This window comes from Lactuca virosa, chromosome 4, assembly GCF_052849685.1.
Source record: "Lactuca virosa cultivar CGN04683 chromosome 4, Lactuca_virosa_CGN04683_v6, whole genome shotgun sequence".
Taxonomy (NCBI): domain Eukaryota; kingdom Viridiplantae; phylum Streptophyta; class Magnoliopsida; order Asterales; family Asteraceae; genus Lactuca; species Lactuca virosa.
Genome location: NC_136429.1, coordinates 322068826 through 322140914, shown reverse-complemented (window position 1 = coordinate 322140914; position 72089 = coordinate 322068826). Strand labels below are relative to the sequence as shown.

Sequence of the window (72089 nt, the reverse complement as noted above, 5' to 3'; positions counted from 1 at the left end):
ATACTATAGCTAGTACAGGGAGGAACATCCTATAACTAGTACAGGGAGGAACATACTATAGCTAGTATAGGGAGAAACATACTAAAACTATAACAGAAGAACAAATCATGATTTACACACTTATACTAATTACTCCCAGTAACCTAGGAAGGGAATGTATCATTAACTCATTGTTCTAAACAAAGGATGATAATAAACGTGGTATAAGGATATATATATATATATATATATATATATATATATATATATATATATGGTGCATCTACAAAATGCCATGATTTATATATATATATATGGGGTACATCTACAAAGTACCAAATTTATTTATAAAGGGTACATCTATAAAGTACTAGACAATAATAAATAAAGCACATAAATATATACAAAAACTCACAACAGTATCGACTGAGGCGTTAAGAGAACAAGATTTCATTACTGCTAGTAATCGTCCAAACAATAGAACAACACTACATAACTTACTAGTAACATGAACATTCATTTAGAAGGGGGCCTATAATGCTAACTTTATGATTCCTCGGTAGATACATCAGGGATATATATTAATCGGATCCAACAGACAGTAGGTTGTGTGCTTTCCGCTTCATTTCCTGTTCCTTGTTTGGTTGTGGGCTTAGAGCAGATGCACCCAATCTACTGTCTATTCGATCTTAGCTATATATATTCCGTATACACCAAGTAATCATAAGGAGTACCAGGTATGGGTCAGGTCATAGGAAACAAATTCAATATACCGTTTTCTAGTACAAAAACATACTTTTCAAATATAACATTTAGTAGGCTAAACTAGAAAATTATTAGTAAAGGGTTTAATCCATTTTATTAAACCAGTATAACTTAAAGGACCTTTGTTGGTTAATTCTATAATACCTTAGTTTATACATCAGGGTTATATATAATTAATATCCGATAGGTAATTGGATGTGTGCTTTCCGCCTTACTTCATGTTCCTTGTTTGGTTGTGGGCTTAGGGCAGATTCACACAACTAACTATATGTTCGATATTAGATTATATATAGCTAGTATAAACTAAGTGATTATAGAAGGAACTATTGTGATTACCATTTTTACTAAAGGAAATAAGGGTTTTTCTTAAAGAATGTTTTCATCAAATATAAAGGAACTATTACAGTTAACTCCATGAGTACCAAATGAATACACCAGGGTTATATACAATGAAGATCTAACAAACAATGGGATTTGTGACTTCCGCCTCATTTCGTATTCCTTGTTTGGTTGTGGGCTTAGGGCAGATTCACACAATCGATTGTTTGTTTGATCTGGATTCTATATAACTTGTATCCATTTAGTACTCATAGAAGGGATTGTAGAGCCATTTTTACTTATCTTTCATCATATCATAAGGTATAGGATCTTCTGGAGGAACATGCGAACTTTTCTAAAAAGAACTTACAACTTACTTTACATCACTAAAATACTTATGAACTCACCAGCTTAAATGCTGATCTACTCTTTCAAAATAACTTGTATTCTCAGGAAACTAGTAGACAGGTACGCGCACTGGGATTCAGAAGATGGAGCATAGTAGCTTCATGTCTTGTTTTGTTATTTACTTTTGGAGTCTAACTCTTGTGAATCACATACTTTGTAAACACTTTAATATTAATGCAATGGTTGTGTGTTACTTTGATTACTATGATACATGTGTTGTGATACTAAACATGACGTCCTCCGCCCCCGAACGTTTCCACCGTTCCGGTTTGGGGGTGTGACATTTAAGGATGTGGTGCATTAGAACTATCCAAATCACGGGAACTGCTGATTTATTGAACATTTTGTCCTTGAACTCCTCTTCATACCCTATGTGGTGAAGAAACATCTGAAACTCTTCAGATGAGGGTTCTTGGACTTTAAAACCCATAGGGTTTTCAGGGATTCCAATGGCTTTCAGAAAAGTGTGTTTGTGAACTAGAACAATGCGGTCACCAGTAATCTTGGTTTGAAGAACACCTGCGTCAATTTTGATTCTTTCGAACGCAGTTTAAAGAAGACGAAGAGGAAGGGGAGGATCAGGGATTTTGGTGAGAGGAAATGAGATGGGATTTCGAGCAATGAACTCAATCATGAACCTGATGGACTCGTCGTAGTCCAAGGGATCTAAGGAGAACAATTGGGTCGTGTCTCTGACAAATAGTTCTGATGAAGTTGAAGAGGTTGAACCCTTGTATGATTTCTTTTTAGGAGCAGTTTTCGTGATTTTGGGGTCGGTTTGAGCAGACGCCATTGTTGGAGGTTATGAAATCTTGAAGAACACTTTAACAGAGAGAGAAAGATGAGGGTTTTGAGAGCGTAAAGGGTAAAAGGGGGTTTAGAGGGTCTTTTATAGGTTCAGGAAAAGGTGGGTCGGGTCGAATTTGGAAATGGATCACATTAAATGTGTTGCCATTTTTGGGAGGAATTGACCTACAAGGATTAAAAAGACCACTGATGGTACGTGTAAAATGGAAACAGTCTCTTCATTGACATGGTTTTTTCTTTTATGGAGACATGTGCAAAAAGTGAGTTTTTCAAGGGCTAAAAGATAATCATCATTAAAATATAATCGTTTGAGTTATTAAGAAAACATTTCACACACAATGACAAAATAAGCTTTTGAACTTCTTTGAAGTAAGAGATCTCGAAGTAGAAAGAGTCTGAGATGAATTTAGAATGTTCTGAGGTGATTTCACAATGGATCTCGGACTAGGAAATATCCGAGATAGATTTACCCCGTGATCTCGTAGCATGTGGATCTCGGACTAGGAAATATCCGAGATAGATTTACCCTGTGATCTCGTAGCATGAACGTTCCGAGAAGGATTTGTCATAAGATTCTTTTGAGATGAAGATGAAAATACTTGTACATCATATAGAATCTGAGATTGCACAGACTTAGCCTGAATATCAGAGGTAAAAGAAAGAAAGATCTAGGAGGACATGTTTCAAAAAGATTTTTGGAGTTCTGAGATGAGAAGGAACTACTCTAGGACAAGGTAAGAGATGAGAGCACATTACCAATTCAGAGTGGAATTCCGAAATGAACTCCATAACACATTTTTGAAATAGATTCCGAGAAGAGATTTAAACAACACACCACTGTAAATATATTGGTCATGAACTTCAAAAGATTGAGGGAGCTGTACAAATTAAAACTGGAAGAGGAGGTTAAATAAAAAGACATGTAAAATGATCATATTTATTCCGAGAGGATACAATTCCGAGATGAAAATTTTAAGTTTGGCTTTAGAATTATTTCACGTCTTGATGATAAAATCAGAGAGTCCAGACCTCTTGAAAGAATTGAGGATCAGGTAACATCATACCCATTTTGTTCAGAAAGCCATTGAGTTTGGTTTCGTCTAATGCCTTAGTAAAGGCATCAGCAATTTCATCGTCAGATAAAAAAAAACAAGTTCAAAGTTTCCTTTTAAAACATGATCTTTAATGAAATGGTACTGTATATCGATGTGCTTCGTCATGGAGTGTTGAATTGGATTGTGTGAAATCGCAATGGAACTTTGTGAATCACAATAGATGGGAATTTGTTGAAACCAATAACCATAATCCATAAGTTGTGATTTCATCCAAAGAACTTGAGAGGTGCAACTAGCGGCAACAATGTATTCCGCTTCGGCTGTTGATAGTGCAATGCAGTTCTGCTTCTTTGATGACCAGCTAACCAGTCTTCCACCCAAAAATTGACAGCCACCAGAGGTGTTTTTTTCTGTCCAAATGAAGACCACCATAATTCGAATCGGAGTATGCTTGTAGGAGGAAACTCTCATTTGCAGGGTACCAGATTACGAGATTCTTTGTACCTTTGAGGTATCGTAATATTTTCTTAATAGCTAAGAGATGAGACATCTTTGGATTGACTTGAAATCTGGCACACAAACATGTTGAAAACATGATGTTCGTACGACTTGTTGTTAGGTAGAGTAGTGATCCAATCATTCCTCTATACTTCTTTTCATCGACAGAAAGATCTGATGGGTCCGAGAAGATCTTCTGTCCGAAACCCATAGGTACCTTCGCAGAGGCACAGGTGTCCATTGAGTATTTCTTGAGAAGCTCTGAGATGTACTTTTCTTGGTGAATAAAGATACCTCTTTTGATCTGTTTTACTTGGAGACCTAGGAAGAAACTTAAATCATGATTCATACTCATTTGGAATCGGCTAACCATTAACTTAGCAAAATCAGCAACCATTGATGAATCAATGGATCTAAAAATGATATCGTCAACGTAGATTTGAACCAGCATGACATGCTTTCCATTTGATCTTTGGAATATGGTAGGATCGAGAATTCCTCCTTGAAAACCAGAATGCTTGAGAGACTCGGTGAGAGTCTAGTACCAGGCGCGAGGAGCTTGCTTTAGGCCGTAAACAACTTTTCGGAGTTTGTAGCAATAGTTGGTATAGGAAATATTGAAAAACCCGGTAGGGTGTTGGAGATACACTTAAGTATCAAGTTCACCATTAAGAAAGGCAATTTTGACATCCATTTGTTAAACCTTGAAGCCTTTGTGAGTTGCATAAGCAAGAAAGATTCTGATGGCTTCAAGACGGGCAACATGAGCAAAGGTCTCGTCATAGTCAAGTCCTTCAATCTGTGTGAACCCTTTGGCCACCAATCTTGCTTTGTTTCGAATAATAACTCCCACGTCGTTTAGCTTGTTTCGGAACACCCATCTCATACCAACAATAGGATGATTCTGAGGAGGAGGAACGAGAGTCCACACTTTATTTCTATCGAATTCTTCCAATTCTTCTTGCATGGTTGTAATCCAGTCAGCATGTTCTAATGCTTCCTTGATGGATTTTGGTTCAACCATTGAGATAAATGCCGAGAAATGACATTCGTTTTGGATGTTAGTGGCAGCTCGAGTTTGAATACCAACGTTTAGATTCCCAATTACTCGGTTTGGAGGATGATCCTTAGTTCAGATGTGTAGTCTTGGAAACTCTTCTGCAACAGATGATCCAACATTAACAATGGGGTTGTGTTTCTCCCCCTGAACAACTTAATTTAGAGGATGATGCTCCCCCTAAACTTCTAAACCGGAGATATCAACATCATTTTCGTCCGGAAAGTCAAAGAAGTTAACATTGTCGTTGTTGTTGTTCGGAATAGGATCGATATCAGCAAATCGATTAGCTGCATCTTGAAATTCATCCACATTTGATTCAAGGGAAGGTAGACCATTCTCCCCCTCAACCTGAGAAAATTGAAATGATTCAGAATCAAATGGATGAAAAGTAGGGGTCGGACCAGAAACATTTTGGGAACTAGGAGCCATATCATATGGTTGTATTGTTCGAGATTCCGAATCAATAGTAGTTTCTAATGGTCCGATCATGCTTTGAAATCGACTTCATGAATTACTTGAGGATTAGGACATCGTGGTGATGGAGCATCAGATTCCATGATATGAGTGGTGACTTGGATTGGGCCAAAACTTTGTATGTAGTTGTCATCAAAGGTGACATCAAATCTTTCTTCAAGAACACAAGTTCTTCGATTCAGAACTCCGTAAGCTTTTGATTTTGCTGAGTATCCGATAATGATTGCTTCATCTGCTTTGGGCTGGAATTTCGTGAGCTGATGACGATTGTTTTTGATAAAGCACCTATAGCCAAAGACATGCAGAAAGGAGATACTCGGCATACGACCATTCATGTTTTCGTATAATGTCATATTGAGGCGTCGATTGATGATGCTATAATTCTGAGTAAAGCATGCAGTGGACACGGATTCAGCCTAGAGATACAATGGAAGATTTGCAAAATTGAGCATCGATCGAGCAGTTTCAACTAAGGTTCTGTTCCGTCTTTCGACTACACCGCTTTGTTAAGGTGTGTAGGGAGCTGAGAAGTTGTGGTCAATTCCTTTCTAGGAAAGGAATTTGTCAATGGTGACATTGGTAAACTCCGAAGCATTATCACTTCGGATTCATCTTACATGAAGTTTGACGAGGACTTCAATTCCTTTGATAAAGTTGATGAGTTCCGAGGTTGTTTCTGACTTGAGCCTGAGGAAGAAAACCCATGTGAACCTTGTAAAATCATCCACAATCACAAGAATGTATTTCTTATGATGTAGACTCTCTATAGTGGAAGGTCCACAAATATTAATATGAAGCAGTTCTAACGGTTCCGAGATAGATTTTTCGATGATGGTAGGATGACCCTTCTTCGATTGCTTCCCACACTCACATGCAACACAGAGATGGTCGTTTTCGAACTTGAGGAGAGGCAAACCTCTGACCATTTCACTGGAAACAAGATCGTTCATATTCGAAAGTTCACATGAGCAAGCCTTCGATGCCATAACCAATTGACATCAGGAACCGCCTTTGATAGAAGACATAGTTGAGGCTTTCCAACGATCATGTTGATGTCAAGAGGATACATGTTCTTGTTTCGATTTGACTTAATCATACATTCTTTCCGGTCTTCGGACATGACATAGTTGTGTTGCTTGCAGAATTCAACTCGACGATTTTCATCGGTAAGTTGAGCCACACTAACGAGATTGTGCTTCAGATCAGCTAAATATGCCACGTTTGATACAGAGAAGTTCCCATTGGTGAGGATGACATAACCTCGGATTTGAGAGTTGGAGTTGTTGCCATACGTCACATAGCTGGCATTCGGTGAAAGTTTGAGATCTCACAGAAAGTCTTTCTGCCTCGTCATGTGCATGGAACAAGCACTATCAACATACCGTATTGTATCTTATTCCGAAGCACAGAGTGCCTGCAAAGATTAGTGAAGTTTGGAGTTTTTTGGCTCCGAGTTAGGTTTTGGGACTTGGGCACGGACTTTGGACTTTGGCAGTGACTTTTGAGCAATAGGTGTCTCGTAAGACATGTTCTGAGATCCTTTGGGAAAGAAGCAAATTGCTAAGGTCTTTTCGTTAATCCGGAAATCATATTCAACAGTAAGTGGTTTCGGAACAACTTTTTTCTCGGACCAACTTTTTTTTGTAGGAATCACAGTATTACTTTACGTTGCAAAATCTTTTTCGAAACACTTAACTTTCCACTCAAAATTTTGTTTTGAGTCCTTTGGAAAAGTTTGAGAGACATTGTTTTTAACCAAACGTTCTTTGTTTACTGTTTTTGATGGTGCACTTGGTTTTGAAAGTTGAGGTTTAAAAATATTACCATCAGATTTAGCAATGAAAACAAAGGAAACAGTCTGAGGAGAGTTATTTCTTGTGGGACAAGTATCAAGAGTCTTTTTCGGAATGGTACCGACAGCTTTTCGTTGAACAACTGGACTAGGAGGGTTTGATGGCCTTTTAGGGATTTTAACAAGCGCAAATGTTTTATGGTTCCTAGGTTCCGAACTTGCACTCCGAGATACTTTCTTCTTAGAGTTCTCAATGAATCTGGAACCTTGTCTAGACCTAATTTCCTTTTTGAGAGCATTTTTGGCTTCTATCTTAGGATCAACGACATCTTTTCTATTCAACAAAGGTTTCTTCCTGGAGTCAGATGTTGACTTGGAAGTTTGGCTAATAGATGGCTTGTTGAACTTGGGTTTGATTGGTACTAGAGTGGTTTTGGAAATCACTTGAGAGTCCGAATCGCATAAATCGGATGAATTGTCACTTATGGTTTCTAGATTAACGTCATTATCTAAGGATGCCGAAATAAAGGTTGATTTTTTAGAGTCAGGTCCAGTTGTTTTCAGAATAATTTCCTCAACAAGGAAATTTTTAGGAGGACTGTGGTTCGAAATGCGAACTACAGTGTTGGGAATGTTGGGAGAAATTTTCGAGGTCTAATTCAGGTACAGGGGTATCAGAGACGGAAGAGGCGATGAATAAGGACACTTGACAACTATTGGATGAAACTCAGGAATCAGGGATGAAAAACTATTCAATGTCTCATGAAGGGGTGACAATGGTGAGACAGGGGTATCTAAATGTTTATGCTTCGGAAGGTCTCCTATAAAAGTTAGATTCTGTAACTCCTTCAAGGGACGAGCAATTGGTTTCAGAAACTCGCTTCTGAGACCAAGTGCTTTGGACCAAGGATGACGAAAATTATGAGTCATCCGTTCATTTGCTTCAAGAATGTCTATGGAATTATGCATGACATCTATTTTTGCATTCAGATGTTTGTTATCAGAATTTAAAAGATTTATTTTAGAATAAGTGATTTCACATCTGTCTTTAAGAATGATACATTCATCTTTTGACATTACAAGTTCATGCTCTAAAGACTCTATTTTATGCTTCTTATCCTCAAAATGTAATCTAAGGCGACTTAATTCACTCTCCATCTTATCAATGGCTTTTATGGAAGACTCATAGGCTTGGTAAATGATGTTCATATCTGATTGGATCTGGGTTAGATATGGTTCACAAATAGATAAATCAAAATTATTATCAGTAATTATAGATTTTACCTGTTGAACGATGCTTCTTCCGGGTGGGTCGTTGGTAGCTATGTAGCAGTAGTTCGGTTCAGCATTATCATCATCTTCCTCTGATCCAGATGGCCAGTAGCCTTCATCACTTTTGATGGTTTGTCTAGCCATCAGAAAAATATTTCTTCCAGTACTCACATCATCATCATCTCCAGATGACCAGTATCCTTCCACATCTCTCGATACAGTGATAACGAAAGCCTTTTCACTAGCAACCATTTCTTGAGCTCGACGTGCATAGTATGCAGAGTCTTTGATCTTTGGTTGTAGTTGAATTATATATGAGAAATCGATTAAGAAAAACATCTATGAATGTAATGAACTCAGAAAGTAAATAAGACTTTGAAGTTTCTATTACTCTCAATAATCTTGATTACAAAAGTAGACTATGAAATCTGGAAAACTCTTAGTCTAAACCAAAGCTCAGTCCCTATTTATAGGAAACATGAGAGTACAAAAAATACTAAGTATGGAACCATTACGCTTCGTACAAAAGTGACTTAGTAAATACATTATATACGAGATAGACTAAACACAATTCGACTCTTTACAAGACATCGACCCTTACAATCTCCCCCTTTGTAAACGAGTCGAACTACTCAATTCGTGAGAATCAGAGCAGCTAAGTGCATCATCCTTCGTATCTCAGAATACCATGTTATTGCCTTCTTTAACTCCTTCTTGTCACAATCATTGTTTTTCGAACAATTATTCATACGAACAATAAAGTTCATATATTGTGACGTTGTATATCTTTCGATCTCAGCTTGAAAGAGAAATCTCTTAGCCTTTCCTTTAGTGTCCTTCCCAGCAAACACTAAACCAAACGGTTTTAAACATATCTCTCCATCAGCATACTTTTTCAACTCAGCCTGTGTCTTTGAAAGTTCCATTGCAACAGAGACTTTCTTATCCATACTCGAAGCCAACTCTTCGTCAGTCAGGGCAAGACAATCATAATAATCGTCAATGAAGATTTAAATGTAAGCAAGACCTAGTCTGAACACTTCTTTGTCTGTACCCTTGAGTTGTGATGCCTCCATTTCTTTTAAAAGTAATTCAACTTGAATAAGATCATTCAAGTTCATTAGAGGGAAGTCTGCAATACTAAAATCGATTTCTTGATTATTTGCACGAATCACATGATACCTGAAATTTTGTATCATGTCTTCGAACAAGACATCTTTCTTAATAGCAACAACTTTCTTGATCTTGATCAGAGACCACACTTCATCTTGCTCTTTTCCAAGTACAGCATGAAAACGAATTTTCATGTGTGTATAATCATCTGGGTTTTTGAATTTCTCACTAATCTTGTATTGAGCAGTGATAAACATCATTTCGTTTATCGGAAAGTCCAACTGACAAAAATCAGTGTTAGCAATCGAATAGCTTTTCCTTGGTTTCTTTTCGAAAGCATACATATGATTGAATGCAACTCTCGATTCGATTGATTCATATGAATACAACTTTTGGGATCACCTTTGTCCATTCCAGGTGGATCATTTTCTCTCAACCTCAGAATACTTTGAATATGCCTTTGAAGTTCGATTTCAGCCTCCACCTCTGCTTTCTTTTCTTCTTTAGACTTTTCGACTATCACACCTTTCCCTTTGTCTTTCGAATCTGAATTTGGTTTTAAGGAACTTGAACTACCCCCTTCTGTAGCTGAATCAATCATAATTCCTTTTGGTTTTGTAAAAGGTTTTGTGGTAACAATTGTTGTTGAAATAGTATCAGACTTCATTGGAATTGAAACAGGAATTTGTGTAGAGAACACCTTTCCAACAACTTTCGAATCTCCAGTTGTTATCTTCTCTCCTTCTCCCTTTCTATTCACATTTACTCCTTTGCTCACTTTCATTTCTCCCCCTTGCACCCCTGTGTTAACAGGTGGGGCATTCTGTGGAAACATTTGAGCAAACTTGGAAATGGGAGCAACCGCCTTCTGAATAACCTGATCAAGTAAATTCAACTTCTGAGTAAGGAACTCAGGAGTTAAAAACGAAGTTGGAGTAGGCTTCGAAACAACTTCTTTTAACTCTTCAAGAAGAGACTGCAATTTCGCAAGCTGATTGTTGTCTTCAGTTGCTTTAGATTCAAACTTCGGCATTGCGTCTTGAAAAGTTTTGACAAAATTTATAACTGCCCCAGCAATTATATCAACCTTCTCTTGAAGTGAATTGTACTGAGAATTCATATTCATGAGTTCCTGAGAGACTTTCTTCTTTAACTCTTCGAGTTTCAAATGGACATCTTCACGAACCTTTTTGACATCTTGTACAAAGAAAATATGACGTTCCTTCGCAACAGCCTTCAAATCCTTTAAGGCCCCTTCAAAATTTCCTGTCTGAGTCTTGATACGAAGCTCATTATTTTGATCAGAAAGATCTATCTTCTCATGAAGTCTTCGTTCAGCTGCCTTTATCATTAATTCAACTTCAAGACCCGAAACCGAATGTGTTGCTCCTGAATCAGCTTGAGAGTGAAGAAGTGAGTTTAACTTCCTATTCAAGATTTTGAAATGTTTTCCTGACATTAACATATGATCAGGAATCTCCTCCTCTTCCGAATCAAAATGCAATTCGTCGAACGTTCCTCCAAAACCTCCTCCTTCGGTTTCATCTTCAGAATGATGTTTGGGTGTGTCTGTGGATTATGATGGAAAAAGAGTAGTAATTGGTTGTTGAAGAATAGTTTCAAACAGTGGAGATCAAGTAGAAGTTGAAATGGGTGGTGGTAAGGAAAGAAACGAAGTTGAAGTAATAGGTGGTAATGAAGAAGAGAGAATAATAGGTTGTGAAGACTTGGTTACCAATTTTTCGAGTGGAATGGTTGGAGTAGGAGAAATGATAGAAACATTCAAAATTGAAGAGATTATAGGTGTTGAGGTTACCATAGAAGTCGAAGCAATAGGAGTATCAGGAAAACTTCGTTGTCTGAGGAATCATCTTTTATTACAAGCTTTCGCTTGTACCGTTTTTGTGTGATGTGCTTCGCAACATCATGAGCACGTTTCTTTTTGGATAACGGTGAAACAGGAGCAGGTATTTCACAAACTACCACTCCTTTACTGCTAACCTGAGTCTTACGAACCATCGGAGAGTCATCAGACGAAGTTCGTTTAGATGATTTCATACGAATCCGTTTAAGAATTCCTAATTTTGAAGGAACAACTTCTTTCGAAGGCTGAGCTTCATTCTCTTCTACTTTCTTCTTCTCATCGCCCTCAACTTTCTTGGTCGAAGATTTATTAGACTTCATTTTCTTTGATGGCTTGGAAGAGCCAGCTTCGATTTCAAGTAACATCCCAGTTTCAACATCAGGGTTCACCGTCTGCAAATACTTTACAAGAATCTTGTTCGTAGGATTCACCTTCTTGAGCATTGCATCTAGAATTCTTACAACACTTGTAAAAATTTGCTCATCATCTTGAACATTCTTTGGAAATTGAAACTTTGTAAACTCAGCAATTTCTTCACCCAGAGGAACTTGAATTCCTTCTTTCTCATACACCTTCTCCAAAATTAAACTCCAATATCTAGCACAAGAAATTACCTTAGCCACACTTGTACGTTCTAAGCTTTTCGTGAATTCGATCCACAACTGAGTGGCATAATCCACACTCAAGTCGTAATATAAACCCATGACCATAGCATAAACTTCTTGTCTTCCCTTGTCAAGACCCATGTTTCTTCCTGTTAAACATCGTAGAAAAATCCCAAACAAGAAATTCCAGATACAGGGAAGCCCAGACTTTTTGAAATCACTTATCTTTTCTAGTGGTGGCTGGTGACCCATCTCGTTGAACATATACACAATCTGTGGGTTAGAAGGTTTGAAAAACGGTGGTGAATTAGGAAGCTCCAAGAACTGTGAGAACATCTTCTTGGTGAGACGAATGCGTTTCTCATTTACTAAGTTGAAAGTGATTACATCAGTTCCTTTATTGAATGAAGTAGTAGATGCAGCCATAGACAACCAAGTTAGTGGAACTACGAAAGATTTGAACATAGCGGTGGCAAGAACTGATCTTTTCAATGCAACTATCAGCATCTTGAGCTCTTCTGGATACAACGAGATATATTATTCAACCTGATAGTTTGTGCTTTGAATCGTCATCAGAGGTTGGGATGCAATTTCGTCGTTAGTGGAATTCTGAACAGCAGCCATTTGAATGTTGATTGGAAGCTTTCAAAAAGATATTAGGGCTTTTTGATCTTCTGTGAATTCTTGAACGCGTGATTTCAAAAAGAAAGAAGATTTTTCTTTTATAAGTAAGCCCAAAGTAATGTGAACCGTTTGTCATTAAGAAGTAGATCACATCATCCCTTGAAACGCGCACCAGTAGCCGTTATTGTAGCTATGTTAGATAAAGTTCCTTGAAACTAGGGCTAAGGTACCAAACGGTTACTTTGAGACTGTTCATGAGTACTTGTGGATAAGATCAAACGTTTCGGATTTGAGTTTGGGCTCATTTGTTTTTGGGATTCGAAACGAAGTCATTTTCCAGTCTTGTGAAATCATCAGCCTAAGTTGGTATTACTTAGAACCTCAAGGATTTCGTGAGTGGAGTGATTCAATCAAAAAGGATAAGAAGCAAATTAAAAAAAAAAATTGGATATGTGATGTCAAATATGTTGACACAAAAGAAGTTAAACCCCAGGCAAAGGTTGCTTCGTTAATTATCAAGAGAGATAACTAACAGCTTGTGTATTTTCCCGTGAATTACAATCGAATACTTTTAAAGAAGTATCAAAGGGCTTCTTTTTCAAGGCTTCAATGGGTGGCTTATGAATTTCGTTAAATATCATCCTAACCATAAGGTGAGAAATTGTAAACGAAATTACTTGTTTGACCAGTGTAGTCAGTGACAAGTGGCTTTGTAAAATTTGTGAAAGTGACTAGAGAAAAGAATTGATACTCACACTGAAATCACATTCAAAGAAAAATAGTTAAGCTGGATTTCGTTGGGAAACAAATGTCGTGGGTTTCGAACATTTGATCAAAACCACTCATACGAAAGAATGTGATATGGAGTATACGAAACTTGGGTACAGAAACAAGTGTTTCGTAAGAATCTGGAACAAAGTTCCCCGTCAATTCCTTATTAAGTTCGGATATTTGGGTTTCACTTGTATCACGGTCTCATGATTTAAGATCATTAACACAGATTTTTGACATGTTTAAGTCACAATTGGTTTGATCAGTGACCTCTTGAACATGTGTCTTTGTGTGTGAAAAGTGTTAAGAAATTTTGTGATGAAAAAGATTGGTTAAGATTCGAATGTACCTCTGTTATATATGGACCAAACAGATAACTCTTAACTTATTTGGAAAGAGTAAGGTAGCTCATTGGTCTAATGTGAATGTATGCCTAATTTGGAAGAAATTTTCATATGAAAATTTTCATTAAGGCTTTCGTAACACACATAGAGTCAGTTGAGGCTTGGGTCGACATGCAGCAGTATGCTTCTAGGGACATTTTAACTAGTACAAAGATTTAAGAGAATTACCTTCCTATAGAAACACAAGCATGACCCTTTGAAGAATTGTCGTGAAAATTGTTCTTGAAGACCTGAAAAAATAACAAAGTAACCAAAAATCTTTTTGAATTTTCTATTTAAAAAAATATTTTTGTGATTTTGAATTTTTCGAAAAATAAAACAAGCAATAAAAGAAAATCTTTTTGATATTTTTGATTTTTCGAAAATTAATGCAAAGAAATAAAAATATTTTTGGTTTTTCAGCTGAACAAAATTTTAAACAAATGAAAAGAAATGATAGTATCAAACACGCGAAAAGTTATAGTTTCAATATACGAAAACGAAGCGTGTCGAAGCCTCTTAACGCACAGTAACCTCTGAATGATTAGGACAACAAGCCTCTGAATCGACACCTTTTTCATCAACAACATTTCATTAATTTTGAGTACTTGATCCTGGTACCGAATTCGCATCTATCATTCCCAAACCTGCTAAAATTCTCACAAAAGATTTTTCATCAAGTGGTTTAGTGAAAATATCAGCAAGTTGATTAGTAGTTTTGACAAAATGAACTTCAATGTTACCATCTTCCACATGATCTTTTATAAAATGATAACGAAGAGCAATGTGTTTCGTTTTCGAATGTTGTACTGGATTATGACAAATGCGAATAGCACTTTGTGAATCACAGTACAAAGGAATCTTTTTCATATTAATTGCATAATCACGCAATTGACTTTAAATCCATATAATTTGTGATGTGCAAGCAGCAGCAGCTACATATTCTGCTTCAACTGTTGAAATTGATACACATGTTTGCTTTTTCGACTGCCAGCTCACCAACTTGCCATCGAGAAATTGACATCCGCCACTTGTACTTTTTCTGTCGAGAGTACATCCACCATGGTGCTTGTTTTAACCCATAAACTGCCTTATCTAAAATATAAACATGATCAGGATATTCTTCTTTAATAAAACTTGGGGGTTGTTCCACATAAACTGTTTCTTCAAGCTCTCCATTTAAAAATGCACACTTCACGTCCATTTGATAAACATCAAAGTCTTTGTGAGCTGCATAAGCCAGAAATATACGAACAGCCTCGAGTCTTGCGACAGGGGCAAAAGTTTCTTCGTAGTCGATTCCTTCTTGTTGTGAATATCCTTTAACAACAAGTCTGGCTTTTTTTTCGAATAATATTGCCATCTTTGTCGGTTTTATTTTTGAAAATCCATTTTAGCCCGACAATCGAAACATCATCAGCTTTTGGAACAAGTCTCCAAGCCTTGTTTCGTTCGAATTCAGCAAGTTCAGATTGCATAGCAACAACCCAATCTGAGTGTTCCATAGCATTCTTAACTGTTTTTGGCTCTATTTTCGAAATAAAAACATTAAACATGCAAAATTCTTGATTCGTATTCAGTACCTCATTTTTCGCACGAATTTGAGCTCTTGTTAAAACTCCATCTTGTGGATTTCCTATAACTTGCTCTTTTGGATGATTCTTTGTCCATTTCTCAAGTGGTGGATATGCTGGATCAAATTCCAATGGTGTATCTTCGTACATTTCTTCATTTTCAGTACCTGCCACAGAAATATTATCATCAAATTCATGAAATTCATCATTTTGATTAATATTAATTGCATCTGTATCATCATGCTCCCCCTCAACATGATTATCGTTTTGATGCTCCCCCTCAAATTCATGATTCATACTACTCTTCTCCCCCTCGAAAGGACGCTCCCCCTCAACATTTAGAGGAATAGACGTAGGCTCCCCATCCATACGCACATTTAGCATACTTTCGCCATTTTCAGTAGTATCTGAAGTGAGTGTTTAATCATCAGTATGTTTTGATGATTCGGGTGTTTGATTATCATCACCATGAACTTAAGCACCAATTGCTCTATCTGGAACACCAAAAATGAGATCATAATCAAAATTAATTGTATTATTATTCTCAGTTTGATTGTTTGATTCAGCAAGAATTGGTTTTTAGTCAAACTTTCTTTCGACTTGTTTAACATAGTAATCATCAAAGGTGAGATTAAAAGTTTCTTCAACTTTGCGAGTTCGTTTGTTCAACACTCGATATGCAACAGAAGTATGCGAATATCCCAAAAATATGCCCTCATCAGCTTTAGCTTGAAACTTTGAAAGATTATCTTGAAGATTCATGATGAAACATCTGCAACCAAAAACATGAAAAAATTTGACATTAGGTTTCCGATTATTTAGTATTTCATAAGGAGTGATATTAAATCTTTTATGAATAAAAGAACGATTCTGAGTAAAACATCTGTTGATACGGCTTCAGCCCATAGATATTGAGGAAGATTCGCATATGTCAACATTGTTCTTGCTGCCTCACACAATGATCTGTTTCTTCTTTCAACAACACCATTTTTTGTGGTGTATATGGTGATGAGAAATTATGCGAAATTCCTTTTTCAGTTAAGAACGAATCCAGCATCTTATTCTTAAACTCAGTGCCATTATCACTCTTTATTCGACGAACATTCTTTTTCAGACTCATCTCTATCTTTTTGATAAAATCAATCATTGTTTGAGCGACTTCAGATTTTAACCTGAGAAAAAATACCCATGTGAACAGTGAAAAATCATCAACTATAACCAAAATGTATCGTTTCTTGTTAATTGTTTCAATAGTCGAAGGTCCACAAAGGTCAATATGAAGAAGTTCCAATGGTTTAACAATTTTTGAGTCTATCATGATAGGATGTCCTTTGCGATGTTGTTTTCCTTGTTTTCAAGCTACACAAAGAGTATTATTATCAAATTTTAACACAGGAAGACCACAAACTAAATCTTCTGTAACCAGCTTGTTTAGATTTCAAAAGTTAAATGTGATAAACGTCTATGCCATAACCAACTGACATCACTTGAAGCTTTCGAAAGTAGACAAACAGATGGTTTGCCCATTATTGGTTTAATATCGAGTGTGAACATATCACCATATCGTTTCGATTTTAGCAATACTTCATTCATCTTGACTTTTGAGATTATACTCCCTTCTTCGTTAAACACCACTTGATTTCCAGTGCCCACAACTAATTGGGAAACACTAATCAAGTTATGTTGAAGACCTTCCACATATGCAACACGATTTACTGTGAATTGCCCATTCGTTACTTTGCCATATCCTTTCACTTGACATTTTTGATTATTACCAAATTTCACCACCCCAGTATTTTCAAGACTTCGAAAATCTCTTAAGTTCTCCTTCCTTCCAGTCATGTTACGTAAGCAACCACTATCAATATACCACTTCGTATCATATTGATCGTCACAAAGTACCTACATTTAAATAAAGAATTTAGGTACCCAAGGCTTTTTGGGTCCTTGGTTATTAGTTTGAAACAAGGAGTGAATTTTAGAATTAAAAGCCCAAGTTCAAATTTTTGCAGTTATACTATCAATTAAATCAACATCATTATCTAAAGATATTGAAATATAATTTTTCGATAGTTTTGGACTTTCATTAGATTGCTCCTCAGGCTTCTCAATTCTTGTTAATTTGTTGATTGGTTTCCATCTCTGTTTCGGAATTTATGAATCTTGAGAAGATAAACTTCTAGTTGTTGACTCATTCAAATACTTCTCATAAGCTATTTTGATCTGAACTTGAGAAAACATCCCAGACTGATACCTTTTGCCTTGTCCTTCAAGCCAATTGTTGATAGAATGAATTTCTGATATTTCATTTGAACACGAAACTCTTGTTGGTTTTGTGATTGAAGGATTTGGAAAATTTGGCTTTTGTGGAGTAAATGTAACTTTTGATTTGAAAGTTTTGTTTGGAACTTGTTGACTATTCGTTGATTTTCGAACATTATTAAGTTTTTGATCATTCACAACTTTGTGATTTCTCATACTTTCGAATGTTATCAAATTTTCGAATATGTGCAACCTTTTGATTTATTGGAAATTTGTCTATTACACTCATTGGATGATGAAAAGACGTGTCTTTTTGTTTTTCTGTGACAATTGGTTTTTGAGAACTCTTGGTTTTTGAAGAATTTGAGAATTTAGATTTTGAAACACTAACTGTCTCATACAAAACTTTGGATTTAGTTAGAGCAGGTTTTTCGTTGGACACTACTTGCCAAAAAATTACTTTTCGTGCCTTTCTTTTTGAAACTTTGTGTTCTTTTGAAAAATTGTTAACAAGCACTTTGAAATCGTTTGAATTGAGTTTCACAATTGGAGTTGAATAAACAACTTCTTTTGTAACAACATCTTTTTCTTTTTCTGATTTAACAACCCATTTTTGTTTTGAGTTTTGTTTTTGAAAAACATACGAATTCTTAGTGAGATTGTTTTCAACAGTGTTTTGATTTGCAAAGAATCCTTCATCAGTGGAACGCTTATTGTCTTCTTCGACCAATTTGTTGAATTCAGGCTTGACGTTCTCAGTATTCTCAGTTGTGACAAATACTTGATTTGGAAAAACTACATCATCTGTGCATGTAAAATTTGGATACACGACAGTATGAGTTTCCAAATAGTGAGCACCTTTGTCATTCATCACCTTGTCAAAATTTTCAGTTTCTCTATAAACTTGTTCAACAACAACTCTTGGAATTGAAGTTTCAGTTGAAACTTTCTTTTCTATTTTACAAACATTCGAAGCTTTGATTTCATCCTCCTCATCATCACTACTATCTGTCTGACTGTCTCGAACTTCCACTTCATCAAAGTCAAATAATTTCGAAGTAGAGGGTTTTCCAATGTCATCCTCAACCATCGAATCATTAACAATTTCTTTACCTTTGGCCTTAGATGTGATGTTAATGATAGACAACTGAGAACAATCAATACTTTCTTCTTCTTCAATTTCATTGATTTCGCTAAGATTATCCGAATTCTCATCGACATCAGCAAAATTGAGTTGTGAATCAAGTTTCGAATGTTCAGTTCTTTTCAAAATTTTCACTTGTTCATCTTTTGTCAAACTTTCATTAACAATATTAACCAATTCATCAGCATTTAAAAACTCATCTATCTTAACAACGCCATATGCAAACCTATCGTCTGGTACTTTGTTAAAATCAGCTATTGTGTTTTCACAATCATATGACATGACATCAACTTTTTCTCTTTCGAATGCAAGAAAAGGCAATAGTTTTCGATGTTGTTCTTTGCTAATATCAGAAGAATGATGTAATGCTGTTAATTTTGCATATAACCGTTTTGCAGAATTACAATAGATGTTACGTTGAGCCAACAACATTCTTACATCTTTATCTAGATTCTCTCGATCACAATTGACATTTTCTAATTGCAACTCTAGATACTCTACCCTGCAACGTTTCGTGTCTAGCATCTTTTGAGTCTCAAGCAATTGATTATTAAGTTTCTTTGCCTCATTACTAGCAGACACAACAATAGCATCAAAGTAAGCAACAATATCATCAAAAGCAATTATTTCAGAATCATATGCATGTAAAGGAATATTGAAAGATTCGAGTATAGAGCGTACCTTTGTTGTCATTGGAGATTAGTCACTTGACTTCGAAACAAAGCAATGTCCAGATATCTCTTCTTCTTCTCCATCCTCGAATTCTGCATACATGGCACCACGAGTAGGATGTCTCATTTCCTCATCATCAGACCCGGATGACCAAATCTGATAAGTACCGCTTTCTTCATCTTCATTCTCTCCTCTTGCCACAAGAGACAATCCCTTGGCCTTCTCACGAACTTCCTCCAGTTTTTCAGCATAGTATGCTTCGTCCTTCACTCTATTATTCTTGTCCTCTTTCTTACGAAGCATACAAGCAATTGCAAAATGATTCGCACCTTTGCAGTAATGACAATCTACACCAGAATCTCCTTTCAATTTCTTTTCTGCCTTAAACTCTTTCACCTTGTCATCATCCTTCTCAGACTTTTCAAATTTCTTTTTCTCTTCTACACCAGACTTCGTAAGATTTCCTTTCAACTCACTCTGCTTTCCCTTAGAATTAAAAGGCCTTTTGAAAAACTTCTTAACTCGATTATTCGAATAAAAAGCTATAGCTTCATCATCCGAATTCAAGAGAAAACCTTCTTCATTTGAATTCTCTTTTTCAGCAGATTCCACCTCAGATACTTTCGAAACCAGAGCTAGTGGTCCTCCTAAACTCTGTTTCGCTTCTTCCATTATCTCAGACACTTCACTTTCGTGTGTCTTCAACTGATTGTAAACATCATTCAAAGAAGAAGTATCAAAGCTTTGTTGATTTTTGATCATCATACTAACAGTCCTCCACTCCTTCCTAAGTCCCATAAAAAAAATTAAGATTATACTCCATTAGAGACCTTGTGATTCCATAGCGATTGTATTTGTAGATCAACTCATTTAGACGATCATAGTAAACTTCAATTGTTTCAGTTTCCTTCTGTTTGAACTCTTTCAGCTCAACTAAACATTGCTTAACATAATTGATCTTAGTCTTCTCGCTTCCTTGAGAGTATTCTAGATATCCTTAGCAGTTTTACAACCACGAATGTAGTTATAAACAACAGGTGACAAAGCACCTCTTAATTCTCTCATACAATGTTTTTCGTGTTTCTCCAGTCTTGTTTGTTGTTCTCCAACAGCAGAAGTAGTTCCAGACGAACCAATATTTTGAACATTCGGTGGAGGTTGAACTGTTCCATTGATGCAATTCCACAACTCTTCATCTAGACCATTCAAGTAGTCTTCCATACGATCAGCCCACTGATCATAGTATTCTGGAATCAGCATTGGAATTTTGGTTGATGATCCGAGCAGATGAGAATAAGAAGTCATTGTGTTCATGTTGAAGTTCGCCATTGATGAACATACGAGAAAAAAAAATTCAGATATCACAGAAAACTTGATGAATTTGATATTTGATCAAACGAATTGATCAGAAACTTATAATCGATCACTCAATTATACAATTTGAATGCAGGATCTAATCAAATCTATAGATCAGATGTGATTTTCAGAACCAAAAGTGCAGAAACTTCTGAGACAAAAAAATTACTCAAAATCAGATGATTCAGAAAGAAAATTAGATCAATGCAGTTTGATTCCTGTTCTGATACCAATTGTAGTTGAATTGTATATGAGAAATCGATTAAGAACAAGATCTATCAATGTAATGAACTCAGAAAGTAAATAAGACTTTGAAGTTTCTATTACTCTCAATAAGCTTGATTACAAAAGTAGACTATGAAATCTGGAAAACTCTTAGTCTAAACCAAAGCTCTGTCCCTATTTATAGGAAACATGAGAGTACAAAAAATACTAAGTCTGGAACCATTACGCTTCGTACAAAAGTGACTTAGTAAATACATTATATACGAAATAGACTAAACACAATTCGACTCTTTACAAGACATCGACCCTTACATTGGTTTTTGTGGAGCTTCAGCTAAGAAATCTTTGGTAAAGTGGTTTGCATGACCACACTTGTGACAGACAATTTTTGGCTTCTCATACTTCGGAGTCTCGTGAGATTCCGAGGAGTGAGCTTGTGAAGGAATATTTGGCTTGTATGCAGGTGGATTTTCAGAAGGTTTAGGATATGGTTGGGGATTACTTTAAAGAGGAGCTTGGAAACGGTTATGGTACGGTTTATGAGTGGGATTGAAAGGACGTTTGTATTTCATGGAGAGCAAAGCAAACTCTTGTTGAAAAGGTAGTTCAGAGTCCATTGCTTCAGGATCAAGGTCTCCATCAAACTGATAGTTTGAAATAGCATGAACAGGTAAAGTTGAAGAAGAGGGTTGAACAGGTGGGATAGATGGGATAACGGCTTTGAAAGGGTCCGAGACAGAGAAGTTTGGAACTTGGGGTTCATAGGAACTGAGAAGAGCTAGATGACCTCATGAGAGTTCTCTTAAGGTTTGTGCAACATTTGATTCATTACCTTGAAGCTCGTCAAACAGTTGGTAGAGCTTTAGCTTCTTCAAAGATCAATACTCTGAAGACACAATTTCACATTTCCCCAGCCCTTTCCAAGACTGTTATTGAACTTGAAGTTGTATTCAAGTGGAGTTCGGACTATTCCATGAGCTGTCATGTTGTTGACGACGATTCAATATCTGTTGGAAGCCGAGGCAACCGATTCACCAGGAGTTGTAGTGAAGGTATCGAACTCATTTACAACCAAAGTTAAACTCTTATCCTTCATATTTTCTGATCCCTCGAATAGGTCTTGAAGTGTTTCCCAAATATCTTTAACGGATTTGCACAATTTAATGTGCTCAAAGAGAAAAGGTGGAACACCAAACACCATTTCAGAGAATGCAACTTGATCTGCATTCAGTTTCTCGATATCATTAGCAATAGGAGGTACTTGACGATGTCCATCTTGTCCCATGAGAGTTGCAGCAGCATATCTCATAATTTGTCTTACAGGGACATGTGGAACTTCTTTAACGGATCTCCAGATAGCTTCACCTTTTTATTTTCCAAGTAAAAACCTTTCCATTATGACTTTCCAGTGATCATACTCTTCAACAACTAGCAATGGGGCACGAGAAGGGCAACCCACGCTATTTTCTATATGCATTGAATACATTATTTGAGAATTAGGAGCAACCATTGAATCTTCGATATAAGAGCAGAAGTGGTATATAGAAGAACTTTTATCCTGAACACAGAAATGATCGAAATACCAAGGTAATTTCGAATCAACTATAATATGTTCTTATGGATTCAAAGGACAACCACTCAAGCTCTGATACCAATTGTGAGAACAAGGATATGATGCGCAAGGACAAGGTTTGAAAACTCAAACCTTGAGTTAATCAAAAGATTTATGTCTGCTCTTAATTGAAGTTCCAGCCGAGTCTGGTAAGACCAGTCGAGACTGAAGAGAGAATTCAAAAAAGTACTCAAGTAATAAATGAAGAACTATGAGTATAATCAAAGTAAAGACAGTAAGTAAACAAGAAGAATGTTTGAATATTCTTGACTTGAGAGAAAAGTGAAAGAGAGTTAATATGAGAATATGCTGTCTTTGGAAGAACAATCCGTAATATTCTTGTCATTAAATCACTCCTTAAATAGTCAAGGAGGAACAGCATACAAACTGATAAACATACAAAGGACTGGATAATAACACTACTTCTGACATTCTGATTATCCAAATAAACAAAATAAACTTAGTCCTATGAAATGTCACATCATATAAAAAGACAAGAATAATTGTTGTTTCCTGACTTTCCTCTTATGTAATAATATCTTAATTCAATCTCTTCATCAACTTGTACCTCCTTTTGAATGGAATCATTTTTAATCCTTCCAGTATCAACTTTTGAATCTTCAGTTTCTCTATGTCAACAAGTACTTGTTTATTGTCTATTTCTAATTTTTTTTCCTGTAATTTATTAGTTTTCTACTTTTTCCTTAAATGATCTTAACTTTGTGTTAAGATCTATATCTCTCATTGACTCTTTTCATAAGCTTGTTGTTGCTTTCTTATTTTTTTTCCTATTTATGATTTATTTATCCATGTCCAACGCTCATAGATTCCAAGGCATTTTTATGGGTCTATACAAGCTTTCACCTGCAAAAATTCGGTTGCCAGAGCAGTGGGGCACCCACTACGGCTTCCCTGATTTACAAGGATATGGGGATGGGGCTTGTCAGGCGATCATGTTAAGATACTGAATATCTACCTGCAAAAAATAAATAAATAAACTAAAATAAACATTAGTTATTAATTTAAACATGTCTGTAAAAAGTTGGTGATATCTGTCACACATATACCAGTCGATCATGTTAAGTTAAATGTTTTTCAAAGTATAATGTCCTTATTATAAGAAAAATTAAAAAGAGAGTATAATGCTATAACTTGATAGTTTTTTTACATTGCATTAATATGAATGGTGAATGCATAATGTTGTAATAGAATGAAATGAATGTAAGATGTTATAATATACAAATATGAAAGTGCTTTTCACAATGTTGTAATAGGATGATATGAATGTAAGATGTTATAATATACAATTATGAAAGTTCTTTGCCATTTCATGCATATACCAACAATTCTTGTTTCATGGCCATTTCATTAAAACCTTTATGTAGTTGTTGCACTCTGTCTCTCTTTGCTTCCGACTCTCTGTAAGGAGTTGTCCACATGTAAAAGAACCATGTTATACATGGTAGACACAAATTAAAAATAATCTATTCAGAAAGCAACTTATAAAATGGTATCCTATAAACTAATAACATCAACATAAAGCAATTATATTTCAAAAACAAACAGAAAATATACTTTACCTTTTGATGTTATCAGGAAAGTCCTCCAAGGTTGAAAGGCACCAATAGTCTTTGTTTTCGGGTAGTATTCTCTTATCATCTTCCCAAAAAAGATAGAATATTTCACCATGAAACATATTCATTGAACTAAAAGTCATCAAAGCTTGAAAGCCACCGACACTCTTTGTTTCTAGTAGTAGTCTCTTAGCATCTTCGCAAAAAAATATACAATATTTCACCATCTAAACAACTAACCGTGAATGATTAGAACTTATAACATATAATAAAAACATTTACTGGGTATGGATCGTTAGATAAAGAAAAAAACATACCAAAAAAACGATTTTTTAATGATAATTCATAATTAATGAAGGTGGGGGTAGGGGTACCTAAGAATAGGAGTTTGATCTTTTATAGTCAACATCATTGTCGATAAATTGTATAACCTGCAAAAGGAAAAGAGATATCTATAGACAACAGATACATGTACATTAAGACAAACAACTGGTATGCTATACTATGATAACTTATTAAAGAAAAATAATATAAGCAACATATACAAGTTACAAGAATGTTCACCCATTTAAGTCCTCAAGTATGAATGTAAGAATGTATGTGTATTTGGTGTATATGTAGTATATGTTTATGAAAATATGTGTATTTGTGTTTATTATGTGAGTCTGTCCAAAATGTTGACAATGGCTCAGAAGAAAATGTGGAAAATGTTGACGTAGTTCAAAATATCTCTTCATCTAATGCTTCACTTTTTTTATCGATTTTGGCATGTGCATTCAAAACATTCCAAGAGTTGATGATGAAGATGTAGAGAGTGCAATTGAAATTCATCTGACATATAGTAGAGTCAATGATGTTTCTGATTGCGAAATTGATTATGATGAGAATGATTCTGATTATGATACTGAAGAAGACACTGACGGATATGAGGGAGATTCTGATTAGAATAGTTCTTATTAATGTGTATTTGTAATAGAAACTTATTTGGATTCCTAGTTTAAATAGAAATGTTTATTCCTACGTAAGTGTATTTGTTATAGAAATTGTATATGTATATCTTATAATTTTCTCAGGTATTGGTGTCGATTTGAAAGCCAATAAGCAAATTCTCATTTTTTGTGAACACTTGACTATGCACTTCCTTTTTTCTCTATTAGACCCTTAGATAATTTTTTGTTAAAGGCCCGAACATTCGATCATTGTGCAAGTGGCTCCAATCAAAATTTCAACATTATCTTTAACCTTTTTCAGAAAACTTATCCAGTTTTGTTATCTCTTGAGAAAACATATTACGAAGCTCATAATGTTCTTAGTGATGTTTAAAGCTCTACACTCCTCTATATTGGACTCATAAATAGGAACCTCGGGTGGTGTGACTGTTGTCTGCTCAGGGAGCGAAGTGATAATTTGTTCACTAGAATTGATGTTTGTGTCCATATTAGATACGTTCACATTAACATCACGAATACTTTTCTCCTCGAAATTCAATTCAACAGTGGTATCCTTCTTGAGTGAAACATGAAACATCTGATCATCATTCCCAAACAACTCATCTTCGTTTGCTTCGTTGTCTCGATTTGTATCAAACATTCGTAATGGTGTTGGAGCTTTAGTAGAAGTTGCTTCAGCATTCAAAGCTCTAATCTTCTTAAGTCTTTTTAAGAAATCAACATCTTTTCTTTTTTTTCTTTTCCTGAATATTAGCCTCAGAAACTTCCTTTATCACAATCCCTCTTGGTTTGGCTTTCATCTTTATCTTTTTAAGTTTCATAGGGACAACCTCTTGATCATGAATCTCATCAACAACTTTCTCAATTGGCTTTTCAGTACCAACACCTATAGACTTCTCTATTCACTTCTAAGAATCAGGTTTTGTGACCTTCTTGGATACCCCCTTTCCAGACTTCTCAGATATATTTTTCTTTGACACTTCCTTCTCAACTACTTTAGGCTTTGCAATTGACTTCTACTTTGTAGCATGTGATTCTTTGGAAGTTCCTTCTCTATCTTTAGGAATAAAACTTGTAGGAGTGGGATCCATAGTAGCTTAGTATTGTACCAAAAGCTTATTAGTAGGATATACCAAATTAATCATAGCATCCAAAATACGAACAAGAAAATGAAACATTATCGGATCATCAATTGCTGATTTGGGAATGTGTAACTGTAAGAATGTAGCAACCTCACCATCTTCAGGTATTGGAACACCTGCTTGAGTATAAAATTCATGTGGAATTAAACTCCAGAATCGAGCATTGGATACCTCTGTCGACTTCTTAGAATGCTTGATTGAAGAAGAAAATTCAACCCAAAGCAATGAAGCATAATCCAGATTTACCCCATAATACAAACCAACCACTACAGAGTAAAATTTGAGTTTAGCCTTATCAAAACCAAAACATCGTCTAGTTAGGCATTGAAGAGTTATTCCAAAAAAGAATTTTCATAATCCAGGAAAACTTGATTTCTTGAAATTGCTTACAAATGAATGAAATGGATGAAACCCCATTTCATTGAACATATGCAATACTTGTTTGCTCGTAACCTCCTCGAATGGACCTTAAGACGTTAGTTTGAGAATTTGGGAAAACTGCTCTTTATTCACCCTCTTCGTCTTCTGTGTCTCCAAATGGAAGAAGATGATTCCTGTTATTTTGTTATACATAGTGGTTGTAGCAGCAAAAGATAGCCACTTCATCGGAACAACAAAAGAAGTTGTCAACGCATGTGTAAGGATAGAGTCATTCATCACTTGAACAAGCATTTGCAACTCGTCTAGGTAATCGTTGATCAATGGATTTAACCAAATATTGTTGAACTGAACTTTCATGTTTATTTGAGAAATTTCATCATCGTTTGTGTTGAATTGATCAATAATAATAGGATTTCCAGTAGACATGATGACCAAAAGAAGTTCAAAGTTGATTGCAAGTTAGGGTTAGGGCTCTTTCCGTAAATATCAGGAATTAGAAAAGGAAAACTGAATGATCACATTGGCTTTTATAACCAACATCAAATTCAAATTCAAATGATGTCCCAATTGGCCAATGCCACATGTGAAGTGGGTTATTAAACCGTCATTGCCCTATAACGCCATGTGTAAAAGTAATGAGCACTTTTATCTGGAGCCATGAGAAAATACTGGAACATCACATCCAACGGATACTTCATTATTCTCAAAATGAAGTGAACCGTCACCAAGCTTCGTTAGGAACCAAGACACCATCGGCTAAGGTTGGGCCTCATTCACTTGTAGGAATTGTAAATGAAATCATAACCCAGTCTTTGCGAAATCTTCGTGTGAGTTGGTAATTACTATAACCTCAAGGATTTCAGTGCTTTTGTGTACCAAAAGACAAGATAGAATCAAATTGATAAAACTTTGAACATATTTATGTCAAAGAAACTTTGATATAAAAGTAGTAAGATCCCGGACAAATATACTCTTCCTTCATCATCAAGAGAGATGGAAAGTGCTTGGATGGTTTCCCGTGAATTACAATCGTTTACCTATTGAGAAGTAACGAAGGTTATATTTTAATAAGCTTCGTAGGTGGCATCAATTTCATACAAAATCACAACTTAACATAAGTGCAAATGGTTAAGAAAATACTTGTGTGATCAGTGTAATCAACAACAATTAAGCTTTGGAAAAAATTTTAAGTGGCTTTAGATCAAAGAATGTTCAAACGGAAATCTCATTTCATAGAAAATTAAAAAGCTAGATCTAATTGGGAAGAAATGACTTGGGATGAGCACATTTCATTAAGATCACTCATAAGAAGTGAAAATAAGATTTTGAACATTTGAAATTGGTACATTGAAACATGAGGTTTCGTGAAAATCTTGAACAATAAATTGTTCACTGTCAATTCCTTGTGGTTTGGTTTGTTGGGTCTCACCTTCATCACGAAAAAATGATTTAGGATCATAAACACAATTTTTTGAGATAACTACATCGCAATTATTTTTAGGCTAGAAATGTCTTGGGTATGCGTCATTGTGTGTGCAAGTGTTAGAACTTTAGGGTGAAAAAGGTTGGGTACGAAAATACAGTGTACCTTTGCGAATGAATGTGACCTAGAAGTCATCTCTTAACTCAAATTGAGAAGAAAAAGGTAGCTCTTGGACTATTGTTAATACAACCTATTGGGAAGAAATTTTCATAAGAAAATTTTCATTAAGGCTTCATAAACAATGCTTTTAGGGACACCTAACTAGTATATGAGTTGCGAATGATACCAGTTCCCTATTGAGCTTCGCTTTTTGCATGCATTTGAGTAAAACATTGTTACAATGAGATTCACAATCGCAGAAAAATATGGAAAATATTTTTATATTTTTCATTTTGATGAAATAAAAGAAAAAGATAAAGTAAATATTTTTGGAATTTTGATTTTAAGAAATAAAAAACAAAATCAAAGAAATCTTTTTGGAAATTTTGAATTTTAGAAAGAAAAGAAAAAAATAAAGAAAATCTTTTGGTGTTTTTGAAATTTTCTAAAATAAAAATAATAACAAAAAATAAGGATATTACCAACATTGGTCATTCATTATTGATAAATGAATAAGAGTACCAACGCTTCCAATTTTCTATCGGCTCACAAATGCATACGTTTCCCATTTGCTATTATATCACATAAGCATAAGCTTTATCGCTTCCCAAAAGTGAACGCTTTCCACTTTCTATCGGTTCCCATTTGTTATCACTTCCTAAAAGTTGTTCCTTCCCATTCATCATTACTCCTACAAGTCTTAACATCCCATTCATTATTGGCTGACACAAGCCTTAGCTTCCCATTTGTTCTTACCTCAATTAGTCCTTAGCTTCCCATTTGTTCTTACCTCAATTATTCCTTAGCTTCCCATTCGTTAGTTGGCAACATTTGCTATTCAGAGCCAGTTTCGAAAATGAAGCGGGTAGAAGCGCTGAACGTGAACAATAACCTCTGAATGAAATTATGTCAGTAACGAACGTTAGTCCAAAATTTCGCAAATCAAATCTAAGAAAAATTAGTTTAAATGAGGAACATAACAAGCTTCCATCATTCCTAATCCGTTTAAAATTCTCAAAAATGATTTTTCATCAAGTGGTTTTGTAAAAATATCTTCCAGTTGGTCTATTGTTTTAACAAAATTAACTTCAACATTTCCATCCTCAACATGATCTTTGATGAAATGGTACCGAAGTGAAATATATTTTGTTTTGGAATGTTGAACTAGATTAATACAAATGCGAATTGCACTTTGAGAGTCACAATATATTGGAATTTTCTTCATGTTAATCGCATAGTCACGTAATTGACTTTAGATCCAGATCACTTGAGAAGTACAGGACGCAAGAACAATGTATTCAGCCTCAGCTGTGGAAATTGATACACATGTTTGATTTTAGACTGCCAACTCACAAGCTTCCCGTCGATAAATTGATATCCTCCAGTTGTACTCTTGGGATCCAATTGACAACCCCTTAGATCAGCATCCGAAAATGCGTGAACAAAGAATATTGTGTTTGATGGATATCACAATCCTAGAGTCAAAGATCGATGGAGATAACGAAAAATATTCTTAATGGTTGTGAGATGAGGTTCCATGGTATTCACTTGGTACCTGGCACAATTACAAACCAAAAACGTAATATCAGATTTACTTGCAATTAAGTACAATAACGAACCGATCATGCTTCGATATGTCTTTACATCAATAACGGGCTTATTCAATGAAGGACTTAAGCAAGTGGTGACTACCATGTGAACCTTTGCGTTTGAGAAATTCATCATCCCAAAGCGTTCAAACAGGCTTCACATATAGTTTTCTTGATTAATAAAGATTCCCTCCCTTCTTTGAAGAATGTTCAGTCCCAATAAATGATTAATCTTCCCCTTCATGCTCATTTCAAATTGACTCTTCAAAAGATCTTCAAATTCATTTTACAACGAAGGGTCAGTAGAACAAAAAAATTATGTCATCCACATAAATTTGAACAAGGATTAGATGATCCCCTACTTTCTTTCAAAATAGATTGGTATCAACTCATCCTTGCTTAAATGTGACGATTTTCAAAAAATTGGTTAGCATAGCATACCAAGCACGAGATGCTTTTTTAACCCATAAACTGCTTTGTCAAGGATATAACAATGGTCAGAAAACTTATCATTTATGAATCTAGGTGGTTGCTCAACATAAACCATCACTTCAAGTATACCATTGAGAAATCCACACTTTACATCCATTTGATAGAAGTCGAAATTCTTGTGAGTTGCATAAGCAATAAAAATTCTTACAACCTCGAGTCTTGCGAGAGGGGCAAAGATTTCTTCGTAATCAATTCCCTCTTGTTGAGAATAACCTTTTACGACGAATCTAGCTTTATTTCGAAGTACATTACCTTCTGTATCCATTTTATTTATAAAGACCCATTTTAAACCAATAGTTGAAACATTTCCAGGTTTGGGAATTAACCTCCAAACTTTGTTCTCTCAAACTCAGCCAACTCGGATTGCATTGCAACAACCCAATCGATATGTTCTAATGCATTCATAACGGTTTTTGGTTCAATTTTTGAAATAAAAACATTGAATATACAATATTCTTGATGAACATTAAGAACCTCATTCCTAACTCTAAGTTGTGCTCGAATTAAAACACCAGAACTAGAATCACCAAGAATTTGTTCTTTAGGATGATCCCTGGTCAATTTCTTCATAGGAGGAAATATAGGATCAAACTCTAAATGTGCATCCTCAAATGTTTCTTCAACTTCATACAGTTCATCTACAATGGAAATATTATCATAATATCATGATATTCATTACCTAGAGCATCATTATCATCATCATTATTAGTTCCACTTGGCTCCCCCTTAACAAATGGATTCGCTATCTGTTGTTCCCGTTCAACACTAGCTTGCGAATGTAACAGCTCCCCCTCGACTTGAGCTTGAGAAGTCAAGTGCTCCCCCACTACTTGATCAGATGTTGAATTTTCTCCTCCTTCGATATTAAATCTCGATGTTGATGACAAATGATCATCAGTTCGTTCATCAGTTATTGTTGAGTCATCAGAGTGCTTTGATTCTTCTGATACTTGATTATCTTCGACATTGATCTCAACATCAATATCCATGTCGGTTATACCAAAGATTAAATCACAATCAACATTGAAAAAGTAAGCATTTGCTTAGATTCCTAATTTGTCTCGGAAAGAGTGGGTTTCTTTGAAAATTCTTATTCAACTCTCTTGACATAGTAATCGTCAAAGGTGAGATTGAATGTTTCTGCAACTCTTCTGGTTCGTTTGTTCATCACCCTATATGTGACAAAGTTATGTGAATATCCCAAGATGATTCCTTCATCAGCTTTCGTATGAAATTTGGAAAGATTATCTTTGAGATTCAGGATGAAACATATGCAACCAAAAACACTGAAAATTTTTACATTTGGTTTCCTGTTGTTAATGATTTCATAAGGTGTTATGTTAAAGCGATGATAAGTGAATGCATGATTTTGTGTAAAACAAGATGTAGACACTACTTCTGCCCATAAATATTAAGGTAGATTCGTATATGTGAGCATCCTTCTAGCTGTTTCGCATAATCTACGATTCCTCCTTTCTACAACACCATTTTGCTATGGTGTGTAAGGAGATGAAAAATTATAGGAGATTCCCAAAGTCATCAAAAATTAATCTAGATCTTAATTCTTAAACTCAGTTCCATTATCGCTTTTGATCCTATGAACTTTTTTCTTCAAACTCAATTCAATGTTTTTTATGAAGTCGATCATCACCTAAGCTGTCTCTGATTTTTTTTCTAAGAAAGAAAACCCAAGTAAATTGTGAAAAATCATCAACAACAACAAGTATGTACTTCTTCTTATTGAGAGACTCAATAGTCGAAGGACCACACAAGTCAATGAGTAGAAGTTCCAACGGCTCGAAAATCATGGAATCAATTACGATTGGATAATCTTGATGATGTTGTTTTCCCTGTTCGCATGCTGCACATAAAGAATCATTGTCAAATTTCAAAACATGTAAACCATGAACAAGATCATTTAAGACAAGTTTATTTCGATTTTTGAAGTTGAGATGACAAAGCCTTCGATGCCAAAGCCAGCTGAGGTCAGAAGTAGCCTTCGATAACAACCAAACAAAGGGAATGCCAACTATAGGTTTTATGTCAAGAGTGAACATATATCCTTTCCTCTTTGACTTTAACAAAACTTCATTTTTCTCTTTGTTTGATATCATACTTTCTTCTTCATCAAAAAGAACTTGATTTCTAGTTCCAACGACAAGTTGGGAAATGCTTATAAGGTTGTGCTTCAAACCTTCGATGTAAGTGACCCTTTTTACAGTAAAATTTCCATTTGTCACCTTCCCATATCCCTTGACTTTACATTTATTGTTGTTCCCAAACTTCGCCACTCCAGCATTCTCAAGCTTTCAAAAATCTCTCAAGTTCTCTTTCCTTCCAGTCATGTGACTCGAGCATCCACTATCGATGTAACATCTAATGCATCTACTCGATCTTTCAGTGTTTTGAGCTAAATAAGAATGAAAACCCCAAAATTGGAACGTCACGACGTGAGAGATAGGGTCTCACGATGTGACTTTAGTCTGAGACACGTGGCCATTTTAAGGCTCGCGACGTGAGAGATAGGGTCTCACGACATGATGTATGGAAAACCCTAATCCCATGATTTACTCCTTATTTAAGAGAAATGGGAGGCTAGGGTTTGCAAACCCTCAGCCTCCATCACATCCTTCCAGCCTAAATCATTCATATCCTCCATTGTTGATCTTAAGAGACCTTTTGGTGGTTTTTGGCTCTTTAAAGAAGAAGAAGACCCCTTGGGAGCATACCTTTGGCCATCAAGCTACTAGCTCTTCATCTTGCAGTGCTTTTGGACCATTGTTAGTCCTAAAGTTGTTGCCTTTATCTATTATGCATGCTAGATCTAAGATTTGTGCTTCTCTTTTCATGTTTGGGTGGGATAGCATGCATGGGATCCATAAAGTTAGCAAATTCATGGATTATTGATACATTTTCCCTAGGATATGTATCAGATGTATGGTTTGGTGTTGTTTTGGACTCCAAGCATGAGTCTTGATCCCATTTTCCTTCTTATTGACCTAGCTAGTGTCCATTTCATGCATTAGACATGCATGACTGAAAAGCCATCATTTTTATGGTCTTTAGGGTTGGGTAAGACCCTCTGGAATGTGTCAAGGAGTGACTTAAAGGATTATGAGCTTAATGCTCGAAGCTGTCAAGGACAGATCTCACGACGTGAGAATTATCCTGTCTTGTCGTGAGAATGGCTAGAGTCGACTATTTTGTCCTTTTTTGATCACAATGTGACCTATGGGTGGTCACGACTTGACAATTGACTGAAGTTGGCTATGGTTGACTTTTGACCAGGCTTGACTTTTTGACAAAGGTTAACTTTTGGGTCAAGCTAGGGTTGTAAGGATGTAGGCTGATAGGGTATGAATTTACTGCTGTTAGGTGTCTTGTTGCTCCTGTCTACCCTATGTGTGAGAGTTGTCGTATTTTTAGCTTCTATTCACGAGGTGAGTCTTCTTACTACTTTAACTGTGTGACATTTATGTCTTTGACCAGCTGGGTCTTAATTCATGTTTGTTGTTTTGTTTGAATTGCATTGCTGATATACTAGGGTTGTTGATAATCCCTAGGGTTGCTGATAACCCCTGAACATGCTGATAATCCACAGGGCATGTTGTTAGCCCATAGGGATTGCTGAAAATCCCCAAGGTTGCAGATAACCCATAGTTTTTTTTATTTATGTTGTGTAGTATGGATATTTTGGGAAGGACTCGCTAAGATTTATGCTTACAGTTTTGGATTAAATGTGTTTCAGGTACCTCGGATGATCGTGAGAAGGCGAAGGTATGATTGTACACTCTAGCTTGCAGATCTTTTTTGACTTCCTCATTTTGATACTCTGTTTTTGGGATGATTATATTGATACACCTGGGATTTCTTATTTTGGTTTTATGATACTTGGAGGATTTTGCTTAAATAAAAAAATGAAAAAAAAAATTGTTGTGAATTTTGGGCTGTTACAAGTTGGTATCAACGTCTTGGTTTTGAGAGAATTGGATGAACATTCATGGGATTCCAGACTCAAACTAAGGATCTGAAAGTTTTATAAACCTTTTTAATAAATGAGCTTGCAGAAGGGAACAAAGAAAGTAGAGTGTACAGTTAGCTGGAGCCTGACGCAGCGATCTTCCAAAATGTCCATAACTATGTTATATGTTGTATTGTAGTTGTTGTATTTGAGCTGATAGATATGCATACTAGTTGTTAGGCTAAGGCTCCCTCAGGAGTTTTATGATAGCGTTGCCTCACTATGTTATGCCTTATAGCCTAGGAGTTTACTTGTGGAAGCTCTATTAGAGTTGAAGTTAGGATTTCTAATTACTTCGTGTAAATTGTGTGGTTGTACATAGTCAGGATTTTATAGCCTTAGAACTATTGGTTTAGCCTTACTTCCTGTTCCTTATTTGGTCTTGGATTTGGGGTAGAATCTCTTATTCGAATGTCTATTGAGTCCGGATTATGTGAAATCGATTTACATGGAGCCATTGTCAAGGTTAGCAGAGACTTCTCGAAGAGAGGTAGCTGGGCGGGTAACTAAGATGTATTTCTCAGGGTTTAGATGTGGCTTTTCGAGCACGTAGAAAGTAGAGTGTTTGACGTTCAAAACCTTGAGAAGGAATCTAAATCAACTACGGATAGGTGTGGAAGGTAGTATGGGCCTGTACTACTGGAAGTATAGGATCAGTATGAGGTTTAGAGGGAATCTTGAGGGCACCAGGGGGAGTTGTTTAGTCGATATGATTGTTAGTGATTTTAGGGCCTGTTTCTTTACCTCTTAATTACAAAATTAAGAGGCAATGTCTTAAAATTTGAGATTCAGATCGTTTGTTTGCATATTATTTTTTACCTCTTAAATTAAAAATGCCTATTATTTTTCAGATATTAAACAAAGTCTGAAAAATTAAAAAAGAGACGCGCGTTTCTTATTTGCCCTAAACAGGATCGACTGCCTCCTCTTTTTTTCCCTTCGTGTCTGCTTGCTTCGCGTCTGCTTCTCTTCAGTTTCCGACGACGCCGCTGAAACGACGCCGCCCACCCAAATCGTCGACGACGCTGCACCCAGCAACGCCGCCTCCGCCGCCGCCGCAAGGTCTTCCGTCTCCAACTCGTTCGTCCGCCGACGCAAGAGGTTTGTTTCTCTTCTTCTTTTAAAATCGAATTCGTTTCTCTTCTTCTGTTTCTTCCTTCTTTCCCCTCAAACTTGAAAATTAAAAATCGAAATTGTTATGCTATCAATTTCTGATTTGTTCAATCAAAATCAATATTTGATGTTATGCTCGATTTTGAAGTTATATGCTCGATTTTGATGTTATATGATCGAATCTGAATGTGTTCAATGGATATGATGAAATGTTGATGTTGAATTTTTTATGTTATGTTTGATTTTTTATTACTCAAATTTTTATGTTTAATGTTTTTATGTTTGAGTATTATGCTGAAATGTTGTTGCTGACATAATATTTGTGTTTGATGTTATAGTGAAATCATATATGTTCTTGTTGTTATCATGAAATATCCATTAGTTTTGCTGAATTGTGCATTTGTTTTGTTGAAGTAGTTGTTGAAAATGTGCCTTTGTATTGCCTAAATTGTTGTTGAAAATGTGTATTTGCAATGCTTAACTTGTTGCTAAAACATAAATTTTTTTTATTGAATTGATCTAAGAAATGGGAGAAAAGAAGGATATGATTAGTTGGAAGGTTGAAGGTGTAGAGAAAACGATTCTAGAAGCTTGTTTACGTGAAGTTACGGTCAATGGACGGGAAAGGAGTAGTTTGAAAGCACTATCTTGGAGGAATGTAGCTGAAACATTAAAAATTGAACATAACTTTATTGCCAACCAAAAACAAATGAAGAACCGCTATGACTACCTAAAGTCAAAGTTTGGTGCTTTTTTGAAGTAAAAAAACAAAACCAGCAATGTGTACAATTCAACAACCAACACCTTCAATATTTCCAAAGAAGAATGGGAACTAGAATCGAAGGTATTTTGTTTAGTTATAAAAAATATATTATCATGTTTAAATAAGAAAATATTTTTTCCAAATAGTCAAACAAACATGTGGATTCTTTGAGACGCACGCCACTACCGTACCCCGACCTTTGCACACAGTTGTTTAAAGGCGCGACCGCGACATGCATTCATAGTTGGGGGTCAAATTAAAATTGTAGGATTTTATTTGGATTTTAGTATGATTTCGTGGATTTAAAAATATTTATGTTTGATTTGGATTTGTGTTTAATTTTGATTTATGCTAAATTTGGATTTTATATGGTGTTTATATTTTTTTTAAATACGTATTTAAGAAATTTATTAGGTTATTTTCTAAACAAACACTTGAATTCGATAAAAAATAAAACACAAGGGTAAAATGGTCATTTTAATAATTCAGCACAGCAATTCAGAGGTCCCAACCAAACAGCATGTTAAACATTCAGCTCTTAAAATTTCAGTCACGACGTGACCTATGGGTGGTCATGGTGTAACAAGTGGCTGAAGTTGACTATGGTTGACTTTTGACCATGGTTGACTTTTTGACTAAGTTTAACTTTTGGTTTAAAATAGGGTTTTAAGGGTGTAGGCTGATAAGGTATGACTTTACCGCTGTTAGCTATTTCGTTTCTCCTGTCTACCATGTGTATGAGAGTTATCGTATTTTAGCTATTATTTGCAAGGTGAGGCTTCTCACTACTTTACCTGTGTGGTATTTATGTCTATGACCAACTGGGTCATAATTGTTTTTTGCTGTTATATTTGAATTGCATTATTGATACACCTGGATTGCTGATAATCCCCAGGTTAGCTGATAACCCCTGAACATGCTGATAATCGACAGGGCGTGTTCTTAGCCCATTGGGATTGCTGAAAATCTCCAGGGTTGCAGATAACCCATAACTGTTTACTTATGTTGTGTTATATGGATAGTTTAGGAACGTCTCACTAATCTTTATGCTTACAGTTGTGGATTAAAAGTGTTTCAAGTACCTCAGATCATGGCGGGAAGGCGAAGGCATGCCTATGCACTCCGGCTTGCAGATATTTTATGACTTCCACGTTTTGATACTCTGTTTTGGGATAATTATATTGATACACCTTGGATTTCTTGTTTTGGTTTTATGATACTTGGAGGATTTTGCTTAAATAAAAAAATGAAAAAAATTGTTGTGAACTTTTGGCTGTTACAATCGATATACCAATTTTTGTCATATTGCTCATCACATAGTACCTGCAATCAATTAGAGAGATTTAGGTTCCCCAAGGCTTTTTGGGTCCTTGGACATTAGTGTGGAATGTAGCGTGTTCTGCAGAACTAAAGATCCAACTACGAACTTTCGTTTTGATTTTGTCAATTAAATCAACTTTGTTCGTTTTAGGCACAAAAATGTAATCATTCAATTGTGAAGTTTTAACTTTGATTTTCTCTTTTTCAACCCTTTTCTAAAAAAACAACCTTCTTTGTTTTATCCTCTTTCCATTTTGAAGGCTTCGTTAATGATTCCTGAGACGAAATACTTCCACTCATTGATTCGTTCTAGTAATTCTCATAAGCCTTTTGGAATTGTTCTTGAGAATACTTTTTAGATTGAAATTCTTCCTCTCATTTTTGCCCGTGACACTGAAACATTCAATTTGTGCCTTGAATTAGGATTTAGAAAACGTGGACCGCCAGGTTTGAATGGTACATTTTTCTTCAAAACGTTTGTCATTTTAGTAAAATTCGTTTGAGAAAATGGTTTTTGTGGATGTTGTTGAAAACGATTTTGATACCGATGTTGATATCCAAAATGAGATTCCTTTTGAAAACTCCTTTGATTTTGTGAAAAGTTCCTTTGCGCATCTCTTGGAACATGATTTTGTGAAAAAATCTTTTGAGCACTTCGTTGAACAAAATTTGGACCTTTAGGTTTTTCTACCTTAATTTAGTATGGAACAACATTTTTCTTTTGATAAAACCCATTTTGATTTTCGTTCACAACATTTTTATTGACAACTTTGGGAACAACTTTCGAAAGCTCTTTTGAAGTATGAATTTTAAAATTTTGAGAAAACTTCTTTTTAGGTCCTTGTGATGACTTTTGTTTTAGTTTCTTTTCTTTTTGAGAATCTTTTCTTTTCTTCCAATAATATTACTTTTGAGCGTTTGTTTTGGAAATTGCTACTTTAGGAGTTGATTTTTCTTCATCCTTTTTGAAAGATTGAGCCTTTGCCTTTTTATTGTTTAAATCATTAGGTAAAGAATTCTCATCGTTTTTCTTTGCTTTGCCTTCATCATTAGGCTTAGCTATTTTCACAACCCAAACTTTATTTGTGTTCTTTTTATTTTCTTTGGAAAAAAGTTTTTGACTTTTTTGACGTTGAAAAACTTTTGACCTTTTATTCAAATCATTTTCCACAACATTTTGGTTAGAGTAAAAACCTTCATCAATTACTTTTGCATTATCATCTTTTAACAAGTCATTTATTTTTGGATCGACATTGTCACCATTCCCTGTTGTAATGAAAATTTGGTTGGGAAGTCCTTTAATGCAAGTTGGATAAAGAACTGAATTTTGTTCCATAAAATGTTTTCCTTTTTCTTTCAAAATCTTTGTAAATTCCTCTGTGTCCTTAAATACTTGAGCTTGAACAACTCGTGGAATTTCTTTTTCACAATAATCATCATCACTATCACTTTCGTTGTTTGTTAAGTCCTCGACAATGACTGATTCTTGCGAAACATCGACTTTGGTTGTCGAAGATGAATCATTGTTTAGTTTTGTTGTTGAATCAACATTTTCTTTGCCTTTAGGTAACAAAGTGACAGTAATGGCAAACAATTTTGAGCAATCAACACATTACTCTTCCTCAATTTCATTGATATTGTCATAATCATCTTCGATATCAGCAAAAATTTGTTGAGTACTTTGTATCGAATTCTCAGTCTTGTTTAAAATTTTGATTTGTTCGTTTTTGGTCAAGGTCTCATTCACAATATCAACTAATTCATCTCCATTCAAACACTCATTAACATTTACAATACAATATGCATACGAATCATTGGGAATAGTATCATAATCAGCTACATTACTTTCGCAATCAAAAGGTGTCTCGTCCACTAATGCTCTTTTCAAAGTAATAAACGGGAGTAGCTTCCTATGTTGTTCTTTACATATATTCGATGAATGATAAAGGTCAGCTAGTTTTACATATAGACGCTTAGTTTTATTACAGTAAATGTTTCTCCGTTTTACCAATATGCTATTATCCATTCGAATCAAATCCCTATCAATCATAATGTTCGTAATTTTTAACTCTAAGCCTTCTATTTTACTATTCTTTTCCTCCAAGTTTATTACGTGCCTCATAATGTAAGGACTTAGATTTCTCCGCTTCGCTACTCATAGAGATAAACATATCATTCAGGTAAGAACAAGTATCATAAAAGTCAGATAAGATAGCATGGTAAGAATTTAAAGGAACATTAAGAGAAACAAGAAAATCGTGTGCCTTTGCGGTCAATGGTGACTTTGGAGCAGTAGTCACAAAGCACCTACCAGTCAGATTCTCATTTTCTTCTTCACTCTCTTCTCCTTTCACATTCTGCATCCGTTCCCAGTCACTATCTTCCTCATCAACATCAAACAAGCTCTTTCCTCCACATTAACCATATTCATGTTTTGCGAATAAGACTCCAAGAGTAGGATGTCGTATCTCCTCATCACCGGATCCAGGGGACCATATTTGATATGTACCTTCATTATCATTAGTACCTTTCGCCACCAAGGAATGATTCTTGGACTTTGTGCGAAGTTCTTCTAGTTTCATCGAGTAGTACGACTCATCCTTCACTTTCTCCTTCTTCCTTAACATACAGTCTATCGCAAGATGATTGTAGCTATTACAGTGGTTAAAATTGTAACCAGAATCACCTTTCAACTTTTTCTCTATCTTCTTCTCCTCTTCTTTCTTCTCCACTTTCTCAACACCTTTTTGTCCTGCACCAGAGTTTGTCATTAGCTTCTTCTCTGAACTGTTCTTGAAATTCCCACTAATTGGATTCTTGTAGAACTTCTTCACCCTATTATTGGAATAATAGGAAACAATTTGTCATCAGATTTGAGTAGAAAACCTTCTTCACCTTCTTTTGCTTCTTCATCAGACTCAATCTCTTTCGTAGTTTTCTTGGAGACTAGTGCCATTGGACCTCTAAAATTCCTTTTGTTATCCTCTGCTATCTATTTCACTCCTGACTTGTGTGCCTTCAGTATGTTATAGAGATTTGACAACGAGTAGGTATCGAAATTCTCTTGTGTCTTGATCATGAGAAAAATATTTCTCCATTCCTTTCACAGTAGCAAAACGAAGGTAAGATTTAACTCCAAGGTGGTACGAACAACTCCATATTTGTTGCACTTGAAGATAAGCTCATTCAACCTATCGTAATACACTTCAATAGTCTCACTCTCTTTTTGCTTAAAATCATCTAGTTCCGAAAACCATTGTGTCACAAGGCTCTTTTTGGTTCTTTCTTTCCCTTGATACCTCTATTTCAAAGTATCCTAAATCTCTTTCGTTGTCTTGCAACCTCGAACATATTTATAAACAACAGGTGGAAAAGGTCCTTGTAGTTCACGAAGACATCTTTTGTCGTTCTCCTTCTTCTTGTTTCCTTGTGCGATCTTGTCCTCAACAGCTCCTGCATTTTCCCACAGCTTCAACTTAATCAGCACGATACGGTACAATTTCAATAGATACCAAATATCCTCATGGATCCCATTGAAATAGTCTTCCATACAATCCGCCCATTGATCGTAGTACTTAGGGATCAATATTGGAACTTTGGTAGCAGATCCAAGCAAGTTCGCGAAATTCATCATGGTGTTGACGTTGAGATTTTCCATCAAATTGAGGAGAAAGAGGATTTTTATTTTAAAAGAAATGAATCGGATGCTAAATCGGCTGACAAAACAAACACATAATGGATTAATCACAATCGATCAAACGATGAATTGTATTTCTATCTTGCGGAATAATGTAATCGGAAAGATCGATTCAATCATATGAAAACATGAAAAAGATTCTTCTATCGAAGTGTAGATTCAAGCTCTGATACCAATTGGAAATATGTTTTGATTTATGATTTAATCAATCGATAGTAAATAAAAATATAGAACATGAAGATCTAAATAAGATTTGGTTTACACTCAATATATTCTAGAATGAGTACAGAGAAAGTTTACGAGTACAAGTGTGAAAAAGTTGTTATGAGACTTACAATACTTACCTTATTTATAGGGTACTCCCGAAACCAAAAAAAATACTAGGACTTGACATCAAAGTACAAACCACTTAAGTGCCTTGTAAATACATTAAATAATAAAGTCGGGAAGACCTTCACTATTTATATACGAATCTCAGTTTAAGACACTAACTAAGGTTCTTCATCTCACAACAAATATAGACTCTACATGTTTAACTATGACGGGTTTTTACTTAGCTATTTTTTTTTGTTTTTGTAGAAAATGTTTGATTTTGATCGGGTTTGCCTGAATCCGAAGAGTGATATGCTGTTAGAGATTTTTGAGGCGGCTTTATTAAAAGGTTTTAGAGTTTGTAAAGCTGGCAAAAGAAATATATTTTTTGAAAGTTGGAGGGTATGATGATATCTCGAGATCATTAGCCACCCCTCAGATGATGATATAGATATTGATAATTGGAGGAAAACAATTGAGTATTTCCAAACATATGAACACATAACCGCTTTGAAAAGAAACAAAAAAGTCTGTGAACTGCAAACGTCCGTGAGCCATGGGGGTCGAGCTCGTATAACAGTACTTGCTAAAAAAAGGTAACGTACGATATATGTAATTATTTATTTAAAATATAATCCAATTTTTAATGTTAAAAAGAACTTGAAGAGAGTTGAAACGTTCCACGTTGCTCATACCGATAAGAAGGGTGTATTTGTTAGTGATATAGTCGAGCAACAATACGTAAATATTTAATTATAATTTTATCATATAATTATGTGTTTATTTATATTAAATTGTTAATAACTTTTGGAAAACACATAATCAGTTAGTGTAAGAGCTCTTAGAACAAATAGAAGGGTAAATGGGAGAAATAGATTTAACACGCGCTCAAGATTGTTTCGAGAAAGTATTAGGTTCTCGGTGTGTCCATATCAGAGGCATCGGCCGAAAAACTTCTACCATCCCGCCAATTGCACAACCATCACAACCACCACCACAGTCACAACCATCGCTGCTAAAACAAGACCATTTAATTACAATATCTCACATATATATATATATATATATATATATATATATATATATATATATATATATCTATATATATATATATATATATATATAAAATTTAAATCAGGGCTAAAAGTGTAGATTTTGGACCAAATTTGTAATAAAATTTGAAATCTGGACCAAAATTATAATTTTTGAAAGTTGAATGATCCTTTCACTATGTGAAAGGGTCAAATTGAATACATTAACTGATTTTTGGGACTTATCTGAATGAAACAAGATATAAAGACTAAATTGATTATGAGGCCAATATTAGGGATGAGCAAAGGAACCGACCCGGCTAGAACCGGCCCGAACCTGACTTGGCCCGGGAACCGAAGTCGGCCGAAATTAAGAACCAAACCGGACCGCCGGTTCTTGTCGTCTCTTCAATGTTGGAACCGGTCATCGATAAATAGCAACATACAGTTCCAGTTTTTTCCGTTTCTATTGTTTTTTGCCGATTCCACCGGTTCCCGGTTTAAAAAATCCACAAGAATATCGTCCTGGTCCCGGCCCGACCAGTTCCATCGGGTTCCAGTTCCGGTACCAGTTTCGGTCGGTTCCCCGGTCCAAATGCTCATCCCTAACGAATATGTTAGGATTTTTTTTCAATTTTCCAATCATTATATATATATATATATATATATATATATATATATATATATATATATATATATATATATATATATATATATATATATACATTAAAGTCCCAATATTTTCATCGATTTGACAAAAAAGTCCTAAACTTTATTTTTTTGACAGTAAAGTCCAAATTACCGGCAATTTTTGACACTTTTACCCTTTTTTCCCGGTTAGTCGGTAATTAGGACTTTTTTGTCAAAAAAATAAAGTTTAGGACTTTTTTGTTAAATCGTCAATTAGGACTTTACTGTCAAAAAATAAGGTTTAGGACTTTCTTGTCAAATCGTTGAAAATATTGGGACTTTAGTGTATATATCATTTTTTTTGTTAGAAATTTAATGGTATGATACTCTTTAAGCGTAAGAGTTATTGAAACATTTTCTAGTCAGCTGGATCCTATTGAAATCCTTAACGTATGCTTCTTGTTAAATAGTTTTTTTAATCTCAACGAACCGACATTGAAAAAAATGGAGATAATCAAGAAAGAAAGAAAGAACCAGTGTTGTGTTAGCTTTTTGTAGTCCCAAAAATGGAGAAATAAGAAACCGAAAAAAAACGAAATTGCCCTTCTTTCCCTTCTCAACATTCACACCCTTTTGACTAGGCATTTGTTGTTTGTGTTTGTATAATTTGTTCCCACTTTTTAGTTCAAGATTTGGCGGCGAAGCAAGAAGAAACTTTTACAATGGTGATATATACACTAAAGTCCCAATATTTTCAACGATTTGACAAGAAAAACCTAAAGTTTATTTTTTTGACAGTAAAGTCCTAATTGACGATTTGACAAGAAAGTCCTAAACTTTATTTTTTTTGACAAAAAAGTCCTAATAACCTGCTAACCGGGAAAAAAGGGTAAAAGTGTCAAAAATTGCTGGTAATTTGGACTTTACTGTCAAAAAACTAAAGTTTAGGACTTTCTTGTCAAATCGATGAAAATATTAGGTCTTTAGTGTATATATATATATATATATATATATATATATATATATATATATATATATATATATATATATATATATATATATATGTATATATATATATAATGATCAATAAATGCATGTTGATTTGGTAATTTTGTTTTTGTCCCAATTACAAGAAATAACAAAGCACTTTGGTATTTTATGTATTTAAGGTTCTTTAGAACAAGATAAATAGAAAGTAAGCTACCATTTCTTGTAAAACAACACTATTTAATTTCAAAGTCTCATATATCTATATAATGATCAATAAATGCATCTTGATTTGGTAATTGTGTTTGTAATTATGTTTATGTTCCAAGTGCAAGAAATAACAATGTACTTTGGTTTTTTGTCCCTAATATAAAATAGCAATGTACTTTGGCATAAAAAAAATGCATGTTGATTTGGTAATTGTTTTAATGTCCTAAGTGTAAGAAATAACAATGTACTTTTGGTATTTCTTGTATTTAGGTGCTAAAAATAGCAATGTACTTTTGTAGTTTTTGTTTATGTTGATAGTTTAACTTAGGAAAAACTGCAAAAAAAGTCCTTACATATTGGCCTCATAATCGACTTACTCTTTATATTGTTTTTTAATTCAATTAAGTCCCAAAACCAGGTAATTGTGTTTAATTTGACCCTTTTACCCAGTCAACAGGTCATTCAACTTTTAAAAATTTCACTTTTGGCCCAGATTTCAACTTTTATTACAAATTAGGTTCAAAATTTACACTTTTGGCCCAAATTTTAATTTTTATTAAAACTTTAGTCCAAAATTTACCCTTTTGGCCCATATTTCAAAATTTTCTTATGAATTCATCCTACCTTTAGTTTTTTTGCTACTTTTTTTTCTTAAAAATTTGTTTTGAATATATTTTTTCTTTATAAAATCATATTTATAAATACGTTTAGTATGAAATAGGTAATTGTATATATTTTTTTATAAATATGTGTTTGTATACAAATGTCTTTATAACAAAATAGGTGTTTATATACATTTCATTTTTGTAAAATACGTGTTTGTATATATTAAAAAAAACGGATTTGTATATATTTAGGTACTTAATAAGTACCTATTTTTATAAATAGGTATTTCGTATACAAACAAAAATTTAAAAAAAATATTAAATAGAAAATATAAAACTTTTTTATGTGAAAATATGTTTTTTTTTGTATAAATATGACACTATAGAGAAGAAACATATTCGAAACAAAATTTTGAGACCAAAAAGTTGTAAAAAAGTAAAGTTATGATGAATTCTTAACAAAATCTGAAATTTGGACCAAAAGGTTAAATTTTGGACAAAATTTGTACTAAAATTAAAATATGGGCCAAAAGTGTAAATTTTGGACCAAATTTGTAATAAAATTAGAAATCTTGGCCAAATGTATAATTTTTGAAAGTTGGAATACCTGTTGACCCGGTAAAAGGGTCAAACTGAATACAATTTCCAGTTTTTTGGACATAATTGAATAAAAGACAGATATAATTATTAAATCGATTATGAGGCCAATATGTAAGGATTTTTTTTACAGTTTTCCCTTTATCTTTTAAGTTTATATATGTTGTTATTTATTATATAGTTGGAAAATCTCCGTGCAATGCTCAACGAATTGGCATGTAGAGAGGAACTTTATGCGTTTTTTTTTCATTCGGTGAACCACCAAATGATGATCAAGGAAGAAACGAGGAGATCGAAGATGGTTCGTCAGATTAGTTGGTGTTTTGTTAGACTTGTTATGAAACAACTTAATAACACTTTTGTTGTTTATTTTGGTATTTGTATGGAATTTTAACACTTTGGTACTTAATTAGATGTTGTTATGTAATTTTTTTTCTGCATCTAATATTTTCGTGTTTTTATCCATTGATGTGGTTACGTATCGGTTTTTTTCACCCGAAATGGGCTGAATTTAAAAAAAATGAAAATGACTATTAGAGACGACACTACTATCGGTAACACATGCTTATTACCGGAGAGAACCTATTAGCGGCGATAAAAGTTATTACCGGCGACGTCATTTTTTGCGACGACATTTTGAGCAGATGGGGCAGTACCGCCGACTCTTTAGCTGCGACTTGTCACCGTTAATACTTTTACCGGTGACAAAGCTAAGTTTTAGTGACGATTTTTGTCGCCGCTAATACTCGTTTTTCTTTAGTGATATAAACACGATGAAATTATGATAAACTTGAATGTCACTTGCAAACAATCACATGCTTGACACTCCTATAATATCCTACAAGAACCATTCTGAATAATAATAATAATAATGTTATCTTTCAGTATAAATTATTTCACTGCAATTCCACTCAAATATACAACGAACACCTTGAAAACAATGAAACACCAAATGAATCTGCATGGTTAGCCAATTTCAATGTTGTATCTACATCCGCTTTAAATATCTTGTAACAAAAAAATACAAGCCAAGTCCTCATCTAAAAGAACCAATGAAATATTCCTTAATGTAGGGCTTTGAATTATATACTTGGCCACAACAAATCAATTTTCACAAAGGAAGATATGAAACATATTGGACTAGGAGGGTGTGATTGGTGATTTTCTGTAAGTATTACTATCTATCACGATTTCAAAAAGGTCCGCTTCAGACGACTCATCATAATCTTTTGTCTTTCCTTTATTAACATTACTATTATATTGTCCACTTCTTGTCGCGTATCCATTCAACCAATATTGTGAATCTAATATTCCCATTGAAAAAAGCTCTTTGCTGTCTTCATATCCTAACGATGTAGAATTTGCCATTGGTCCAATGAAGCAAGGATTTTGGGTTCTTTGCAAATTTGCGGGTGCATATTTGAAGATACTTTGGCCAAAATTTACAAGCACCATAACATCACTATTTGCAGCTAGTGCTGGATAGAGTGGACTCCCAAATTCTTCACCCTTACAATGGATTTCATGCACTAGTTTTGAATCTAGAGTGAAGAAAACTTTCTTCTCACTTGGGTTATACCCACAACCAATCACCGTATCTGTTTTTTCCCATGTTTCTATTTCTGATTCAGTTTCGAGCTTCGTTCCTACAACATCATTACACACCAAATCGTTAAGTAAAATAGTTTTAAAAACTAACTATTTTATTTGCTTACAATAATATAAAGATATTACTCAATAATATATATTAAAGCCTGATATGATCATTACGTAATAACATAATATAAAATGAAGACCAAAAGGATCATATACGAAACAAAATATATAATATGCAAATGATCAGAGCATTATTTAACTCGTATCCTAATTATTAAAAAACGAACGACATGGAAAGTAGGCACAACAACAATAATAAATAATTTGGCAGTCTTCCAAGTGTTCGAAAATTTTGAACTAAAGAAGTCGTATTTGTGGGTCACATGTTTGTTGTTAGATGCATAGCCCATTGTTTCTTTATGTTATATTATATATACTTTCAAACAAAATCAAAACGAAGCAAGAATATTATTTTTGTCTTGACTAAAGAAATTATAAATTACATCACTTATACTAGCAAACAGCTGATATGAAATCTTAAGACATGATTATTGGAGTGGTTGGTATATTCTTGAGATAGCATAGAGATTTAAAAAAAGACAAATTTCAAAAAAATAACAGTATATTTTATTTACATTAACAATAAAAAATAATATACTTTACTCTTTTCCATGAGAAAATAACCGACCTTTACTAGTGTCTCGATGTCGTTGAAAAGCTATTTTAACTTGTTATGATTACTATATATAATATATGGTTTTGGAATTAAACTCTACAAAAGGTCAAAAAAACAATGAATAGAGCGTACCATCTATGTAAATAGAGCCATCGGAATTGAAGCCAACGGATCCCGGATAACTCCCCGGAAGTTTCACCGGAACAGAACCTTCACCAGTAAGACCCACCGACAGCATAACAATCACATCATTTTTCCCTTCAACTATACCCTTTGTACAATTTGGACCCTTCGAATCTTCAAAAATGGCATGCAAGCCCTTGTCATTTACCCCATTCTCTTGAATTAGTTTTATATTTTCCCCTTCTCCCGTGTTTAACCTTCCCTTTCCGTTGATATCACTTCCGTTTTCATCATCGTAGTTTGACAAAATAGTAATTTCAAAGTACGCTTCTTGCGGGAATGGCGATGGATTCCCCAACGCCGGACCAGGTAAAGGCAACGCCGATTTAATCACTGAAGCCGCTGTCATTGAAGTAGTTGTTGTTGTCGCGATTTTCTTTAATCCGGAATTTAGCCGAACTTTTTGCATGAAATCAGCGGATTCCTGGCAAACTTCCCAACTGGTTTCCACCTCCTCCGCCCGATCTTCGCCGCTGACATCACCGCCGGAAGCGCAGGAGCCGAGTAGAAACCGGTTTGACCGGAGGGACGAGGAGGAGATGTATTCAGTAAAAGCAAATCGTGACCAACCGTTTTCCACTGCGTCGGTGATGAGTGAAGGGTTGTCTGACCAACTGAACAGAGGTTTTGTTGACATCCCACGTTGGGAGCCGTAGTAACTTGATCTTCTTTTGGTGTTGACTTGATTATCTCGCTGATGAATGTCGGAGTCTCCGGCGATTGGCTGCGTGGGTTTTGGGTTGCAGCGCATGTGCTGGAAGAAGAAAAAGAGGAGGAGGAATACTCCGGCGCACGCAACCACCAACGCGATGTGTATCAACATCTTGAATTGTGGAGATGAATGAAAGAATAGTTTTGATGAAATCGAAGTGGGTGGGTTATATGTGAAGGTGGACGGCGGGCATGGACTCTTGGAGTCTGGACTGGTTCAAGAAAAGAGAAACATACTATAATTTAATATTTTTTTCCCCTTTATCTTCCCCTAATATATTGGTTTAATTTGTTACATTAAATCGACACCACTTCTGCTGTTTTGACTTCTATTCGTTTTTTATCTTGCCAACACTCCAGCAGACATGTTTCATATAGTAATATTACTTGCTTCTTGCTAAACAGTAAGAGGTTCTCACAAAAATGTAATTTTTAATGGGATGAAAATAATAATATTCTCTTATAGCAAACCTTAATATTAGTTTTCGTTTCTAGAGGGATATGTAGATCGTGACTGATCAGCTTGGATCGGGCTTACAAGGGTTTTACCTCAAAGCATAGGCGGATCCATTATGGATCCCGGGGTATCCCGGGATATCCCTCAAAAAAATTTAGTTGTGTTAATTTTTTCGGAAAAATTCGTTTTATGTTGCGGTTTTATATCGGAAAAAAATTGGGCTACCCTAAAAAATTTCAAGTTATTTCTAAATGGACCAAAATACAAACTAGCACAATGTAATCCGAGTCCGTTTGGGTGGGTGAAGTCTCAACCATGTCCTCTACAACATGTTTGGATGATGGGAAGGAAGGAATTCATCCACTAACCGGTTCGTCAAAACATGGTGATTAGTCTCAGGGTCACCATCAAGACTAGAAGGTCCAACCTAAATAACCGGAGAACTTGAAGCCTTGAAGAGCGATGGTTCATCAAAAGTGAAACGACAGGAAACCATAAGCTTCTTTGACTATGGATAACCAAAGATACACATTGTAATTGTAGGATCGATTAGATTCTAGAAGACAAAAATCATGTTTGAATACGAGAAATTTAATGAACACAAGCAAGTAAGTGTGATCTGATTTTTCAATTAGAGAGTAAGAAGCTCAATTAGAAAATGACGTAAGAACCTTTCAAAAGATATTTTCTATCTAACTAACATCCCTTATATATAAGACATAACAAGAGAGTCGGTTAGGAGATAACCAATTAGTTACAAAACCTAAGCTAAGACAAGTTGTGTAACATCCATAAAATTCATGAAAAATTTAAACTTTTAAAAATCAATCCACAAATCATCATTGTTTACAATTTTGTTTTCAAAACATGTTTAATATCAAAGTTTTTCTCAAAATCATAAATCAAAACACGAGGAGGTGCACGATCACGCCTTCGCATTCCTACGATCATCTGAGGTACCTGAAACATAACCAAAACTATAAGCCCAAAGCTTAGTGAGTTTCCCCCAAAGTACCAACACAACACATAATCATAATAATAACAACAAACAACATGCATACAGAGTCTTCAGTCTGACTGGAACGCCCCACCGGACTGCAGTCTATCTGGTACGCTCGCAGAACCTTCAACATGACTGGTAAACCTCACTGGGCCTTCAGCCTATCTGGAACGTTCTCCGGGCCTTCGGCGTGACTGGTACGCCCTACTGGCCTGCAGTCTATCCGGGACGCCCTGGGTCTCTTAGCCTTGAGCACATAGCAAGACCGTCTCAACCCAACACACCATCACATATCAACATATACCATATCAAACCATAGCTAGCATATACAGACAACCATACAGATCTAACAGATCACTAAGTATAGCATCATCCTATAAACCAGGATACAGATCTAACATATCACTACAACATATAACATGCGATAAACCAGGATAACAATCCAAAAGAGTCGGCCTTGGTGCCTTCGACCCAAAAGTACAGTGAGGAAAACTCACTTCGAAAACTGAAGAGAACATATAGGCCCGACTCCGAATCTCAGCTCCCTAAACGATACCTATTCCCACCAAATGACCAATTCCATTAAAATCCTATAATACCCAAAAGGCCCTGAAGGTCAACTTAGTGAAACTTGGTCAAAGTCAGCTACTCAAACCCACTAAGTCAACCGAGTCAACCCAACCGAGTCAACTCAACTGAGTCAACTCAACAAGGCTGACCCATGCGAGTACACAGGGCGTACTCCGGAGGTACGCTTAGCGTACGTGAAGCCTCGCAGAAGACCACCATAGGGGCGGTTGACCGAGTACGTGGGGCGTACTCCCATTTACGCACGGCGTAACCTCGCAACCCCAAATACTTCATTAATTGGTTAATGGCTTAAGCACTCAAGACCATACTTCAGATCCACGATCCGAATGCACCCTAGAGTCATAAAGTTTCCAACTTTATGACTTTATAAGTCCACAAAGTGCATAACACAAGGTCTTAATCCATTAAGACCTTCTACAAGATTCATGAAACAATTCTAGCAATTGGGACCTCATTTTTATGGCTTAGGACCCCTCTTAGGGTCTGGAAGGACAACTCAAAACGACAATAACCAACCATGCACAATATGGGACCTTTGGGACAAGAAAAGCAAAATAAAACACCAAAAATGGGATCTAACAACAAAGACATCAAGGTATAGACTTTATACCTTCTAGAGCTTCTCAAGAAGGCAAAGATCCCAGATCCACAAGCTTGCTTCCACTTCAAGACTCCTTGATGCAACTTCTGCTTCCTTTAACACACCAAAAACACACTCTTGAGCTCAAAACACACACTAAAGGGGCTAAGGTTTGCAAAAACGTCTTAAAGGATGTAGAGGCTGAAAAGGTAGGGAGAGAAATAAGGCATAATGTTGCTTAAATACCACCTAAACCCTAAAAATTAGGGTTTCCTCCTGACATTAGTACGCCCCGCGTACATAAGTGTACGCCCAGCGTACTAGGGTGTGCCCTAGTACGCTCAGCGTACACACATGTACGCTTGGCGTACTCCTCCTGCCAAAATTAAAAAACTACCACTAGGGCTTCAAAGCATATTTCTTGGACTTAGGGACCAATTTGACATGAAATAGAATTATAGGGATAAATTCAGAAGCACCTGAACATCAGGATGTTACATGTTGTCAATATAGCTAAGTAAACAACATTGCGAAGCCTAATAACAAACTATGAAACGAAACTTGCTTTCGCATTTACAAGTTGAACAACACAAAATACAACACGGTGAAACCTTTCGCATAGATACTCAAACACAAGACCTACAAAATACGAGACCTAACCATACACCCCCCTTGTGTTGAGTCGTGAAAGTTGTCTTCACTTGAATTCTTCAAGAACTTGAGGAACAATTCTAAGTATGATCCAAACTGTTATCCACCATCGTAACATATCAGATACAAAGTTGATATCGCGCTTTGAGTTTATCTTACATATTTTAGCTTTCGTAAGAATACCCGTAAGTATACCAGATCCGTAACAGTGTTTTTCTTGTAAAAACATTATGTAGTTCTTCATATCTCTGGTTTCATGCACCTTGTAAACTACTCCTCAAGGTTCATTCTTTATAAATCCATCTTCCAGTTGATCAACATTAGCAGGTTGTTTTGAGAGCCGAATACTTGTATTCTTTTGCAAAGTACTAGCCACTTCCACATCCATGTTGTAAATTTCCATACAATAGATTCTGGTCATTCTTTTCAAACGTGGAAGTTGATTTGCATAATTTGTCTTTTCTTTCTTAAAAGTGGTGGACATCATATGCTAATCATGTGGATTCATCAACAATAAATCAGAAAAAGAAAACATAAATTCTTCATTGTAGCTTCCTCGCAATGCTTTAAATTTGTAGTTTACAAATCCATCAACTTCCATAACTTCACATTATTTGATCACATAAATCTTCTTTAAACTCCATACTTCGTATTGTGGCCTAGATTGCAAAAAGTAGAACTTAAAAAGCTTCTTATTCATGTTACTATTGGTTAAGGAAACACCAACATTATTTGGAAAGTATCTGAATACGAAAGTGTTCCCAGTCATAGATAGATCTAATTGGCAATCACTCTTATTTTCTACTACGAAAGAGGATCTTATATTAAGCAAATAGTTCTTCACATTCTTGATAACTTCATTCAATATTATGTTCACCATCCATTCAGGCCATACTTCCTTCAGAGTTGCATCTATTGCATCTTTATCTCTTTTCTCCACCTCTTGCTGATCCAATTCGATTTAATTTTTTTTTAGCCTTTCCATTTCTTCATCTCTTTTCTTCTGAGCTTCTTTTTCTGTTTCTGTATCATTGGGATCAACTTAAATATGATGAACTATCTTTACAATGTCATATCTTGAAGTAGAAATAGGAATTTTCATTTTAATCCCTTCCATTTTCTTTTTCATTTGTTCTTCTCAAAGAATAATTTTTCTAGCCATCTTAAGCTTCTTCTGCATATTGGTAACCACATAATGATTCTCAATAGTTATCCGTACTCTATCTCCCCAAGTTGCGAAGTAGTACTGCTACTCGTAACACATTTACTAATTGATAACTTGGAGTATAAGGGTTTAAGCTTAACATCCATAAGCTTTGAGATATAGTCAACATATAGAGCATCCTTTTGCTCACTGATCTTCAAAATCCTTTCATTTATTTCAAAATTCCTCCCTTTGACTAGTAACAAATCATCCACTTTCTTGACCAATTCATGTTTTATAGTCACCAATTCCTCCTTTAGTGAAGTGATATGTGCATCATTCCTTTCAACAACATCAGTCAATCTAGCTTCAATATCATAATTTATAACCAAATTGTTGAATGTATCAATCAATTTCTGATTATGAACTGTATTATCAGAAAGAATCAAAGTTTTAAGCTCCTTGACCTCATTCAAGGCAGCATCCATCTTCTCATCGGTAACATTGACAAGCTTTTCATGCTCTTCAGACAATCATTTACTTTGATAAAGTAAAGGCTTCATTGTAGATTCATGTACTGTCATCATCTTTTAGAATTTAGAAGTCGAGAAAACTTATGTATGAAGAACCAACATATTCATCTTCCAATTGAGAGCTTTATAATCCTTTCGAGTTGTTGGTGGTGAGGTCGAATGTTATTGTGAGGTGTCAAAGGTCGTCTATGTCTTTTGTAGTATCAAATGTTTTGTTTGTAAGATTATTATAAGGGAACATTGTATCGAAGGTTTTTAGTGTGTCAGTCCCTTATATTTTTTGTATTCTTTCTCTATCCCTATAAATAGGTGATGAGTACCAGAGTAAGAGGAGAACTTCGGAATTTACAATGTATTCTCTATATTGTTCTCTATACTTCCGAAAGCATAAATGATCCAAACAGATTCTATTTAGATCTTGTGTTCTTATTTCATACTTGAATCTGATCTCGTTTTTCATACTCGATTAAATCGTAACTACATTTGGTATCAGAGCAGGAATCTTTCTATTGAGATATGATTTTCTCAAGTTTCAAAAGTATTTTGACTCTCTTTCAGGATTCAAAAGTTTTCTCTCTTTTGATTCTGAAAATCATAATAGATCTTCAGATTTAATTCGATTCTGTGTTTAGGTTGTCTAATCGATTATTCAGTGTTTGCTTTCTGGAAGTCTTTGTCAAACAATTATTGTTAATTGAAGCTTTTCCTAATATTCATCCGTACATCAATGGCAAACTTCAATATGATCACCATGACTTCATTCTCGCATCTTCTTGGTTCTTCAACCAAAATTCCGATGTTGATTACAGAGTACTATGATCAATGGGCGGATCGTATGGAGGACTTTTTGAACGGAATAGATGAGGATCTTTGGAAGTACATCACAAGCGATGTTCATCCTCCTCCTGTTGTTCAAGGTATTGGAACTTCTTCCAATAATCAAAATGTTACAGAACAGGCTGAGAAATTACAGAAGAATGAAAAGAAATGTATGCGTGAACTTCGAGGTGCTCTTCCTCTAGTTGTATACAATTATGTGTGCAACTGTAAAACTTCAAAAGTCATTTGGGATACACTGAAGGGGAAGTATCAAGGAAGTGAAAAGACAAAAATCAGTTCAGTCAAACAGTGTCTGTTGGAATTGGGAGAGTTTAAGCAGAAGGAAGGAGAAACAATTGAGTCTTATTATGATCGTCTGAATGAGCTCATATTCAAGTGTAACAGAGTTGGCATAACAAGATCAGCAATGGAGTTCAATCTCACTTTTATCATGGGACTTCGAAAGGAACGGCGAAATGTCAGTCTCATGATAAAGGCACAACAAAGTCTCGACTATTTCTCCTTGAATGATCTTTACAATGTGATGAAAGCACATGAATCTGAAGTTAATGAAATAGATGAGGAATCTAAGATCAGTCTTGGTGGTCCACTAGCTCTAGTGTCGAAGGTTGCTGGAAGAGAGATTGTGAAAGAAATTGCTGAGAAAGAGAATTCGGAAGACGAAGGTATGATCATCAACTCTGATCACGAAACTGTAGCTTTTTACTAAAAAAATCAAGTAAAGAAGTTTTACAGAAATCCATTCAATGCAAAGGCTCGAATAAGTGAAGTAAAAGGAAACTTTTATGGGAAGTCATGGAATGATGAGAAGAAAGTGGAAAAGAAGGAAATTAAAGCTGAAGATGCGAAGGTGGAGAAAAAGCTCAAAGGAGACTCTCGATTCGACTGCCATTACTGTAATGGAGCGAATCATATGTCAAGCGATTGTATGTTGAGGAAGAAATATGAGAAGAAGAACAGGTTTAAAGATGAAGGTTATTATGTGGAAAGGCTGGAGGAAGTCAGAGCTAAGACAAAGGGAGTGTCGCTTGTAGCCAAGGGTTTGGATGACGAAGAAGGAACCTACCAAATCTGGTCCTCAGGTTCTGATGACGAAGAGATGAGAAACCCTACACATGGGGCTATGTTCGCAGAGTATGAGGAAGAGGAGAAAGCGAAGGTTACTGGGAAGTGTATTGTTTCGACATCAACTCACAAGTCACCAATGACATCTCAGGTACGTTCTCTCTTGCAATCATTTAACATTCCTTCAAATGCATACAATTCGATTTTATCTGATTTTGATGATGCAATTACTTATGTTAATGATTTGCTTATCTATGCTAGTAATGATGCTAAAAAGTCTAGTACTCAACTGCTAGAAACATAAAGGATTTTGGAGTCAAAGAAAGCAAAGATAGATCATTTAGACTTACAAATAACGAACGTTATCTGTGATAGGGATAGTTTGAGTGTAGACAATAAGATTTTGTTGAAACAAAGAAATATTTACTTTAACTCAGCTAAACGCTTATATGGTCAATTAACTACTTTGCATCATTCATGTGAAATTAGCAAAGAACAACATAGGAAGCTTTTACCTTCCTTATCTTTCGAAAGGGAGGAAATTGACTCGACTTCTTACGACTATGAGATGACAATTTCTGAGTTTGATAAAGTTCCTGATAATAGATATGCATATGGAATTGTGAAAATTGATGAATGTTTAGATGCAAATGATCTTTTTGATATTGTTAATAAGATCTTGACCAAAGACGAACAAATCAAAATTTTTGAAAAGAACTGAGAATTCAACATCTGAATCTCAAAACAATTTTGCTGATATTGAAGATGATTATGATGATATTAGTGAAATTGAGGAGGAGGAAGTTGTTAACTGTTCTCAGTTATCGATCATTAATGTCACTTCAATGGCTAAAGGGAAAGAAATTTTTTATGATTCTTCGGTTAAAATTAACACTGACCAACCTTCGACTTTAAAAGTTCATGATCCTGACCATGTGACTGTCGAAGATTGTCAAACAGACATTGATGATGATAATTATGATACTTCGAAAGAAACAACTATATCAAGGGTAGTAGTTGATCAGGTTTATGAGGAATCTGAGAAGTTCGAAACAATAAAGAAGGAAAAAGGTTCTCATTATCTTGAAACAAATTCGGTTTTCTATCCAAATTTCGTCTGCACCGATGAAGTTATCTTTGCAAAGCAGGTGTTTGTTACGTCAGGGAATGGTGAAAAGGCCAAACCTGAAATCAACAAAATTGTTGAAGAAGATAACAAGCAAGCTTCGAAAGAAGGATTTTTCTCAAATCAGAGTATTGTCGAAAATAATCTAAACAATAATTCTTTCACTTTTCAAAGACAAAAATCACAAAGAAACTGGGTTGTTAAAACAAACAAAACAAAAGATGAAAATCAAACAAAAGAGACAATTTCTCAAAAGTCAAATCAAGAGGTTTTAAATTTCAAAGAACGATTGAAAAGATTTCAAAAGAACTTGGGATTTTAATGACCAAAGCGAGGAAGAAGGTTTATTGGCAAAATATTGAGTCACGAAAGAAACTAAATGTTTTATCAAATAAATCATCTAAATCAATTAAGTGCAAAACAGTTCAGACAAATCATCAAAACAAGTCTTTTATAAATAAAACACCGGCTCAATCACAAAAAGATTTGTCAAAAAGTTCATCACAAAAAGATGTTGCAAAAAGTCTACAACAAGATTCGACATTCAAAGCTAAATCTAATTCACAAAATCAAACCAAAGAAAATTTTGTGAAAAATCAACAATCAAGGAATTTTGTTCATAATCATCAAAACAAAAGTTTTTCACAAAATAATTTTCAATCAAATGGACAAAAGAATTTTACTTAAATTTCTAATCAAAAGCGATTTTCTAAAGGTTCACAAGTTTATCAACGTTCAAATATTGGTTATCAAAATCAGTTTCAAAATCGATTTCAATCACATGTGAAATCTGATTCTTCAAAACCATGTTTTGAAAGGTTAAATGTAACATACACGTTTTGAAATCGTGTTATGTAATTTGAAAAGTTAATAATATTATGAAATATTATGTGAAATTGAGTGTTGAGTTCTAACAGATAGTTTTTACTAGAAATGAAGTAAAACTATGTTTAGAATCACTCACAAATTATTGGAAGTCTTATGAGATTCCAATTAAAAGCCAAATAGTGAAATTTAGCGAAAATATAAAATTTGAAATAAGTAAAATTTTATTATTGAAATTTGTAGATAATCTCGTTAGAAACACGTAGGCGACAACCTCGTCGAAATCCGAGTTATAACGAAGAAGTTATGACCAATCGAAGATCTGCGATAAAACCGGCACGGTGCCAAATGACGTAAAAAGTGAGTTTTTGATAAACTAGTTTTTAGCCTTAGTGATCTAAATGAAAGTCGTAGTATTCGTTAAACCAAGAAGTTCGATAAAAAGAAGGCCAAAATCTGACTTCGTATGAGGAAGTTATGATTTTTACAAGTTTCAGCTTAACAGTAGACAGCTAAAAACTCGAATTTTAGATTGAGTGATTTTTAGCCGACACAACCTAAACGAGAATCGAAGGCCTCGTCATTAGCAGTACAACGGTAAAAAGTCTGACGAAAACGGACGTCAGATGAAGAAGTTATGAATTTTTAACGGATTTACTAGTCCCGGTCTGTTAAAAATAATAATATAAAAATAAAGTCATAATTTTCTGACGAAGTCTAAACAAAAGTTGTAGAGCATAATTTTCTCTACGCGTGCATATAAAGAACGTCAAAAACGGAGCCCGTATGTAAAAGTTACGGATTTTAGAAGGTCGGGGCACAATTTTCGAGAAATCTCGCAAGGATAAGGCTGATTTCGGTGAGTCATCGCGCCACGTGTCCGAGTCGAAGACCCAGCCACTGAAATGTCGCCTTCTGATTCGTCCGAGCAGCGGTTCAATCCCCGTGTCCGATCCATGACTCATCCTCGCATGAACAGTACCCGCGTGTCGCTTCCGGATTCGACCAACTTCGCGACCAGTAGCCTTCCGACGCGCCTCGCACACCCGTCCGACGCGAGGCCTCGCAGCCTGCCACCTGCTTCGCTCTACTGCTGCCGCGTGTCGCTGCTGCTGACTCCTCCCTTCTGATCGGCCGACCCTCGCCCTATAAATACAAGGCATGCGAGCCTTGCCGAGGAAAATGGAGAAATTGCCAATTTTTCACCCTTTCTCAATATTTTTGGTATTTTGGCTTTCCCCGAAGCCCCGGGATTAATTCCAAAGCCCGAAACGTGCCCCGAGATTCCCGAGAAGCCCGAAAAATTTATCTTTTCGGTTTCGAAGCTCTACCTTCGCAGAGCCCGGTTTTCAAGAAAACTCCCGGTTTTCAACGACGAAAGTCATATTTAGAGCCGAAGTGCTGCCGAAATTATTATTTTCACCCCCGGTTAATTCACGGTGAGTTTAATATGTAGAAACAGTTGTATGTTATGTGTTATATGTGCTATGTGCTTTTCCATGTTATCCTCTCGAGTTGTTGTATCCGCTATTTTTATAGCAAGGTTGTACCTCTGACTTGAAGTGTATGACATAGGCATCACTTGGGTATTGGTATGAACCGTTGACCATGAAGTGTATGATATAGGCATCACTTTGGCTTTGGTAGAATAATATTCCTGAGTATTTTCCCGTGTTATTTTTATTTCATCTATTTATGATAGCAAAGCTATACCTTTGACCATGTGATCAGTTTAAGAACTCAGATTCACAGTGGTACTGGTATGTAGCCTCTGGCCATGTAGAGCATGTCCCCCAGTAAGTGAATGACTATATTCTATGGCATTGGCAGAAGGTTAGACAGGGCGTGAAAACCTGAAATCTACCTTAATGTTAATCAGAAATTGTTTGTCTTCAGTGCCATTTGGGCCGAAGCGTTATTGATGTTTATCAAGTATGGAAATTGTTATGTCTCAATGATTGTATATCTTTGAATCAAATCAATAATTGTTAGGGAAAACTTATCACAATGTGCCTTTGTTGTTCCTTAATCCTATTTGCTTCTGCCATATTGGTATATATATGGCGTAACGTTATATTGTATTTATTATTGAACTCACTAAGCGTTATCGCTTACCCCTCCCAATGTTTTAACATAATGCAAGCAATAAGCACCCAGTATAGTTGGAAGACTTAGAATAGTTGTAATATTATTTTTTTTGTATTTTGGTTTAGGTTTGTATAGATTTACAATATCCTGGGTAGTCATGTAAAATCTTAAAACATAGTCGGTTTGTATCCAATCTTTTGTAATGACTTTATCAATGTAAAAATATTATTTTATGAATATGCATGTAGCATGTTATGGAGTAACTATATTGTCAAGTATGAAAGTTTGGGTCTTTCAGAAATATGAAAGTATAGAAAGGGGTTCTTTCAATCATGGTATTAGAGCAGTGGTTTAAGTGAACTAAATTCCATGGATTGGTATTTAGACTTAAACTATTGGAAGTTCAATATATGAACGGATTCATTAGGAGTATATGGATACAAACCATAGGAAATACTTAAGTGGGGTATTGGGTAGTGATAAATCCTAGTATTCTAAGATATTAAGTTACTTCAAAAATTTCAGAGAATTAGTTTATGTGAACTAGGAATTTTGAGAATTTCTAGACTTAAACATGAATTGTTAAGCGAAGATGATACGATATGTATCTGGTATACTTAGGTTAAATACCTAAATGGAAACAAGCACTAGAATATTGAGAGGATATATGCCTTATATTCTAATATGTGCTAAATGATAAGGAAATATAGCATGCTTTAGGTTTCATACCTATATTATTTAAGAAAGTTTAAGGTCTGTTGCCGACCTTGGTTTAGAAAATTTTATGTATAGAATTTTAAGAATTTTCGTAATAGAATTTACATGAATTTTTTTCGAAGTAATAAAGATACTTATGATAATTGATATTGATAAGTTTATAAATAAACGATTGCGGGATATCGTAAAATAATAAATATGAAGTGAAATCGTAAATAGTGTATTAATACCAATAGAGTTGTATTATACATTTAAAATATGTAAGATAATATAATAACATCTTTGGAAGAAAGATGTGCGTTTAAAATACATTTAGATGAGATAAATGTTTTGGCACAACCGATGAAGTTGTTCCACCATTGTCCAGATTAAAGCAGTGATAGTTTATAGAGTCGGAAGAACCGGGGATGGTGATAAATACTTCAACAGTATTGAAATTAATGTAGTAGAAGATTTAGAAGAATTAAATGAAGATCAAGGAAAAGGCTAATGAAGTTTTCAGACTCAATAGGCCAAGGCCTTGTGATGTAGTATGTAGTTCGAGTAGTAACCCTATACAGGATGCTCAGACTTAGTATTTAATAATACTGAGTGATGATTGATTTCTATCACATCCTTATGGAAGTTCCATTGTGTGTTACGCCGACTTTAACATACAAGATTGGGATAGTGAAATAGGTTATTTAGTTGTGAAAAGGCTGAGTGGCTTACTTGTTAGAGTAAGGTAGAGTACTTAGTTGAAGAAGTTATACACTCATATTATTGTTTGAGAAGAAATGTTGTAGTTAAAAATGACAGAGAACCAAGTTGAAGCTAGTAGAGCTTGCTGAGATGCAGCTATAATGCAGACTTCTTAGGATAGACTCCTATGAAGTAGACTTAAAAGATACAACCATGAGAAGAAAACTTACTCAGATACAGGAATGACGATGTCATGAAAGGATAATGAAACCAACAAATATGTATGATGATTTGCATGAGTTAGAAGATGATGTAAGTAGTTGGAAACTATTTGTCATTACACTGCTAGAGGAAATTTTGGGTGTAGTATGTCTTGCAGAGTAGACACTACCCGAGAAAGAATTTATATGAAGAAATGGAAGTAAAATTTCTATCGACCTATGGAAAAATATTAGAATATTCTAGATCGAGTATATGGATGAGAAGAATCCTAGAGGGCGATTATAGGTAATCCAATATATGTTTGATAGAAACGCGAAAACCCTAGTTGAGTCTAGGAGAAATTTGTTTGAACGCACTTAGGTGTGAAAATTTGCTTTGTGAAAACTTTTGAATGGTGACTTGGGAACTGCGAGACAATACTTGGGACGAGTATGAGTAGGTGTGAATAGTAGTAGAGGCCTATACTACTGGAAGCACATGACTCACGCTTGGATCAGGCAAAGTCACAAGGTTACCAAGAAGCTAGTAAATGATTCTGTTTTATTCATGTGTGTCGTTACCTTCGTTTCGGTAATGACTAAGAAGATAATTATCGTTCAAATCTTAATGTCATAAAGAATCGAGTCCGATTAGTATAAATCCGCGAAAGGAATTGATTGGTTCAGAGAACCATGTCTTATATAGTGACAACACTTCAGTAGGAATATTGAAGATGTAAATGGTCGAGGTAGTCGATAGAAATATAACGATATTCATTAAAGGATTGAGCAATCATTAGCCAGAGATGTGACTGGCTATGTGGTGTTACTGGCCACAAGAAATGTTTCCGCCCTACTCTTACTAGTCAAATGACGGGGAGTCAAGTTTCCGTTCAACAATCAAAGAGTACTCCAACTAAAAAGGAGGAGGTGCCAAAAGCTAAAAGATGTATATGTCCGAAAGCACGAATTAGGGATACGTGGTGCTATTCTTTCTATTTCGAAGCATCCACGTGTTGTTCAAACTCTTTTTGTTTTCTTTATTCCATCAGCTTGATTTATTCGATCTGATTCTAATACAAGAGTTTGGTTCGTTACGTGTCTTGTGCGTTATAAAATCAAAGGTCATTAGAATAAGACCATTCGAGTTGTTGTTATAGCAAAAGTAAAGACCTTATTTTGGGTTTAGTCTATAAACCAAGAAGGAGCAGGAGTCTGCAATGAGAATTGAGTTTTAACTCAAAGATTAGGATCGAAGGCCCAATAGAGAATGATGAGCAGGTGGAGGTTTGAGCACCGCTAATAATTAAGAAATTTGAAGAGTTTGACAATCGTTTGGCAAACCAAAAGTTAAAAATCGTACATTTTAGATTACCACAGAGGAAGTAAGTTAGGACACGAATGTTGTGACTAGTAATTTTCTCGTAAACTTTAGATCTGCTCACATCATATTTGATTGTGATGCCTCAGATTCTTTCGTGCCTTATAAAGTCGCATATTCTTTTCAAATTGCTTGTTATGCAATTGTCCAATCATTTCATATAAATAACATAGGAAATATATCATTACTTGCTGATAAAGTCTATAGAGATAGTGTCATAGGAATTGAAGGTTATAATCTTCGTGCTAACCTAATTCCTATCTCTTTGCCCAACTTTGATATTATTCTCGACATGAATCGATTGTCAAAGAACTATGCAGATCTCTTGTGCTATGAAGAGATGATATGCATCCCTATCGAAAGGGAAGATTTTATTTATATCTACGGTGAAAATAATAAATTTCATTCTTAAAAACTCATAAATTTATATCGAAGGGATATTCTACTTATCCGGCTTATACAGTTAATACCTTGAAAGAGGAGAAGAAAACTGTGAATGATAGCATTTGGATAATTATCGACCGGCTGATTAAGAGTGCATATTTTCTCGCCATACATACAATGGTTCTAATGGAGAAATACGCACAAGTTTACTTAGACGAAATTGTGGGGACTCATGGTGTGCCACTAAAGATTATTTCCGATCGTGATACTCGCTTTACTTCTCACTTTTAGGCGAGTATGAAAAGTGAATTGGGATCTCGAGTTACTCCCAACACAACTTATCATCCCCAGACAGATGGTTGGACGGAGAGAACAATACAAGCAGTAGAAGATATGCTTCGTGCATATGTCTTAGAGTTCGGTAGTAAATGTGAACACCATTATGTTGGCATAATGTAGGACAGAAAATCCTTGGTGGTCCTGAAATGATTCAACACACCACTGATAAGATTCAAATCATACGAGAAAGAATGAAAGTAGCCCAGGATCGACAAAAAGACCTATGTAGAAATGGAGGAGACGATCCATAGAATTCCAAGTGGGTGATACTGAAGTTAACCCCGTGGAAAGGTATTATAAAATTTCAGAAGAAAAGGGGATTAAGTCCTAGATTTTTTAGACTTTTCAAAAATTATCTAACAAGCATACCGCTTGGAATTGCCTGAAGATTTGGCAGGTATTCATGATGATTTCATGTAAGATATCTACGTAAATGCTTGAGCATATATATGATGAAACGGTTCCATTATCCAAGATGAAACGAGATAATAAACTTATACTTAGGGAAAATAAGAATGAGATAAGAGCGAAATATCCTCATTTGTCCAAATCGTTGTGATTTCGGGGACGAAATCCTCAAAAGGAGGAGGTATTTGTAACATACACGTTTTGAAATCGTGTTATGTAATCCAAAAAGTTAATAATATTATGAAATATTATGTGAAATTAAGTGTTGAGTTCTAACAGATAATTTTTACTAGAAATGAAGTAAAACTATGTTTAGAATCACTCACAAATTATTGGAAGTCTTATGAGATTCCAATTAAAAGCCAAATAGTGAAATTTAGCGAAAATATAAAATTTGAAATAAGTAAATTTTTTTTATTGAAAGTTGTAGATAATCTCGTTAGAAACACGTATGTGAAAACCTCATCGAAATCCGAGTTATAACAAAGAAGTTATGACCACTCGAAGATCCGCGATAAAACCGGCACGGTGCCGAATGACGTAAAAAGTGATTTTTTGATAAACTACTTTTTAGCCTTAGTTATCTAAATGAAAGTCGTAGTATTCGTTAAACCGAGAATTTTGATAAAAAGAACGCCAAAATCTGACTTCGTATGAGGAAGTTATGATTTTTACAAGTTTCAGCTTAGCAGTAGACAGCTAAAAACTCGAATTTTAGATCGAGTGATTTTTAGCCGACACAACCTAAATGAGAATCGAAGGTCTCGTCATTAGCAGTACAACGGTAAAACGTCTGACAAAAACGGACGTCGGATGAGAAAGTTATGAATTTTTAACGGATTTACCAGTCCCGGTCTGTTAAAAATAATAATATAAAAATAAATCAAAATTTTCCGACGAAGTCTAAACGAAAGTTGTAGAGCATAATTTTCTCTACGCGTGCATATAAAGAACGTCAAAAATGGAGCCCGTATGCAAACGTTACGGATTTTAGAAGGTCGGGGCACAATTTTCGAGAAATCTCGCAAGGATAAGGCTGATTTCGGTGAGTCATCGCGCCACGTGTCCGAGTCGAAGACCCAGCCGCTGACATGTCGCCTTCTGATTCGTCCGAGCAGCGGCTCAATCCCCGTGTCCGACCATGACTCATCCTCGCATGAACAGTACCCGCGTGTCGCTTCCGGATTCGACCAACTTCGCGACCAGTAGCCTTCCGACGCGCCTCGCACACCCGTCCGACGTGAGGCCTCGCAGCCTGCCACCTGCTTCGCTCTACTGCTGCCGCGTGTCGCTGCTGCTGACTCCTCCCTTCTGATCGGCCGACCCTCGCCCTATAAATACAAGGCATGCGAGCCTTGCCGAGGAAAATGGAGAAATTGCCAATTTTTCACCCTTTCTCAATATTTTTGGTATTTTGGCTTTCCCCGAAGCCCGGAGATTAATTCCAAAGCCCGAAACGTGCCCCGAGATTCCCGAGAAGCCCGAAAAATTTATCTTTTCGGTTTCGAAGCTCTACCTTCGCAGAGCCCGGTTTTCAAGAAAACTCCCGGTTTTCAAGAAAACTCCCGGTTTTCAACGACGAAAGTCATATTTAGAGCCGAAGTGCTGCCGAAATTATTATTTTCACCCCCGGTTAATTCACGGTGAGTTTAATATGTAGAAACAGTTGTATGTTATGTGTTATATGTGCTATGTGCTTTTCCATGTTATCCTCTCGAGTTGTTGTATCCGCTATTTTTATAGCAAGGCTGTACCTCTGACTTGAAGTGTATGACATAGGCATCACTTGGGTATTGGTATGAACCGTTGACCATGAAGTGTATGATATAGGCATCACTTTGGCTTCGGTAGAATAATATTCCTGAGTATTTTCCCGTGTTATTTTTATTTCATCTATTTATGATAGCAAAGCTATACCTTTGACCATGTGATCAGTTTAAGAACTCAGATTCACAGTGGTACTGGTATGTAGCCTCTGGCCATGTAGAGCATGTCCCCCAGTAAGTGAATGACTATATTCTATGGCATTGGCAGAAGGTTAGACAGGGCGTGAAAACCTGAAATCTACCTTAATGTTAATCAGAAATTGTTTGTCTTCAGTGCCATTTGGGCCGAAGCGTTCTTGATGTTTATCAAGTATGGAAATTGTTATGTCTCAATGATTGTATATCTTTGAATCAAATCAATAATTGTTAGGGAAAACTTATCACAATGTGCCTTTGTTGTTCCTTAATCCTATTTGCTTCTGCCATATTGGTATATATATGGCGTAACGTTATATTGTATTTATTATTGAACTCACTAAGCGTTATCGCTTACCCCTCCCAATGTTTTAACATAATGCAGGCAATAAGCACCCAGTATAGTTGGAAGACTTAGAATAGTTGTAATATTATTTTTTTTGTATTTTGTTTTAGGTTTGTATAGATTTACAATATCCTGGGTAGTCATGTAAAATCTTAAAACATAGTCGGTTTGTATCCAATCTTTTGTAATGACTTTATCAATGTAAAAATATTATTTTATGAATATGCATGTAGCATGTTATGGAGTAACTATATTGTCAAGTATGAAAGTTTGGGTCTTTCAGAAATATGAAAGTATAGAAAGGGGTTCTTTCATTAAATGTGAAAAGAAATGAGACTTTCAAACCAACTCAACCACATTTTGCTAATCATCCTTCCAAGAAACCAAATAAAACATCATTTTCAAAAGGAAAAACAGATGTTAAAAGTCTCAATCATTGGTTAGAAGGAAAAGGCAAACAGTATCAAAGTGGGAAATTTTCTCAAGAGGAGATCAGGTTTGCTTATGAAAGTTACCTAAATGACTCATCGAGTGGAAGTTCATCATCCAAAGAGTCAAATCCTGTCATTCGCAAGTGAAAAGCCGTTTCAAAGGAGAAATTGGAATTGTCACGAAATACGAAGGTTCAAGGGAATGTCAATGTTTATTCTAAACCTTCGAATGATTTCATTTCAATCCCTTTGACTAATGAAGTTGACTTAATTGACAGTTTGAAAGAAAAGGTTTGAAACTGGTTTTTAGGATCTTCATTTCATCATGCATTTTGTTCTAATAACCAAGGACCCAAACAAGCTTGGGGACCTAAATTCTTTTACTGGTTGCAGGTTTTATGTGACGAGCAATATGATGACAAATGGTACATTGATAGTGGTTGCTCTCGTCACATGACTGGAAGGAAGGAAAACTTGCGCGACTATCAAACTTTAGAGAATGCTGGAGTGGTGAACTTTGGAAATAATCAAAAATGTTATGTCAAAGGTTATGGTAAAGTTACAAATGGCAAATTCACTGTGAACAGGGTAGCATATGTCGAAGGTCTTCAACACAACTTGATAAGTGTTTAGCAATTAGTTGTGGGCACTGGCAATCAAGTTGTTTTCAATGAAGAAGGAAGTGTGATTTCCAACATCGACACAAAAGAAGTATTGTTGAAATCTAAATGAAAAGGCGATATGTTTACTCTAGACATTAAACCCATTATTGGTGTTACCTATGTGTGTCTCCTTTCAAAAGATTCATCTGACATACACTGGTTGTAGCATCGAAGACTTTCTCGCCTATGTGTAGCTTGCGAACAAGGGAAACAACACAAAAAAGGTCATCCGATAGTAATTGATTGGAAGATTGTTGAACCTTTGGAACTTCTTCATTGTAACACCCAGAATCAGAAAGGCCAAGAAAGGAAAGGAAAACCCTAAGTCAAAGGGGTCAACTCGTCGAGTCCAAGGAAGAACTCGACGAGTCGGAGCGGGATCCGGGTGCAAGGTTAAGTGACCGACTCGGCGAGTCGGAGAGTGGACTCGGCGAGTTAGGTCTGGGTTAGGAAGCCCTAATTCCAGGACTTGGTGCCCTATTTAAGCATCTTATTCTCTTCCCTAGGGTTCATTACAGCCTCTCTCGTCCAGAACTCCAAAACCCTAGCCACCCAACTTCATTTTTGGAGCTTTTAGTGAAGATTAAGGTCCATTGGAGTGGATTTTGAAGGCTTGGGAGAAAGGAGCAAGGAAGTAAGTGTAGATCCAGCCTTCACATCGAGTTGGCAACTGTTAGAAGGTAAAAAGTCTGGACCTTGAGCTTTAAATTGATAAATCCCCTTTCTAGCTTGCTTTTGGTCACATTTGGATCATTTCCAAGGTTAAACCGAGTATTAAACCCTTAAGGATGGTTTGGACAGCAGATCTGGACACTCTTGAGCTTTAGAAGCTCAAAGTAGTTGACTTTATTCATCAAAGGTCCCATTTCATGACCTAGGTCTTCTTTGAAGCTTGGGTTAAGTGTTTTAGCCCCATAACACCTTGCATGCACGTAAAGTTAGCAACTTTACGAGCAATGCTAGCATAAGAAGTCCAAATCTATGAGTTGGAGGTGTTGGGATGGTCTGTAATCAACAAAATTGAGATGCCACAAGATGGACTCGGCGAGTCAGTTGATGGACTCGGCGAGTCGGGTCGCAAACCCAAACCCTCCTGTTTATGATTCGGATCAGTGAGTGGAGTTAGTAAAGGATTCAGCCAGGCTGGGTCCGTAATGGACATGAAGATCATGGTACTCGACGAGTTCGAAGAGGAACTCGGCGAGTCCAAGACAATCTTCTTAGTTATGAAGATGAACTCGACGAGTTGTTCATACAACTCGGTGAGTCATGGTCTAGAAATTCATACGATGATGATGAACTCGACGAGTTCAAGGATGAACTCGGCGAGTCGGTTGAAGATAGTCCCGAAGTGTTAGATGAAGGAGAACTCGTCGAGTTCTCGCTAGACTCGGCGAGCGGAGTCGGGGTTGTTTGGATTTGAGGAGCATGGACTCGACGAGTTGGTAGAACAACTCGGCGAGTCGAGTCAGCTGGAAGTTGACTCTGACCGTTGACTTTGACCTTAAGAAGGACCTTGACCAGAGTTGACCTAGTTGACTTCTGGAGGACGGTTAGGCTAATTGTTATTGTTGGTATTGGTAGCTAGGGGAGCTAGAGGAGCAGCGGTTCAGGGAGTTGTCGGACAGCAGCCAGAGGGTTATCAGCAGCTTCAGCAGTTTGAGGTGAGTTTCCCTTTGTGTGAATGGGTCTACGGCCACAATGCCGGCCCATGTAGTTATGAGTAGGAACACCCGGGGGGTAGCCCTAGGCACAGAATGCTAGTATGGCATTCGGGACTAAGGTCCAATGTTAGCGTGTGGGTGCCCAAGGAATGGTTTGTATGATAGTTATACTTGTTGTCTGTGTGATACATGTATGTGCCTGGTAGGGAGGTGAGTGTGGGCGAGGTCCCGTATCTCACCAATAGCAGAGTGTGGACTGTGTTCCATACCTCATTAGCAATAGAGAAGGGCGAGGCCCAAGTTAGGAAAAGAGTGAGTGTCGGCTGGGCCCGTATCTCACTATCAGTAGGAGTGTGGACGGTGTTCCATACCTCATTCGCAGTAGAGCAGGGGCGAGGCCCATGTTAGGAAGAGAGTGAGTGTGGGTTGGGCCCGTATCTCACTGTCAGTAGGAGCGTGGACGGGGTTCCACGATTCGTCGGTAGCAGGACAGGGGGGATGCCCAAGATAGGCGAGGCCTTAGCACAGTAATCCAGTAGAGTATGTTAGTTATGTGTTGTGATATGATTGTATGCTAGTATATGTTAGCGGGCGGGGCCCGGAGACAGGCGGGGCCTAAGGAAAACAGATATGTACGCCGAGCGGGGCTCGAAGCCAGGCGGGGCCTGGTGACGGAAGGGGTCCGATAGCGGGCTAGGCCCAATGCAGCGGGCGGGAGCCCAGTATGTGGTTATGTGCTCAGTATTATGTATGTCATGAATGGATCAGTAGATATGTATGGTATGCGGTACGTTGGGGAACTCACTAAGCTTCGTGCTTACGGTTTTCAGTTTTGGTTTCAGGTTTTCAGTTTTCAGAAGAGGAGCTCGGGAGGATTGCAGTGCACACACCATGACAAGTTAGCCTGGGATGTTTACTCTGATAATTAAACAAGTGTTTTGGAAATGAAACTATGATTGTCATATAAACCCTTTTAGTACGTTTGAATGACTTAACGCTATGAATTAGTAATGTTTTTAAAAGAAATTTTTGGACCCGATTTTTGGGACGTTCCATTCATATTGACCTTTGTAGACCTTCGACTGTTGAAACACTCAACAAGAAGAGGTACATTTTGGTCATTGTTAATGATTTTTCCAGGTTTACATGGGTGTATTTTCTTCGATTAAAGTCAGAAACAGCTCAAACAATGTTTGACTTTATCAAGCATATAGAAGTGAGTTTGAAGAAAAAGGTTCGCAAAATCAAGAGTGACAATGGCTCAGAGTTCAAGAACAATGTTCTTGATTTATTCTTAACTGACAAAGGAATTTCGCATAATTTTTTCTCTCCTTACACACCTCAACAAAATGGTGTTGTTTAAAGAAGGAACATGTCTCTTTGTGAAGCGGCAAGAACAATGCTCACATATGTGAATCTTCCATAATATCTTTGGGCTGAAGCAGTTTTGACAACGTGTTTCACTCAAAATCGATCTTTCATTCATCGTCGATTTAACATCACTCCTTATGAAATCATTAACAATAGGAAACCAAATGTTAAATTCTTCCATGTTTTTGGTTGCAGGTGCTTCATTATGAATATTAAGGATAACCTTTCGAAATTTCAGTCAAAAGCTGATGAAGGGATATTCCTAGGATATTCTCATAATTCGGTAGCATACAGTGTGTTAAACAAACGAACCAGGAAAATCGAAAAAACATTTAATCTTACCTTCGATGATCATTATGTTAAAACGGTCGAAAGATGTTTTGAACAAAAACCAATCATTAATGAATCGAATGATGAATCTAAAAGTTTGAATTCATTAGATTTTGATGATGATTTAATTTTTGATGTTCGTGACAGGGAAATTGATGCAGAGATTAATGTTGATGATAATAAAATCCCTGAAGCATGGAAGCATAGTGATGATTTGACCATATCGCAGGATGCAGTTGATATGAACTCTTCAACAAGTTCTCCAATAATCAATGAAAGTTTACAAGTAATACCTAATGCTCAAGTGAAGGGGGAGCATTTGAGTTCAATCAGTAGTATTGAGGGGGAGCATACTTTCGAGGGGGAGCAACATCAACCAGATGTTAATGCCGAGGGGGATCATCCTAATATTGATCCAATTGTTGAGGGGGAGTAAAATGGATCTATCCAAAATACTTCGAATGTTAATACTGATGTTTATCATGACTTACCTGATTCTATGTCAAATGTAGGGGAAGATTCAGAAACTGAAGAAATGTTCGAAGACGCACCATTGGAATTTGATCCTGTATATCCTCCAATGGATAGGTGGACTCAAAGTCATCCAAAAGAACAAGTTCTTGGTGATCCTCGTGATGGAGTGCTAACACGAGCTCAACTTCGTGCAAAGAATGAGGTACTTAATGTTCATCAAGAAATTTGCATGTTCAACGTTTTCATTTCTAAAATAGAACCTAAATCAGTCAAGGCTGCTATGGAACGTCCTGATTGGGTTGTTTCTAAGCAATCCGACCTTGCTGAATTCAAAAGAAACAAAGTTTGGAGATTGATTCCAAAACCAAATGATGTTTCAATTATAGGCTTAAAAAGGATTTTTAAAAATAAAACTGATAAAGATGGTAATATTGTTCGAAACAAAGCTAGACTTGTTGTTAAAGGTTATTCGCAACAAGAAGGTATAGACTTTGAGGAAACCTGTGCCCCTGCCGCAAGACTCGAGGCTGTTCATATATTTTTAGCCTATGCAGAATACAAGGATTTCGATGTTTATCAGATGGATGTCAAATGTGCATTTCTCAATGGTGAACTCGAAGAAACGGTGTATGTCGAGCAACCCCCAGGTTTTATTAATGAGGAATTTCCTGATCATTATTACATTTTAGATAAAGATGTTTATGTGTTAAAACAATCACCAAGAGCATGGTATGTTACTATAACCACATTCTTAAAGCAATCAAAATTTAAACACGGATTAGTTGATCCCACTCTCTTTCGAACGAAAGTTGGTGATCATCTAATGCTTGTTCAAATTTATGTTGATGATATTATTTTTGGTTCTACTGACCATGCTTTATCACGTGAATTCGAGAATCTAATGAAAAGTCAATTTGAGATGAGCATGATGGGGAAAATCAACAATTTTCTGGGATTAAACATTCCTCAGAGCAGAGAAGGTGTCTTTACCAATCAAGAGAAATACTCACGAAATCTGCTTGAAAAGTTTGGGATGACGAACAGT

General features: G+C 35.8%; 1 protein-coding gene across 1 annotated transcript; it reads right to left on the bottom strand.

Annotated features, from left to right (window-relative positions):
* Nucleotides 1-46564: 46564 nt before the first annotated feature.
* LOC145108517 (uncharacterized) lies at nt 46565-49070 on the bottom strand. The gene is made up of 2 exons (XM_079045558.1): nt 48034-49070; nt 46565-47275 (listed from the first exon to the last, which is right to left on the bottom strand). Exons 1-2 carry the CDS (start codon nt 48905-48907, stop codon nt 46770-46772), a joined length of 1380 nt encoding a protein of 459 aa, XP_078901684.1. The 5' UTR covers nt 48908-49070; the 3' UTR covers nt 46565-46769.
* Nucleotides 49071-72089: the final 23019 nt, after the last annotated feature.

Excerpts from the sequence above, each read along its gene's own strand:
- LOC145108517 (XM_079045558.1), bottom strand. The coding sequence starts at position 48,907 with ATGTTGATACACATCGCGTTGGTGGTTGCGTGCGCCGGAGTATTCCTC. Across the intron at positions 47,276-48,033 it reads TGGCTCTATTTACATAGATG|GAACGAAGCTCGAAACTGAA; the intron begins GTACGCTCTATT and ends ATGATGTTGTAG.